Source organism: Emys orbicularis, chromosome 10 (genome assembly GCF_028017835.1).
Source record: "Emys orbicularis isolate rEmyOrb1 chromosome 10, rEmyOrb1.hap1, whole genome shotgun sequence".
Taxonomy (NCBI): domain Eukaryota; kingdom Metazoa; phylum Chordata; order Testudines; family Emydidae; genus Emys; species Emys orbicularis.
In genome coordinates, this window is record NC_088692.1 from 34,350,901 (window position 1) to 34,422,826 (window position 71,926).

At 47.6% G+C, this 71,926-nt stretch overlaps 1 protein-coding gene across 1 annotated transcript; it reads right to left on the reverse strand.

Moving 5' to 3' along the window:
- Positions 1-4,069: 4,069 nt before the first annotated feature.
- Positions 4,070-49,453, reverse strand: SLX4 (SLX4 structure-specific endonuclease subunit). Its single transcript, XM_065411980.1, has 16 exons — positions 49,372-49,453; positions 33,333-33,462; positions 32,029-32,791; positions 29,984-30,232; positions 28,019-28,196; positions 26,108-26,323; positions 24,255-24,472; positions 22,849-23,162; positions 20,964-21,186; positions 19,474-19,562; positions 15,015-15,161; positions 12,659-12,828; positions 8,178-10,687; positions 6,632-6,734; positions 5,835-6,335; positions 4,070-5,138 (listed from the first exon to the last, which is right to left on the reverse strand). Exons 3-16 carry the CDS (start codon positions 32,393-32,395, stop codon positions 4,811-4,813), a joined length of 5,613 nt encoding a protein of 1,870 aa, XP_065268052.1. The 5' UTR covers positions 32,396-32,791; positions 33,333-33,462; positions 49,372-49,453; the 3' UTR covers positions 4,070-4,810.
- Positions 49,454-71,926: the final 22,473 nt, after the last annotated feature.

The window sequence follows — 71,926 nt, forward strand, 5'->3', positions numbered from 1 at the left end:
ACCTTTTAAACTGGAGTAATAGAAATGGGATATTTAATAATGCAAAGTGCAAGGTCATGCATTTAGGGACTAACAACAAGAATTTTTGCTATAAGCTGGAGACTTATCAGTTGGCAGTGACAGAGGAGGAGAAAGAGCTGGGTGTATTGGTTGATCACAGGATGACTATGAGCCATCAATGTGATGTGGTGGTGAAAAAGGCTAATGCAGTCCTATGATACATCAGACAAGGTATTTCCAGTAGAGACAGTGAAGTGTTAGTACCATTATACAAGGCGCTAGGGAGACCTCATCTGGAGTATTGTGTGCAGTTCTGGTCTCCCATGTTTAAGAAAGATGAATTCAAACTGGAACAGGTGCAGAGAAGGGCTACTAAGATGATCTGAGGAAAGGAAAACCTATCTTATTAGAAGATACTCAAACAACTTGGCTTGTTTTGTCTAACCAATAGAAGGCTGAGGGGAGATATGATTACTCTGTATGAATACACCAGAGGGCTAAATACTAGGGAGGGAGAGGAGTTATTTAAGTTAAGCATCAACATGGACCCCAGAACAAATACATATAAACTGGCCATCAACAAGTTTAGGCTTGAAATTAGGTGAAGGTTTCTAACCATCAGAGGAGTGAAGTTTGGAGCAATGCGGACAAAAAAAAAACCCTAACTGGCTTCAAGACTGAGCTTGATAAGTTTATGGAGGGGATGGTATGACAGGACTGCCTATAATGGCATGTGGCCCATCGGCAACTGCCTGTAGCAAAAATCCCCAACGGCTGGAGATGGGACACTAGATGAGGAGGGCTCTGAGTTACTACAGATCATTCTTTCACAGGTATCTGCCTGGTGGGTCTTGCCCATATGCTCAGGGTCTAACTGATCGCCATATTAGGAATTGGGAAGGAATTTCCCCCCAATCAGATTGGCAGAGACTGTGGGTTTTTTTTTACTGCCTTCTGCAGCAGGGGTCACGGGTCATTTGCAGGTTTAAACTAGTGTAAATGGTGAATTCTCTGTAACTTGAAGTCTTTAAATTATGATTTGAGGCCTTCAGTAACTTACTGAGAGGTCAGGGGTCTATTACAGGAGTGAGTGGGTGAGATTCTATGGCCTGCAATGTCCAGGAGGTCAGACAAGATGATCACGATGGTCCCGTCTGATTTTAGTAAGAGTATCTGTGTAAGACTATGCAATTTAAAACCTACAGTGGCCCTTAAGTGACTTGCCACAAGATGTCAGAACATGATAGTATTAGAGCTGAGAGGGTCTAATATTTATTTATTTTTCTTTCTTAATCTAGAAATTAGATACAATGCGCCTGCCAGATATTTCTAAGTTATTATCTGCAAAAACACTAGAGTTTTCAGTTGCCTAAGTAGCCCCTGGAATCAGTGTTAAAGTTGTGCCCCCTCCCCATCTGAAATGGCGCCCCTGCAGGCACGGAATTTGTTGTCCCCCCCCGGCCACACGCAGCCCCATTGGCCTGACTGGAGACGCCCTCCAAAATATAGAAGTCAAACTACATCTATGGTTATTAGCTAGTGCTGAGAACTGTGGGAAGACTGCAAATACTTCACGTTCATCGTATAGTGTGCAGGTGAACATTTCTGTGCAAGCAAGTCCCTATGCACAGAGTGGGCCATGTCAAGGTGGTTTACAGAGGGAGGTTACTAGAACAGTCTTCAAAGTTGCTATACTAATGTGACTGTTTGAGGGACAATTCTTGTAGTTGTTTATTCCAGGAACATTTACAGAGACTGTTTTGCTTTACTGAGTTGTTACACTGGTCTGACACCCCCTGTCAGGACGGATGGCGGCCTAACATGCATTCACCCTTCCCCACAAATCCTATAGGAAGGGAGAGACAGGCAGGCATCAGGCAGGTGAAGCTGCCTTTCCCTTCCTGTTGGCATGGAGCTGAGCAGTTAGCAGGCATGTGGGGAAGGAGGCCCTGTGAGCCTTACATGATGAAGAAATAGAGTCTCAGCCCGTCCCAGTAGCTGACCAAAACAAAGGAAGGGTAATAAATCAGCTGATGTCAGGGCTAGGTCAATGATGTGCACATCGGAATGGCTAATTTCTAAGTCACACCGCAGCTGTATGTGTCCTCTTCACCTCCCTTCCCATCTCACACTGTGCAGGGCTTTGACAGGGTGAAGGAGGAGAGATGATACATGAGTGTGGGGAAGGAGGAGAGGTGGGGTGACTGAGGAGAAGGAAGGGCAAAGGAGATGGAGGTGTAGTAGCAGCTCCAGAGCATCAAACTGGCTGCAGCAGCCAACATGGTGCACAGCCACCGTGACTCACAGAAACGCATGGGATTCATGAGCGTCCAGCAGCTGGGCTCTCCACCTCCGGCCTCCCCTCCTCCAGTTCCACCTACACCAACCCACTCCCAGATGGGGACTCCTTCCCCAGCCCTGCCCTTGGTTCCCCGTATCACATGGATTTGCTTGCCTTCCTCAGTCCTCTCCATATAACAGAGCTAGCATTCATCAGTGGCCTAATCCATCACGGCCAGACTCCCATTTGCTGCTGCAGCAGCTCTCTCCAGCCTCCTGCTCCCCACAGTAACCTGACTCCTCCCTCTTCCTCCAACTCCTGTCAGGGTCTTTAGCCAGCATGAGAGGCACACTAGTTGCTGGGATGCCCCTGCAGCTCCAAGGCTGGGCCCAAGATTTTAAACAATAAATTGCCACTTGATGCTACCTGTTAAAGTTTACAGCTGAAGGTTCTTACAATTTTTATTGCATATAATGTACATCCAATAAAAACCACACTATACTGTATCAAAATTAAAAAAAACAGACATTCTTATGCTACAAAAATACAAACACTGGTTTTGAGGAGCTTGGCTTCTTTTTTTACAAAGTGAGGCCATCATCGATTCACAACCCCCAAGGCTGAAAAGAGTCAGCACATCTCTGAAGATTAAATAAATAGAAGTCAATTCTCTAGGATCCAAGACTTCTCTGTTGCAGACTTAGCAAAGGGCCTGGAAGCAATCCAGTTTGGAAACTAGATTATGTAGCAAGGTGTGGTTAGGTGAGGAATGAGTACGAGGCGCTGAAGGTGTCCAGTGGTCACTGCAACATAAATATGGTGTCTCGTTTTTAAAAAAAAGGGGGGGGTGGGGGCAGTGGAAACACAATTGTCCAAGCCCAGGCCACATGGCAACTTGACAGGAGTTCCAGTATCACTTGCAGTTCTCAGAAAATGGAGCTGACAGTATCTTTAACAAAGAGGTCTAGCCCTGCAGATCCCAGCATGCAATGCTCTATCTCAGTCCAAGCAGTCAAAACACACCATTGCATCTTGGGACCTGTAGCCTCTGAAGTCCTTATCACTGTATTAAATATAAGAGGCTGCAGGACTCCTGGTACCCATCACAAATCTATAGAATAAGAGTGCTTGTAGATTGTATGGAAACAGTATCTCTTCCTTGCATTCTCCACAACACAACTGTTACCAATAAGTTACCCTTTCAATACAGTAAGTAACATTCTGCACTTCAATAGCACCTTCTTCCATTCTGAGCCATTCAAAACCCTTTCCAAAGGTGGGCAGCTCTCATTCTCCTCTTTTACAGGTGAAGCTCAGAGAAATTAAGACTCAGACTTTCAAAGCAGCCATTCATTTTGGGTGTCCAACATCAAACACCTGTGGACAATTTCAGAGGTGCTCAATACCCAGTACCATCAACTGAAGTCAGTGGGCTCTGCAGGTGCTCGGTACTTGCTGAAAATCAAGCCCTAAGCGTCCACTGTTAGGCACACAACAAATGAAGCATCCAAAATTTGAGTCCACTTGCCAAAGATCACAGAGTGAGCCAGGAACAGAAGCTAGGTCTCCTGAACTACCCACTAGACAATGCTGCCACCACAGCACTCCCTGCCCCTGCATCTGTAGAGTAAAATCTCAAACTGAATAAACAGACTGTAAAACCGCTGGGGTCCCAAAGACAAACCTGAACATCTGGCTGTTCTCATGCTTTACACATCAGGGCAAAGCGAGTTGTTTCCTGCTAGTGTGGTGGGTTAGGCAGGTCTGTTTCTATTCTAGGAGAGAACAATTCAGGGGGATTTGACCTGCTTCCTTCCAAGGCACTCTTACCATTCAGGCAGGACCTTATGTTCCAACACTGATGCACTCAGTGAGGAGCTTGGAAGTAGCACCCTCTGTCAGGCACTTAGAAGAAGCTCTACCTCTAGAAGCAGCAGTTAGAAGCAAGGCTGAAATAAAACCTATTAGAAAAGAGGAAGGCAAGCGGGGAGGACAAGAGGAGAGGAAACAACTGAAAAGGAAAAGGCAGAGGAGGACAGATAAAAGAAAGTGGAATGGAAGGGGAAAAGATGACAGAAAAGGCAAAAGGAAACTGATGGCTAAAGAACTAGGAAAACAAGCAGAGGGACCATATTAGCTGTATGCTGAAGCTCCAGCAGTACTAGTAGTGGCCTTGGTGTCCTAGAGATCCAGCAGGCACTGTTTCAGCAGGGAGTGGGGTGGATGGTACTAAAAGCATGCGGGGTCTCTGCACCTCTAAAGCAGAGTGACTGGGAACAGATGCTTCTCTCACAGTTCCAAGCCATTCGAGCACATCGGGGAGCAATGTTCTAACTGACTGAAAAGTCAGCAGCATAAGCATGTGTACAGCAGATTCTACCGGGGCAGGGAGAATGTTTAGTAGCAAAACAGAGGAGCAATTCTTGAAGAAGCTCTGACACGGAACAATGGGAAGAGTTTTAGAGCCTGGAATGGGGAAGTGTCAATGCACCAAGGCAGCAGGGAAGGGAAAGGAGGCTCCAGTCAGTATCATTTGCATCCCTTTTTCTTGCCCCCACGTTGCTGCTGCTTCTCTTTCCGAGCCCCAGCCGTGGTAAAGGTGATACAGTGAGCGTCCAAAAAGTCCAGCAATTTTCCCAGTGCAATCTTAATGCCATTCTGCTTCAGCTCTGCCTGCAGCCCAGTCAGCTCAAAGGGCTGGTAAAGGAGGATCTTCCGGTGCAGGACTGGATTTGAATGGATGTAGCTTCTCACTGCCTCCAGCTTATCTGCCTCCCGGGCTGCAGCCTGAGATGCTGGGATCCCTTCGTCCTCTTCAGATGTAAGGGCACCTGTCTCAAACTCATTGGAAGAAGAACTGAAAATGAGAGAGAGGAGAGATCAATGAAATGCCCTATTACCAAGGAAATGATCATGGACCAACAGGGAACATGGTGGAGTTATTGATTAAACGCCCTTGTGTGGCCCACCCTAGTGCTATGAATTCTCTGACATTTTAGGTCTCATTAAAATAACTGTCTGACGGGACAGACAGTGTGGGCAAGCGTTCAGCGAACTTCCATTCTCAGCTCTGCCAATGCCCCTCCCACTGTATCGGCAGCATCTCCTGCTATTCCAGTCTTGGGCCCCTCATACATGTGCTGGTGCTCCTCAATCCTGACCCAGCACTGCCTGCTTCTATTCTACTCTTGGACTCCCTATGCACAGCTCTGTTATTGCACCTCCTGTGACCAGCAGAGACCCCTGCTATTCCAGTTCTGGGCCTCCATTCAGCTCTGCCAGTGCTTCTCACTCTTGACCTACAGAGCCCAGACATCCCAGGCGTGGGCCTTTACCAAGCTCAGAATACCAGATATGCCAAACTATGGTTTTGTGATCTGACAAGAGATCACTAGGAATTAGACTGAAACCCCCCGAAAAAGGATATGTGGGTGAGCCAAGCCCAGGACAAAGGGCAGGGCTTCTCTACTTTGAGGGAGAGCTGAGGTGTCTCCCCCCCTTGACCAGACCCACACCAGTAAATGAGGTTTTCCCTGCTGTTTCAGTCCCTTACCTCTGTGACCCAAAGGAGTTGTCACTTCCAGCCACTGAAGAAGCTGCAGACTCCTGAGATGCTGAGAGCACCTGTCCATCAGCACTGCCCACCAGAGAACCTTTAACTGGAGATGTAGCTGGAGACAAAGTATCTCCCTTTAGCCCTCTGGCTCCTCCTGGGTGGCCTTTAGTTTCAGCTGTTTTCTTAGTACTCAGATAGCCTGTTGTAGAGGGGCCCGCTGAGCTGTCAGCATCACCATTGCCCAGAACTGGCAGGGAAGGGACCGAAACCCCCAGCTTCTGCTTGCGCCCTACACTGGAGGCTTTGGAACTCTCTTCTCTCAGTTCAATCAAGTCTGCTTGGGGTTGGCTGGGGTACTTCACAGTGGCTTTCTGTAGGGGTGGTTGGGAGGATGAGATCTCATCCTCTGAGTCAGAGGACATGATCTGATGAGTATACTGGAATATCTCCTTCAGCTTTAACACCATCTGCCGTTTTGGGAGAGGACGTACTCCAAATCTAAAATACAAAGGTGACACTTTAGTTACGCAATATGGTAAGTTTAGGCTGATGTGGTGATGCCCCATCTTTGTGGCGTCGCAGCATGGGTGGAGGAATTGAAGGCTCCAGTCCCACATGAAGTCTGCAGTCCAGCCACCAATACTAACTGGGTCTCAAGCAACATTTACTGGAATGCCATCAAATGTTTCTCTCTTGCTGCAAAGGGGCTTCTCTGTCAAGCTACTTCCCTGCAGGTACCTGCACATTAAGAAACTGGCCTTGTTCTCCAAGGTGCTCATGGAGGCAACACTAACCTGTTCAGTTCCTTCTTCAGCTCTGGGGTCTCCATGATGGAGTAAGCTGGTACTGGTGTTATGGGAACTCTGGGGGGCTGGTTTCTCTTGTGACAGACAGGGTCTGCAGCAAAATGAAATTATTACAATGAGAATAAATATATCAAAATGGAGGGTCCTGGGACTGGCTGATGATTTCTAGTCTTTGTGAAAGATATTACAAGGACACATAATTGTAGGATCCCACAGCCCTTTACCAACTATCTCATGTTCATTTTAGACAGAGCTGTGAAAACTTTGGGTGGGGGGTTAGGTGGACTCAAGTCAGCCTTTTATTGTTTTGTTTTTACTCACTTTAACTAAGAAAACAGTTTAATTTAAAAGAAATTACAAGTTTTGGACCCAAAGTCCCTATGCTGTAAGGACAGGCACCTTTTGCCAGTTAAAAAAAGGCTGTGTTATTGAACTTTGTAAAGGGGCCACTGCTGGCATGAGCCATGTCTGTAGCACAGGAGGGTGAAATTCAGAGAAGAGGGGCTGTTGTTCCAGAGGTAAATGAATGGGTCTTAACTCTCTGGAGAGCCAAGTTAGAACATTGAGCTGGGTCTAAAGCAAAATTAGTTTGTTGGCCACTTCCTAATCCCTTACTGCGAAACTATCAACCAAAGTGGCGTAATTAATTAACACTATGAGATCTTGGATAGAAGGAGCTATATCAGTCTATAGAGATTTAAAAACTGTAATCAAATAAGCTCTCTAGCACTGCAGAGAGGTACGTGTTAGGTCAAATGTACAGATATTTAAGCTGAAGCACAGAGATATTAAGTTACTGCCCAAATCACACAGTGAGTCTGTGTCAGAGATGGGAAGAGCCCAATCTCCCACTCATATCACTAGATCATACTATTTCCCTCTTCGTAGGTCAAGATTTGAGTGTATTACGAGAGCCTCTGGGAAGGGGCCCAGAACTGGGGCTACAGGTCAGGACTGAGGGGCACTGTCTGAGCTTTAAAGGAAAGCTTGCATGACGCCCATCTGCAGCCTGCCTAGTGTTTGCCAGTGCTATAAGTCTCCCAATTTGCTTGCCACATTCATATATGTAAAAAGAAAGACAACTGCAACTGTTCTACTGGCAAAGTAGCTGGTCTGAAGGCCTCACGTGCTGTTAACAGAACGGTCACAGATAGTGTTGAATAGTAAGGATCATATTGATACCAAACCATACCCACAGCAGCCAAGCATCCAGTAGGATTTAGATTAAAAAAAACACCTGTATTATGATCTTGATATTGTTCACTGCAAAAACTTCCCTGGGGAATGGGACTCATGAAACAAACAATGTGAATGAAACACAAAAACACTGTATTCCAGTAATACTGAGTGCCAAGTGGAATCCCCTACCTAGCAACTAGGAACTGTGAAGCGGACACTACCTCTCTGGCACCTGGCCTTGAAAATCATGTCAGACCAGCAGGTGAACCACCCAAACACAACAAGGTGAACTACAGACAGAGTGACCAGTTCAAATGAAAACTGGGATGATTCTGGGATTCATACAAGTACTTACCAGGAGTCTTTAGGGGCTGGGTATTCTGGGCAGCTGCTGCAGCTGACACCCTCTGTGTGAGAGGAAGAATCTCTGGGAGTTCATCTTCATCCCAATCATCCCAGACTTTAGAGTTCCAAAAACTTAACCTATTGCTCACTGAAGAATGTGCCTCAACAGGACTCTCTTCATGACAAAACAAGGTCTTTCTATTGTCAACAGGATTTCCTCGAAGAGGAGTGCTACCTGTAATTTCCAGGGCTCTGATTGGGCTCTTCCATTGGTCGTGCTGAGAGCCACTTTTTCCGCGGATGGGACTGCTGGTATTTGCACAGTCCAACCTCGCAAGCACCCTGTTATTATCTTTGATTGGTGACAGATGTTCGACACTCCAGCAGTCGTCATCAACTGGGATTGGTGGCTCATCACCGAGCAGGAAGCTGCCACTCGAAGGGAGTGGAGCCACCTCCTTTTCCTCCTCACTGTCCTCTACCTCAACCACACTAATGTCTGTTTTATTCTCCAGAGACAGCTCACGGCATGGAAGGCCTCGTATGGGTGAAGACGGGTTTTCTGAAGACTTCTCTTTCACACGAACACAGGCAGGTGAGAGTGGAGCTGGAGAAACTCGCAGAGAATCCTTCCAAGACTGACCTAAAGGGCTGCCAGGAGAGGTTTTTTTGCTGACTGAGGAGTTCTCTGTAAGCAAATGTTTTTGTGAGGAAGTTGCAAGTAACAGATCTGAAGTTATCTCTGGAATCTTCATAGTTTCCCCAGCTTGTTTATGGTCACTAGTATTTATCAATAAAGCCGTAGTCCTGTGCTTAGACCCCTGATTCCTCAAACAGCATATACTTGTTGCCTGGGTCTGTGTTGAGCAGTTCCTGCTTCTGGTAAGAAGAGGTGTGTCTGGCACCAACCATGAGGTGTCCATGCTAGAGCTCTCCTCATGGCTCAGAATCAGTCTGCTATCAATACAAGTCCCAACCTGGTTGTTAAGAGGCATCTCTCCTGACAGCTTTACAGCATTCTCACTGTGCATCTTGTCTTGACTTCCTAGTGACACTTGAAATTGTCTCTGGTGTATTTCAATGTCAGCAACTGAAACAGGTCCAGATTTTGGTACCTCGTGCTCTTGCTGCACTTTCTTACAGTTACAATCCAATCGCCTGGAGATTTCCATTTCCCTCAGGGAAGATTCAGAATCGGATTTCTTCTTCATTTGTTCTAACTCCATTTCTTCATCAGAATCCAGCAAAAGAATAACTTCAGCCTCTTGGTTCACATGAGAAGCAGTATTCTGAGTTGTGAGGACCAATGATGAGCCAGTTGGGACGTGTTTTTGCTTTTTTAAATCAACGTGGGGAGACTTCGCTGGAGAAAGTGTGTTCTTTATGATCTTCTCAAGTCCTGAAGCATCATTCTGTTCACTGGCTTTTTGGAAGGATGCATCATCAGACTGAAAGAGTCCTTTATTTTTATTTTGCTTTGGTGCTGATATGGGAGAAATTTCTGTGGATACTCTGGAAAATGTCCTATTTGATTCTGGAGACATAGGTGATGAACCAACAGCTGGCAAAACCGGTGAGCAAGGGTTGATAAGAGGACTGCTACACAAATCACTCCTAACTGACAGAAGGTCTTTCTGTGACTGATGGTGAACAGGTGGTTTATTAACCTCAACATGTGTTTCACTGAAAATCTCTCCTGACTCTTTGTTGTCTTCATTTAGTGCAGAAGGCTCACAATGTTCCCCTTGGGTTGCGGAAAACATGGGATCATAACTTTTACTGAGGTCAGCACCATTGTGTCGACAACTAGGGAACATTTTTTCCCAGGCATCATTCTCTTCTTCATCTTGTGAAATCTGAGAGAATCTAGAAACCTTCACAACTTTGGGCATTCTCTGAGAGCCCTCTCTTTCATCAGAGGCTCTACCATGGGAAGCCGCAACATCACCGCACTCACAAGGCTTATCCTGCAAGTGCACAGGAGCGATTTGTGTAACACTCATGCTCTCACTCCTACTCATACCTGGGATTTTCTTTTCTTGCCCAGGCGATTCACAGCTGGATCTTCCCACACGAAAGTTTTCCTTCCATTCTTTAATCTTGCTGCTTGTTGAGGGAGATTCACACACCTCCACCTCTTCATCCTCAGTCTGTTGGTTCACATTTTGGGCCTCCTTTGTTTCACTGTAAGTGCAGCTGCCTGTGCCTTCTTCCACCTCTGCTTCATCTTGAACAATCTTTCGCTGAGTGGCAACAAACTCATAAATTTCCTCCAGTTCCTGCTCATCCACTTTCTCATTGTCTTCCTCTTCCTGGTCTTCAGGTTTCAGCAAAGCTACTTCTTCCTCATCTTCATCTACCCACATTGACCTCAAGAGCTCCTGGAAATTCTCAGCTCTGTTGTCACAATTTTCTTCTTCCCCCACGGAGAAAAGTTCATCTCCTGAGTCCACCACAGCATGCTCCTCCGTCTCCCCAGGGCTGTTTCCACATACAGAGATCAGTTCACTCACATCAAACCTGCAACGATACAATGGAAGGTTATTGTTTTCCCTCCACCAGTTAGCTCGGCCACCAGCATCCTCATGCCAATTTCCTTACAAGAATCACGTGCCTCATTTCCATTAGATGCATCAGCTCAAATCTAACTCTATTATTCAGAATCCCCTTTCCCAGCCAATACCCGAAAGCACTAGTCCCACTCCTTAAAGCTTATATTTTAAGGTAAAAGACTTTACATGGCTGGAATTAAAATTCCTGGCACCGCAGACAAAACTAAGAGGCAAATCACAGCCCTCCCAAAGAGCAGGATGATCATGTTTACACTTCTTCTGTTTCTGCCTCCATCATGGACTCCTTCGCTAAGAAGGCTCTCATGTCTGAGCAGCTTCTCCCTGAAATGAAGCTAGTAGGCTCAATATAGACCCTCCCAAAGCAGAGAACATTTAATGCTCTCAAGAGTCTAAATTTGCCACATTGCAAAAAGGGGCAGAAGGTCAGGTGTCAAGGACAGAGCCTCAATCAAACTGATAGGCTTAGAAAATATGCATGAAACATCCCATCGATCGGACATACAACATCCATGCAAACTCATCAGCTTTGCTGTAGCTACATTGTGACTCCAACCCACAGTCTGTTCTGTTTCCACCTAACTCTCCTGCTGCTCACTAGGCATAAGAACTAGGCCAGGGGTCGGCAGCCTTTCAGAAGTGGTGTGCCGAGTCTTCATTTATTCATTCTAATTTAAGGTTTCACGTGCCAGTAATACATTTTAATGTTTTTAGAAGGTCTCTTTCTATAAGTCTATAATATATAACTAAACTACTGTTGTATGTAAAGTAAATAAGGTTTTTAAAAAGTTTAAGAAGCTTCATTTAAAATTAAATTAAAAAGCAGAGGCCCCCGGACCGGTGGCCAGGACCCGGGCAGTGAGAGTGCCACTGAAAATCAGCTCGCGTGCCGCCTTCGGCACGCGTGCCATAGGTTGCCCACCCCTGAACTAGGGCCTGGTTTGTGAATGTGTCCTCGCAAATTAGATGCAGTTTCCTTAAAGGGACACAATCAATTTGAAATCTACTCAGTCGAAAGGCAAGTTTTACACCTTCCCCGAGTCCTTGTATCCATTTTTGTGGTTTTACAATCAGACTTTTTTCCCTGTTTTTTTAAAATCTGTTTCTGTCTCACTACTGTGAAGGAATATACAAACGTCAGGGGAAACTGACTAGTTGTTGGTACAGAGGAAGGTACTGTGAATGCACAGAAAATATAGAATACATTTTTCTTTCACCTCTTTCACTCTGGGTCATTAGGTGTTATTTGTAAAACTAACAGGTCCACATTCTCAGAGGGGGGTGATTTTTTAAGTTGACGGAATCCCTTGAATCTATCCATTTTTTAAGGACTATTCATGAAGAGCACTTAGAATCACGAAATGACAGTAAGGTTGATACCGCAAGTTAGTGTTACACACAGTATTGATCTCTCAGCAGGTCTTCTGGGGATTAACTGACTATAGTTAGTGAAGTGCTTAGAGAACCTCAGATGAAAGACATACTAATTATTATTACATCACCACCAGCAGCAACAACAGAGACCATGGAATCAAATGCTGCTGAGGACACTAGGGGCAGAATGGAATGGCTTGTTCTCCCCCAGGCTATAATGGGCCTGTGCTGACAGGTGTAACTCAGCAGATACACCCAGTGAGAAGATGAGGGGAGTGACACTTCTGTGACAATGGTCACACTGGAAACGTACACTGAGAATTAAAAAGTTTGCTGTAGCCACTCAGGCCAGGAATGAAGATGTTGGCTAGATATGTGCAGGAAAACTGCAAAACGCTGACTGCCACTGAACATCTGAACTGAAAGGACTTCACCTAAACCAATGCAGCCTGGGGGAGTCACCTCTGCAGAAACTTGGCTGTAAATTCCCAGGCTGGGACCCCAAATAAATCTCATGGTGTAAGTGACTAGACAGCAGTGTACACACCTGACAGCAAGAGCTCCCACATCAGAGAGCACCTGGGCAGGGATACTGATATCAGCTGCATAGAGGTACTGCAGAAATGCACGGGCTGCCTCGGCCGTCACTTCACTCAGCAACACTCGACGGGTCCGCAAATTCCCATCCTCTTCCACTAAGAAACCTTCACTGTGAACCTGAGAGTGAAAAGAAACAAACAGCCAAAGCAGGGTCATTTGTCAGCAAGAGAGGGGCACGGGGGGATCAGGCCCAGAATGCCCACACCAGATCAGACCTTTCATCCACTAAATCCTCATCTGGACTCTGGCAGTAGCCAGTATCCGAGGCTTCAGAGGAAAGCTAAAGAAGTCAAATATGCAGTGCTCCTTATGGGGGCGGGGGAGTGTTCCTCCTGACCCCTACAGCCATCACCTTACACCTGGAAGTATGACGTCTGATCCCTCTGTATAACTGCCACACATCAGTCATAACCTTATCCAGCCCCTTTCTAAATCCAGTACCTTCTAGAGCAGTGAACTGCACAGGCTGACTATACGCTGGGTAAAGAAAAGTTTCCTTGGATTGGTTCTAAATTTACCAATCATGGATTGCATTGAGTGGCCTTTTGCTTTCCTGTTATGGGACTGCATAGAAAGGAGGGACTGATCAGCTTTTCCCATATCCTTCGCAACCTGAATCATACCCGCTGCACCCGCATGGATTGACCCTGCTCCCCTCTCTTGCTGGCATGCTTCCACCCCTATCCACCCATAGCATCCACTGCAGTATCTGAGATTCTCTCTTATGGTACTGAATATCACCCAAAGGCTACAGCTAACACTTGGAGCTAGGGCTGTGATTCCCAGCTTGTGTAGAAATACTCACGCTAGCTTTTATTGAGCTAGCATGCTAAAATAGTAGTGTAGCTGCAGTAGCAAGGGTAGCAGTGAGTGGCAGCACGGGCTAGCTGCCCAAGTACAAACCCACCCAGACTCCACAGGCATGTACCCTTGGTTGCTAGCCGTGCTGCCGCTCACCACTGCCCATGGTACTATGGCTACACTACTATATTTAGCGTGCTAGCTCCACAATAGCTAGCATGAGTTTGCCTACGCAAGCTGGGAATCAATCCCCCAACTCCAAGTGTGGACATAGCCAAACAGAAAACACAGGCTCCCAGTTGCTTCTGATTCCTCTATTAACTTCCAGTGGCTCAAGGTCTCTGAAAATGGCAAGACCTGGCTCTAACAACACTCCCCTGGCCAACAGAGAGACTAAATGGAAAACACCACACTGCAGAAGAGGGAAAAGATCCACACAGAAGGGATTAAACATATCATGTAGGGGCCGGATCCTACAACCATTACGCATACAAGTAATTCCTATGCATGCAAGTAGTCAATGAGGACTACTCAGGTAAGAAAGGGTTGTATGGTTGGGCTATGAGTCAGTAATGCTGGGAGTGTATCTAAACCACTGTGCATGGGGCTAAGCCATCACCTCAGCCTCCTAACTCCATTTACAAAGGGGTCTCAGGGTGTACAGGTGCCTCTGAGTTAACAGCATTTAAGGAAACTCAAAATGTGTTCAGATGCTGGTGGCAGCTCTTCGTGCTACGACCAGGGTTCAGATCCTAGACTCAGGGCCCGTCACGTTGCGTTGGCGGGATACTATTGAGGAGGTACTGTGGGATGCTCGACTGCACACCCCGCTGGGAGCATGAGGAGCATTTCACTGTCCTTCATGAGAAGCTCTGTTCAGCACTGTTAGCTCAACAGCAACTGTGGGAGGAGAGGCCTTGTACAGGGAAATGATTTCTACTCTGGGGGAAGGGGTGGAGACAGACCCTCATAAAGGTCACGCATAGGCATAGCTAGACTCTCCATGGCCTAGTCCCTGGATTTCATGTGTCGCTCAAGCTCAGCTCTAGGAGAAGGGCAGGACAGATGTACCAGTCAGGACTCAGTAGCCTAGGCTTGTGTGGGGTGGGTGGCTATGGAAATCCAGAGGGCAAACATATAGTTAGATATATACCCTCCCGTATAAACTGCTGGCAGATTGCTGGACCTACCATCCCCCTTACTCCTTCAAACAACTGCCACTCACTCTCTATGACGACACCACAGGACTCTTGCTACCTGCCTGCGGGGAGGGGCAGGCGGCTGCAAATCACAGCTGGGTCAGAAGTGCCCTCTGCACCAGGCTTTAGCACCTGCTCCCGACTCTGAAGCAGAACTGCCTGTAGAGATTGGAGCCAATCTCTTCCTAGTTAGGAGGAGAGTACCGCATGGCAGCTGTGCCCAGAGACAACAGCACTGCCAGAAGGAAGAGGAAGGCAGCACAGCAAACAAATACAAAAGCAAACACATCCAGCCATACTTACGACTTCAGTCAGCTGTGGGCACCGTGCATAAAGCACAAACATATGGGCATAAAGGACTTCCCCACTGTCTACCTGGAACTGGACGTCACTTAGATGGGGGTTGTTGACCATTCCACTGAAATCGGCAGCCAGCGACCTGAGTGAGGACTAGAACAAAGAAGGAAGGAGAGAGAAAAACGCTGGTGCAGCTGTAATTCATTTCCCTGACAAAGGCAGAGGGGATAACCCAATTTGTCAATGCTGCTGTACTCTGAGCCCAGGTTTGGATGGATTTATCTTTCCCCTTTGTGATGATTCATGTCCTCGATTAAATTTCACTTCTACGCCAACAATAATGAATTTGAGAAGCAACTAGTATCAAGCTTTCCCTTTGGAGTTACTACCCTGCAGCTGGAGTCATGCTGAGCTCTGTTACCCTGCCTGTTCTGGCAGAAAGGACAGTTTTAGTGAGACTTCAGTTTTAACTGGCCTTAAACACACTGGGCCAAATTCTCTGCAGGCTAGCTGCAAACAGCTCCACTTACTCCAGCAGAGAATTTGACCCACAGGCTGACTGCAGTGTGAGTAAGCAGTCCTCACTGGGATGTACTCAGCATCTAAGCCAAACTTGGGAGGTGAGGCTGGAGCAGACTTCTGAAATTGTTCGGACTGTACTGCAGCTAGCAACACTGCAAGATTAGGAGCAAAGTCATGCCATGAGGTGCACCTATCCCCAACCAATGCAACAAGCATATCAACACAGGGCCTTCCCAAGTGACATCAGCATGCTGATCTATAGCACCTCTCTGGTTTCAATGTCTACCTGGAATTATTTTAACTGAATGCATAATAATGGGAAAGGGCACTGTAGTGGGGCGGTTCCCCCACTCCAGTGGAAAAGGGGTTAAAGTCAGCCCTGGGAGAAGGTTGTGGCTGAGAGCTACTAAGCTGGGCTGATTTGGGGAAGCGGCAGCAGCTGGTCCATGCCCCAGTCAGGCCACAGCTGGCCTGTATAAAAGGCTGTGAGCCAGAGGCCCAGCAGTCTCTCTCTCTCTCCCCAGGCTGGGAGAGAACAGGGCCTGGCTGCCTGCAGAAAGGGTACTGGAAGTGAAGCAGGGCTGGGGAAAGGCCAGAGGAGCAGGGGAGCTCCAGGCTGGCAACTCCCCGGGCTGCAGGGCCTGGTCCAAGGCCCATAGAGGTACTGGGAGGCAGGCAAAGGCAGCCGGTCTGAACCCCCTTGACTATGATGAGTGGCTTTTACACTGCAGTCTGCCCCAGGGAGCGGGGGCTAGTGATGACTGGCAGTAGCCCAGACTGAGGCAAGATGGGGATTAGAGGGTTGGGGGTTCCCCAGAGAGGGGAGACACAGAGGCAGAGTGTGGGGGTATTGCCAGGGGGCAGCACCCCCGATAAAAGGGCACCGGGGTCCGGGAGGGACACAGGTCCGGAAACAAGTGGGACACCGGCCTGCAGAGGGCGCCCAGGCTGGAAAAGAGCTAATTCCCTGAGATGACCAGCAGGAGGCGCCGCAGGTGTGAGTCCTGCACGTTTACAGGCACAAAGGAAAGTGGAAGACTCAGGGACTGCATCATGGGATACAGAGCCTTTTCTTCTCCAGTTCACTGTAGTCTGGCTCACACTGATAATAGCTGAGAGATGTCACCATCTAACTGGGCATTCCATGGCTTGTGTTCTCACTCCGTTTCCCCATGGACAGGTACACTGGGTGGAATTTTCAAAAGTGCTTAAGTGACCGTAGGCATTCGAAAAATCTTTTTGAAAATCTTACTCACTCGTCATAACCCCCCCCCCCACTATTAGCAGAAATACGGTTCCTTGCTGGCAGGCTGAAAAAGGGAGCCATGGAGACTGAACTCCCTCACATGGCTAGTGATTGTGCCCCTGGGTCAGGACTGGGGCATTCTGCTAGGGCATCATGTGAGGGAAACTTGCCCTGCCATCTCCTGTGCTGCACCTGTTCTGAGGCTAGAGAATTTCAGTACCAATTGAAACCAAACCAGTGCTTTTCACCAGCATGAAATTCAAAGGAAAAGAAAACAGCGTACGGTCCATTTCTCCTTTAGGAGCTTTGGAGCTGCCCCAGATAGTCCGATCTTTAAGAGAACTGGATCCATCTAGTCTGATATCCGGCCACCAGACACGGCCTGTTCTTTGAAGGAAAGTGAAAATCCTCATCTTGCCAGTTGTACACTGGAGGGGCTTCCCCCACCCAGCTAGGAATCAGCTTATACTTGAAGCACTGGTCACAGACCTGGTACGTTTTTAACCTTCAGTAGCTTGAGGAACTGCCCATGTTATTCCTATAGACATCTGCGCGAGATGCAGCTCCATCTGGAACAACACAGCTCTTTAATTTATTTTAGCAGGTTTCTGTATTCTGCAGCGGACTGTGGAAACCAACATTTGATTCGACACAGTACGTGCTCATGGGTGGCCGACACTACGTAGTACTGAACTATCAGTGCACATCTGAACAGTCTTCCTGGATTTGGTAGATGGGCTGGAGAAGGCTTCATGGGTCTGGGCAGAAAAGTGGAGTCATTCTCCAAGGGGAAGACAGGAAGCAAAGGCTGGAAACCAATCAGCTGTTTCTTGCTGTCTTATTCTTGGCAAGACGTTCCCTTACAATGCCATTGAACCAAACACACTGGCGCCACATTCCGGGCAGGGAGCCAAGATCGGCTTTCCTGCTGCAGCTAAAATCATGAATGAGGAAAGGAAAATGAATTCAAACTAGAAACCTTCTCCTGGCTGTACAGTAGCCTGGGCAAAGTGAGTGGCTGGGTCTCAATCCAGTTCTGAGTGGACAGCTGTTCACATCACAGAATCCACGCACTGCTCCTGGCAGCGTCAGCAGCGAGGCCAAGTTCTGCAATGTGACACAGAACTGAACTTCCCCATAAAACAGAAAAGGCTCTGGCATGAGGCACAGAGGCTGAGCAGTGTGAAGAAGCCTGTGCTCCTCTATCTTTGCTCTAGTTCCGGTCACATAGAGAACTGAATCTTTAAGGATTTTTTGATCACCCCAAAGGATCACAATCTGAGACTGGAACTTCTGCTGGAGTTTCTGTAGCGAGAACCTCAGGCTGAGAAATGGGGCTCCCATATCCCCAACAGATTACATGCCAGAGCTTACCACTGACCCCTACGAGACTGGATTCCTTTCAGAAATCTCTTAATACTATCAGTCAAAAACAACAGTCTTCATCCTCAAGGATTCAAAATATATCTGGCCTGAAAATCCACAAGGCGCCATGACATGTGCACCAGATAAATAGAGGATAACAAATTTCTGCTACATAAAGTGGATGATCTTGATAACAAAGATAAGAATTAGAAACCTCTACAAAATTATACATATACTGCAAGTGTGGGAACTGGAGTATGATTCTGCAGGGCAAGGTCCCTGTATCTGGGGTTAAATGTGATTGATGAAGTATTACAGGCTTGATGGGAAAACCTCTGGGGATGCATATCACATGGCATTGCACTGCTCACCATGTGGGAGTGCAGAATCTGTCAGGCTGCAGCTCTTAAAGGACACTTCGACCCATCCAGCTATCTTCTTTGAAATGTGTTCACCTATGGACTGAGGGTACCACGGGAAGATTTTCTTGGTGAGTAATAATAGTGCTGAGCTCTTACAAAGTGCTTCTCATCCATAGATCTCCCAGCATTCCATCTCATCTGTAAGCTTCTTATCCCAGATGGCGTGAGTTCAGTGTAAATCAGCCTGACTCTGTAGGAACCCATCTCTTTATTTTTATTTATATAACCAGGTGCTGGATAGACAGGTAAGAAGACATGGTTTCCTGCCCTGAAATGCTTAGAAACTAAGGGTAGTCTATACTACCCGCCAGATTGGCGGGCAGCGATCGATCCAGCGGGGGTCGATTTATCGCGTCTAGTCTAGACACAATAAATCGACCTCCGAGCGCTCTCCCATCGACTCCTGTACTCCACCAGGCCGAGAGGTGCAGGCAGAGTCGACGGGGGAACGTCAGCAGTCGACTCACCGCAAGTGAAGACACCGCGGTGGGTAGATCTAAGTATATTGACTTCAGCTACATTATTCACGTAGGGTTAAGTGCATTACCTCCTGTACACAAGCCACTTGTCTTTACACAAATCACCTGGATATTTGCCTAATATTCTCTTAGTTTAGATCTTTCCATTTCCCTGTAGGACAAGGTCTTTGTCACATACACAGGCCTCTTTGTGGGCATTAGTGAGACACTGGGTGTGTTGACATCAGCTGCCTTTTCTGATGATCCCTACCACAGAAGGATGGGACCTCAGGGCACCTCTTCCTTTTCTACAGATAGGTATGGAAGGTATTTTGGGTCACTTTCTAGGTATTTCGCTCTTACATGAATCAATATGCCCCCTTCAACCCCTGAGATACACAGCAGTAAAAGTACAAAAAAATAAGGAGAACTAAACAAGGCTCTGCCCTTACTGTGTGAAGGTTGCTGCTCTGGCACATCTTCACCTTGGATGGAGGGACGAAGCCACTAAGTGAAATGTCGCTGGCCACCGATTCTCCTCCTCAAGGAAGAAAATACAAAGCAAAACTCAAACACAACCTCTGTATGAGACAAGCTGCAAAGTAAACATTCCTAATGGCACCTGTGCTTTGACAGATACCCCAAACTTGTGACTCCTCCCTACTCACATGTGAACCAGTCCTGACATATCAGCCTCCCTCTCCCTTACTTAACAGTGATCCTCTGGGCTGGGCTGCTGATGTCTGAATCCCATTCAGCTGAGGGCAGCACCCTCCTACCATGGATCCTGAGTGAATCTGAGACTGGGGTTTCAAAGTGTGGTGTGCAGAACTCAATGGGGAGTGGCGGAAGAAACCTAAGTCTGGAGAAACTGGTACAATTGCATTAGCATCTATTTAGAGCCTTTCATCTCAGAGGGCTCAAACCAAAATACATATATGTATGAGAATTACTTCAATCACTAGCAAAGTGAAGTCCCCTCCAAAATGGACCATGGCTGCAGTTTAACATGCCCAGCAGCTCTACACAACAGGAAGTGAAGAATACTACACCCAACTGAAAAGGCAGAGAGATGGCACAATTTATTAACTGAGTTCTCCTTTATAAGGACACAGGAAATACATAATATACCCACTCTTGACAAGTGATCCTCAGTTTTAAAGGGCCACTGTCAACTTGAAAATCACTTCACCCTCTGAAAATCTGGCACCTGCTATTGCTCTAAGTAAATCCTTAGGGGACTATAACTGTGAGATTAGAGAGAAATAAATATTCTGTTTTCTGTTTACACAGAGTTCTTACTTTGTGCATTTGGCAACCCTTGTGTATGGTCAGCCTCTCTATTTTGCTGATGGTCAGTTGCAATTCCTGGCTCATATTCCAGCATGACATTACTATTGTGCTCTGTTTTGGGAGAAGCTTACACACATCATGGCCTTCCCTGGACTCTGGAAGAGTGTGTTACCAGTGACCACCAACAGACATGAACAGGGAGCAAGGAGGGGTGTGCACAGAAAGAAAAGGGGGAAGTGAGCAGGCCTGGGCCAGGTATTTTTAGCATTGCTCTTGGATGTGTCCAAAAGACTCTCCTGGGCATCAGCTGAAGAGCAGAAAAACGCTGAGAGTTTTTAAAGGAACTGTAAAAATAAAATTCAGGACATGCTGTTTAAAAGGGACTCCGTCCAAACCGGGATGTATGAAAAATTAGTCAGTTTAAAAAGTGTCAAGTTGACAGTCTCCCAGGCTGGCACTGCTGCAGAACAGTACCCCATACACAATGCTTGGAGCATTCATGATTCTGTGAAAAAAGTGCCACCTACTGAATCACCTTTATTTCCTGCAGCCTCTGGTCAAGCCTCTGCTATCCAAGTATTGACCAGGCCCAGTTCTGCTTAGCTGATGTGATTTGATGGGATCAGTTCATAGGGCTGCCAGAACTTACTCAGTTGCTTCACTTCACTGGTGTGGTCAACGTCAATGTTCCACTGCGTGAGAGTAAGTCCTTCCCCAGCCAGCTCCACCAGGTCCTGCAGAGTCTGAACATCCTTCTGGCTGCAAGATAGAAACTGCTGCTCTCCATCAGGGTCTGCCTGGGGATCATCAGTAGTTCTGTTTCCAAGCCCCACAGAAGCAGGATCAGGATGGTTGCTGCTGGTCTGTAACTGCTGAGATAGTTGTGGTTGGTCAGATCTCACTGATGGCAAAATGGTCCCTGACTACAGACAGACAGAAAGAATTGGTTCCTGTCTTGTGTGTTCATGCAGCTTGGGAATCACTCAGTGGTTGGACTACACTCTAGTTCACAGTTTTAAAGCCCTAGTGTGAAGGTTACATGGTCTCCAGAACAGTCCCCAGATGCCGGTGCTACCTACCGAGGCAAATCTCCTTTGCATATGGAGAGGTCTATGGAGATAAGAGAGCTCAAACCACCCTCAAAAGCAAGCTGACTGCAATGGAGAATGTGAGAAGAGGGGTTTCCCTGGGAGTGTATTTGTGTGACAGCAGCTGCCGAGCAGGGAGGATGGATGGTGGAAGTAGTCCCACTCTAACAGCTGAACATTTCATTATGGCTGGAGCTCACTGCGACAGCTATGGCTAAGGCAGCCAACGGTTCCACTCTGAAGGGTCTTTTTGCAGTTACTTAGAACTTAGAACTTTTACCTTCTGGGCTGAAATTTTCCAGGTTTGGTCTCTGCTTTAGTTTTTATGGTGTTTGGGTCTCCCCTCCCCCACACATTTCAATAAAAATGGCTCAGCCATTTCTGAGAATGAAAATTATGAGGGAAAAATACTCTCCTGCCATTATTTAAAATGTTTTGCAACCTGTTTTTGAACAGCTCTAGTGCCTCATCATTAGAAACTTGAAATCTGGCACAGAAGTAGCTCCTAGGTCAGATGCGTGCCTTTGAGTCACCAAATGAAAATCTACTGGGATTTAACCAAGTTATAAGAGTTTAAACAAGGTACTTGCACATGCACACCACATTTCTTGTTTTAAAAAAGAATGTCCAACTATTCTTCTGGTGTCCATGAATAAGGAAGGAAGCAAAGTGAAATTTTCCCTCTTGGAGGGTAAGTGTGAAAAAAGACAGAACTCTGAAGGAGTCCTATCAATGTTTAAACTGAATGAAGTGCAATGAAAGAGGTGGGAGATCTGTGAATAAAACAGTCTGTGATTGTGTAATTAAAGAGAGTGTACCATAAAGCATATGCATGAGGGAGTAGAGTTAAGGTTGCACAAGCAACCTCAGATTTGGCAAAGCCTGACGTTTGAATGCTTCACTTTGCAACCTCAATTTACTTGGACCATACTCTTTGTATGGAATACTAACAAATGTCCTCAAAACACAGGTGCAACTTAATTCCTAGCTAGTCAAGTACAGTATATGGACTAGGAAACAGATATAGAAGGTGGTGAGCATGCCAGAGCCAATCAAAGAACCAGGAACTCTCTGGGCCTCAGCAATGTAAGAGGCAAGCATACACCTAAACTGGGGTCAAAATGACTGGGTAAGATTTCCTTATTTAATTACCCTCCATTGCTGCACAGCTTCTTTTTCTGAAATGTAAAAGAAAAAGCCTCTAAACAGACCAGCAGGTGCCTTTGCCTTCAATTCGAAAACCAGATGTACACAGTCAGACCACAGGAGGGCAGTGATGGAAACCGGAAGGGTAAACACACAGTGCCAATGAGTGTGCAGACTCAGGAGGGCAGCAGGGCCGAAGAGCAAAGGAGCACACAATTGCGAGTGTGAAAGCAAGAAGGTGGCAGGGACAAACCACTGGTGAGAATAAGTAGTAGAGGAAAGAACAGAATGATTCCTCACCTGCACAGGTTTCCAAGGTAAAATAGGAGGGGTTAATCCCGCTGCATAGAAGGACTCTGGGACACAGGGTCCTGTCAAAGTACTATACTCCCACAAAATGCAACGCTGGTCTTTGGGCAAAGATAGAAGCCAGGCTGCCTTCCCAGGCTCCTCCTCCAAAACCCTGCTGGCAGGGAGCGGAGGGGTGCTAGGGAACTCCACCTCCTCTGTTAGTAGCATGGCCATCCGGCTTTGAATCCGTTTATGGGCTGTCTCTGGATCTTGAAGTAACAATGGAGGAGGCGTGCGGGGGATGTTCTTACGCCTTTTTTTCTCTATTAAAAAAAAAGTATATAATAGAACATACAGGGTGCAGGAGCACAACATGCAAGCTTCTTTGAGAGCTGAAGACAGGGTACCTGAAGTGTAGCTCACAGGCCAAACTGGACTCACAGAGCTCCACAACAACACCTGCAGCTGCCATCATTTTTAATACAGGGAAACAACCCCCTGAAACTACAGATCCCACTATGCACTGCTCCATGATGAGAGCTGTAAACGTTGAGTTTCACTTTCATCATATGCAATCTCTCTATTTTACTGAAGTTATGGGCATCTCCCAGGTTCATGGCAAGTTGCCAATGCAGCTTTTGGTTGCCTGTCCCAGCCACAGGAAAACAGCACAGCACCTTGCAGCAACTGTCACTGTCTCTTTGTGACTTCTGATGCCCAACAGTAGGTCCCCAACTCCACACAACTGCCATTCAGCAATCTCTGTGCCTTACTGGCTCACTTTTGCCACTGCAGGGCTCTTCTGCATTCCCCAATGCAGCTGTGAGCTCAGTAACTGGAGCCTTGGCAGGAGGATTCTAAGGAGAATTTGAGCACACTCCTGAAGAGTATGTTCACCCACCTTACCACAGCCAACTGGCTTTCTTTCAAAATCTTTATTGCGTGCTGCATAAGCAAGGCATGCAGCCACCACTATCCATTCTCCATCACATGTCCATCACAGCCGTTACATGGGGCACAGGTAAGGTTGGGTGAGCAGTGTGATTCAGGTTGGATAATAAGGAGTAATGCAGAGTACATGGCAGTGGAAAAATGGAGTGACCCCATAGCTGTTCATTTCTACACTGTAGAAAAAAAAAAAAAAAAAAAAAAAAAAAATCTACAATTTCAAAACTCCCAACAACAGAAAGAAAGTGTAAGACTACAAGGGGACTCCACTGACACTCACGGACGACCAGAAATCCCTTTTAACTAAGTTTTGTGTAGTAATTACATATTGCGTTAGAAACTGACAAGAAATACAGGCAGGGCTGTCATACACACACACATCACTTAGGTTTTAATCCAGGATATACTGTGTTACGTTGCTCCTAAAACACTGCCAGCCACTAACACTAAGACACTTCAATATGTACCTGCTCCAGGCTTCCACTTGATTGGTAAAGCACTCTCCAGTTTAATAGTTGTTACCGATTTTGCTTGCTCCTGCCTTATTTGCTCCAGCAGAGATCGTGACATTGCCATGGCAACCAGAAGATCCTCATCTTTGGTCTCCACCTTGGATGTCTTCCGCTTTTTCTTTGACTCCTTCTCTTTGGAGGAGCCTTTTCGCTTTGACCTACTGAGCTGATTGCTGAAATGTAAGAATGCAGCATGACACACAAGTTAACTGCAACCGGATCAGAGATGAGGAGCACGCCACCCTCCATATCAGCAGCTCTAATCACTTAGGTAGATTCCCATTTCCAGGATAAGGGGAAACCATTCACAGTAAACTACTCCTGAACAGAGGGAAGCATTTATCATTTTCATTAATTCATCAATGTCACTATCTAGGAGGTCAAGAGAAGGGCAGGGAGGACGCCACTGAAGCAAAACATAGAAGTGTGTTACACAGTACCAGAAGCTGGCTGTAAGTGCTTCATAGCTGCTTCTGGAATCTTTTGTTTGCAACTCTGCCTTTTCGGTCCCACGTCCTTTAAAACTTGGTGCCAGAGAACAGCAAAAAAACAGTCAATGTGGGGCAAAAAGCCCAAACACCAAAAATTGCTGTGCCATTTCCCACGTGGCTGGGGGGACAGGAATCAGCTCCTCCCCAACCCAATGGGACTAATGGACTTTCCACGTATTGAACTAAGTAGTCAGTCAATGTTTGCTTTACTATATAGACGAGGGGTGGGCAAACTTTTTGGCCTGAGGGCCACATCGGGATTCCGAAACTGTATGGAGGGCCGGGTAGGGAAGGCTGTGCCTCCCTAAACAGCCTTGTCCCCACCCTCTATCTGCCCCCTCCCACTTCCTGCCTCCTGACTGCCCCCATCAAAACCGCCGCCCCATCCAAACCCCCTACTCCTTGTCCCCTGACCGCCCCCTCCCGGGACCCCCCACCCCAACCGCCCTCCAGAACCCCACCTGCTCCCTGTCCCCTGACTGCCCCAACCCCTATCCACACTCCCGCCCCCTGACAGGCCCCCCGGGACTCCCACGCCTATCCAACCGCCCGCTGCTCCCTGTCCACTGACTGCCCCCCCGGGACCCTCTGCCCCTTATCCAGCCCTCCCGCTCCCCGCCCCCTTACCAAGTCATTCAGAACACCAGGACTGGCAGACGCACTGCCCGGCCGGAGCCAGCCATGCCGCCTGGCAGGAGCTCGCAGCTCCACCGCCCAGAGCGCTGGCAGCACAGCGAGCTGAGGCTGAGAGGGAGGAGGGACAGCAGGGGAGAGGCCAGGGGCTAGCCTTCCCGGCCAGGAGCTCAAGGGCCGGGTAGGATGGTCCCGCGGGCCAGATGTGGCCCGCGGGGCCGTAGTTTGCCCACCTGTGATATAGACTTGAGGCCACCAGCTCAGTTAAAAGTCCATTCCACCTAGCCCCCATTCTCAGAATAAATTTTTATACATCCGATTCTTATGTGTATTCCCTCTTCGTGTCCAGGTACAAAATGTTCCTTAGCTCCAGTCTGTCTAATAAACTCCAATGGACCATTCAGTTTAATTTTTATAATTACCTCAGCTAGTGTAAACACCTCATCCAAGTCAATGCAAGACTAATCCTTGTTTTGCCCCTCTCTGCTCAGCTATTAGCCCCGCCACCCTACTGATCATCTTGGTTGCCCTACTGTTCTCTCTCCAACTGAACTGCAGCTTTCTTCAACTAAGGTGCTGAAGCTGGCTCCTACCCGATTCCTCCTAGTTTCAGAGCCTAGACAGTGTGTGCGCTTACCCTGGCTCTAAGGATGCTACTAACATCGCTGATTTGCTCCAGCTCACCTGGGTGCTACAGGGAGCCCATCACCCAGGGCCAATGCCTGCGATTGCACTGCCTGGAGAAGCAACTGCGGAGGGACTTCCATCTTGACAGCGCAGCGTTTCAAGTGACTGGCTCGGCTTTTTGGCGTATGGAACTGCTTCCCACAGATGGGGCAATCAGGGATCTGTGGGTTGCTGGAAGAGGACACCTGTGACTTCTCCATCTCATCCAGACACCTGCGGGAAAACAGCAGGGTTTGCTCTTTAAAGTATTTTAAACTCTGCTCACACTAACACTTTTAAACTACATTAAAGAAGAACTGGAGTGATTAGCTCTAACGCCTGAAACAACCAAAGTAACATTCCCTAAAGAAGTGTGTGTTACATATATACACTGTTACCTATCAGCTCTGTGTTCTTGGGGAACCAGGGCGCAGTATCCAGCCTGTTTGACTCACGAAAGACCTTCCCCCCACGACCCTCCAGCCTCTGCTTGAACCAAAGCCAATCAGAAGAAAGCAGGAAAGCACTGCATGATGGGGAATCTCTGCTCCAGATGTTAATGAACCCACGCCTGCACACACCCAGCTCAGTAGTTATCAGACCAATTCTAGTAATAAATCCTTTATTGATATCCAAAATACTGAAGCTGCCTAATTGCATTGTGAGCTCCCTCAAAGGAACACCGCCCATAACCTGGAATAATCAGTTCCTATTGTCTAGCCTGAACAAAATAACGTTGGTGTACTCCCTTGAGCCATCAGTTTACCCACAAACAAATCTAGTGTTCTCCCTTGAACCATTGTTCTTTCCCTACAAAACTCCCTACCCACGCTCAAGTAAGTGCTCTGATGCCCAGATTCAAAATCTGCATCAGTTCCATTGGGACTTCATCTGCTCCTGATTGATCGTGCTGGGGGCTCTGCCTGTCCCCAGCACTCCGGACCCGCAGCTACCACCACCACCTGGGAACCCCGACCAGTTCAAGCTTCACGGAGTGGTGAGCTCTCTCTAGATACAGCCTTCTGACCCTGACTTGTGTGATCAGTTATAGTTTATTAAACCTGACTTTTATAATCAAATTTAAGTTAGATTTAATATTATAACTGTTTTGTTTGTTTCACTCCCCTTGTATAGTTATTACCTGGCAATAAATAACCTTCATGGTTAAGCTGGTTGCTTCTCTCCCTCTCTCTCGCCCCCCCCCCCCCCCATGGGTGTTTTTTGGCTTCCCCATTCGCTCTGCAGCAACGCTCCTCGTACCTAAGCTAAAGATTCCTGCAGCACCCAAAAATCCTGTGGGGTTTGCTCATCAAACGGATTACTACCAAAACAACTGTAACTTGAAAGTGGGGACAGGGACGTGCTGAACCTGGGACATATGAGGGTGGCAGATTGAAAGTGCTGCTCGACCCAGCCCGCTCAGGCATACTCTATTCCGGTACAGTGCCCATGGCATATGAGGGTGACAGCTTGGAGGTGCTGTTCGACCCAGCCTGCTGAGTCCATGGGCCTATGAGGGTGACAGCTTGGAAGTGCTGTAGGACGAAGACTACTTTGTGGGCTGGGACTGGCAGCACTCAAACTTGGATTGTCAAACACATGCTTTCATAGACCATCACTTACTTACTAGCCATGCTGTCTTCATTAACGCACCCCGCTGAGGCTTACACTGAAAGACGCACGCTGGGAGAGTAGCAGAAAACTCGGCCTCACCACACACTCCAGGGAGAGCCATGGGACAAAGAATTCAGTCCCTGCTGTGACTCCCCCCCCCCCCCCCCCAACAGGTTATATTTACTTACACCTTCAATGTTAAAATTACTGTGACACAGCCTCAGCGTTTATCCTTTCCTACAGTAGCTAGGCTGGCTGAGTCTTTAGTCTAGGAGGCCAGGGGAGAGAGGGCAATAATAAACACTGGCCTTTCACCTGTTAACATGCTGCTCCCGTCGTGTTGCATTCATGGCTGAGAGGTCCTTCTGACAGATCTGACAAAAAAATAAGCCTGCCTCTTCCAGACTTCCAGGTACTTCTTCTTTGAGCTCCTGCTGGAGGGCCACGGCCAGAGCAACATCTGACTCCTTCGCAGGCAGATCCGGAGTGGTCACTAGGGTGAAGGAAAGATCTTCTCAGAGATAGCGCTAAGCATTGAACCTGTTATATTCAGTTATTATTTTATTGAACTGGATACTTAAAAATAAAATGTGAACTTTCTCTAGCACCTTTCATTCTAAAGGGTCTCGAAGTGCATTGCAAACTATACACACAGCATCACTGAAATGCAGCCACTTCTGGGATGGACGGTGGCAATTAGCACACCACCATACAATACAGCAGAGAGCAGTGGTGCAAGTAGGGCGGTCCGGTCCGGTCTGCCAGTAAGATATTTATACCTGGTACACTGTATTGGAAAGGCAGAGAAGGAGCAGAAAGTGGGGCAGCTCCTCTGGTGTGGCTGTACCATCCCCACCTGTACCACCACCCTGTTCCACGCATTTTTGTCTAGCGTCTCCTGTCTGGGGTCTGTAGGAAGCCCTGTCAGAGGGCAGGGCTGGGGCGGTACCGGTACAGCCGCGCCAGAGGACCTGCTGGCGTGGGGCCCACGTTCTGCTCCTTTCGCCGTTGCAGTTCCCAGGAGAGCCCTGAACTGCAGGGCTCTCCCAGGAAGGTCAGTGGCGAAAGGAGCAGAACGTGCAGCTCCTTTGGCATGGCTGTACCGCCCCCAGCCCTTCCATGTAGCTACATGCCTGCATCTCCTGTCCGGGGTCTGTACAGCAGCCCCGCCGGAGGACAGGGCTGGGGGCGTATAGCCGCACCAGAGGAGCTGCCAGCGTGGGGCCGCCAGGGTTCCTTTTGCTGCTGCGGTTCCCAGGAGAGCCCAGTGGTTCAGGGCTCTCCTGGGAACAGTAGCAGTGAAAAGAGCAGAACCCCATGCCAGCAGATCCTCTAGCATGGCTGTACTGCCCCTAGGCTCGCCCCCCACAGCTTTGTCCTCCGGCGGGGATGCTGTACAGACCCCGGACAGGAGATGCAGGCACGTAGCTACGTGGAAGGGCTGGGGGCGGTACAGCCATGCCAGAGGAGCTACACATTCTGCTCCTTTCACCGTTGTGGTTCTGGAGAGCTCTGCAGTTCAGAAGTCTGCGGCACAGCAGGAGGAGGACAGAGCCCCACCCTCCCCTCCCCCAGGTAACACGGGATGAATCATGGGGAGGAGAGGAGAGAGGGAGAGCGCGGGGCCCTGGGCTGGGTCATGTGGAGAGGTCACATGTCCCCCTCTTTAGCTGGTGCAACGTACTGGTAAGAAATTAATTCTATTTGCACCACTGGAGGAGACGGGGAAACTTTGGCTAGGGTCACTAGTGCAAACCATGGCTCATATATAAAGGCCAAGGAGATTTTTAATGTCCACACAGAGCCAAGATGATCTTAGTTTTCAAAGATTCAGTTTATTTACAATGATACTGACCTCCTTGATAAAGTGCTTAGAGATCTACTGATGAAAGTGCTATATAAGAGTTAGCTATTATCATTATTGTTACACTGGAAGGACGAAAGAGTGAACTGACCCTGCTGGGATTTGAACCTGTGCTTCCAAGAAATCTATTTCAAACAGGATGCTTAGATCACCATCCCCTCCAGGATCTAAAAGCCTGTTACAGACATTAACTAAGCCACACAACAGCCCTGTGAGGCAGGTATTGTTAGCCTCATTTTACAGATGAGGAAAGTGAGACACACAAGAGATTAAGGGATTTATCCAAGGCCACATAATGAGCTAGCAGCAGAGCTGGGAATAAAATCCAGGAATCCTGAAGCTGACTCCCAGCCTGGCACTCTAACCACTAGACAGCACTCCTTGTATATTTAGGATAGCTTGCAAGAGACATATACCATTCTCTGGCTGGTTCTTCTCCTGGATCACATCAGGGATGTTTCCATCTGTTACTGTCTCTAGCAAGCTGCTGCCCCGGGTATGTTTCAGCTGTTTTGGTTCCACTCTCTTAAACTGCTGCATCCTCTCCAGCACCAGCTCTGCTACCCGCAGCCTGGTTCCTGAGATATGGAGCGTCTTCTCAGGGGATGAGGTGGAGGTTGCTGGTTCTGCAGCAGCAGCAAAGGATGATCTGCGCTTGTCACTGCCTGGTGGGGAAAAAAGCACAGTCCTAGTAACTGTCCCATCTGGGGCTTTGCAAATCTGCATTAAACACCCAGCTAACAGTCAAGATGAGAGGGTTTCAGAGAAGCCTCCTCCTACAGCAGCCTGAGCCATTCTTGATTTTGGAGTATGCTGATTCTGAGTGGACTGGATGCACAATTTGCTTAGCTAGTGAGTTTCACCCCGTAATAATAATCATACCTAGCTCTTCTACAGCACTTATCAGTAGATCTCAAAGTGCTTTACAAAGGAAGTCAGTGTCATCAACCTCATTTTACAGATGGGGAAACTGAGGCACAGAGCCTGACAATCTGGCCCCAGGTCATACAGCAGGTCAGTTACAGAGCCGGGAATAGGACCCAGACAGTGATGAGCTGCCAAAATATTAACAACCGGTTCCCTCCTCCTGACCCCACGAGGGGGTCGTGCCCCCCCCCCGGACTCCTGCCCCATCCAACCCCCCATGTTTCTTGACAGCTCCCCCCCCCCGGGACCCCTGCCCCATCCACCCCCCTTCTCTCTGTCCCCTGACTGCCCCAGGAACCCCTGCCCCTGACTGCCCCCCACCGCCCAACCCCTGCTCCTTCCCGACTGCCCCCCGGGACCCTTGCCCCCATTCAATCCCCGTTCCCTGCCCTCTGACCACCCCGACCCTAATCCACCCCCCCCAACTCCCCTGCCCTCTATCCAACACCCCCTCCCTGCTCCCTGACCGCGCTGCCTGGAGATGGAAGCTGGGCCAGGGCCGCTGGGGCGCTGGCCTGCTCGGCCGGGGCGCAACTGGAGCGACTCGGCCAGAGCCGCTGGAGTCGGGGTGTTCAGCCGGAGCCGGGGGCCGGGCCAGAGCCGCTGGAGTCGGGGTGTTTGGCCGGGGCCGGGCCAGGGCCAGAGCCGGGGGCCAGGACTGGGCACCGGGCCGGAGCCGCGCCGCCCGGAGTCGGGGGCTGGACCGGAGCCACGCCGCCTGGCCGGAGTCGGGGCTGGGGCCGGGCGGCCGGAGCCGAGCTGGGCGGCGCCTGGAGCCCTCCTCGCGCCCCTGCCCCCGCTCACCTGCGGGAAGCCGCTGCTTCCTTCTCAGCCCTCCCAGGCTTCCCGTGCGAACAGCTGATTCGCGGGAAGCCGGGGAGGGGGAGGAGAAGCCGGGGGGAGCGTTCAGGGGAGGAGGCGGAGGCGGAGCGAGGTGAGCTGGGGCTGGGGGAAGGGCAGGGAGCTGCTGGAGCTTCCCGCGAACCAGTGGGAACCAGCTCCAGCTCACCTCTGGACCCAGATCTCCTGAATTCCAGTCCATGCGCTATCCATTGGGCCACATCAACTCCCAACCAGCGCTTTAGGATCTGACTTCCAACCTCTACCAATGATGGGGCCTGAGAGATGCTGAGCAGTAGGAGTGAAAGGTATCTGGAGAGGAGAAATAGGGAGGAGCAGGCAGAAGGAGTTGCCAGGGCAATACCTCACTGCAGCCTTGGCTGCTTTGGGGAACCCTCCCTTCTCTGTGCTTCACCTGACCAAGGGAGACCTCTCCTATCTGACAACACTGTTGAAGAACAGTTACTAGGGACAGTCAAAGGTATCAGTCTAATGAGTTGAATACTGTCTAATGAACTGTCTAATGGTATGGGTGAGCAAAATGTACCCCCTGTGCAATCCTAACTGCCTGGTACCCCTCTCTGGGTGGAGTTTAGAAAAGTTCATCTGAACGTGAGAGTCCTTCTAGCACCAGGCTATTTTCCATTAGAAATATTTCAGAGTGAGGGAAGGAGACAGAGGTTGGAGATATTACCTGCCAGGGTGTTCTGGCTACAGTTTGGTACCATAGCATCCAACTGAATGGCAGGAGGGTCTCCATTTTCATCTCCCAGTGGAGGCCCATCATTTCCACAGGCTGCAGCTTCACCTTCTGGTTCATGCCCCAATGCCTGCTCATTGGGGTCCGTGCACCCTGGCCAGCCCATTCTCTTTCCCACAGAGGAGTCATGCTGGCTTTTGCTCTTAGCAGTTGACTTGCTCTTTTTTAATTTGCTTTTTGTTGCAGTGCTCCTTGTCCTGCTCTGAACCTTCCTCCCTCCCTCGGCATCTCCAGCCTTTTTCTTGACCCTGCTCAATAGGTTAGCACAGAGTTCTTTAAAATCATTGTCCAGCTCATCCATCAGCCACCAGCCTCAAGACACTCAGCTTGGCTTCAGTGTGATGGAGCATGTGGGAGTATTGGACTGGGACAGCAGGGTCAGGGCAGGTCTGCCTCCTTTGATGACCTAGTCCTCATTGTACCTTCCACCATCCCAGAGATCTGCACACTCTGGATTGCAACAAGATCAACAGTGGGCACGTTTCTGGCTGGTACAATATTTCACCCTCTATATTTACAGCTTAGCCATTAAGTCTAGTACAATCTTCAAGGAGTCCATTTGATATCATTCATATTTAGGAGACTTCCTTGCTCTTTGACGGGTTTGACAGCAGATGGACAATGCACTCTGTTTAGAGGATGCCCCAGGATCTTCATGGTGTGCTAGAAGGCTTTCCGAGGAGCTTTATCATAGCATCTAAACAAAAGAGATAAACAAGAGTGTAAATGAAGAATGGTCTGTATAGGCATATTCTGGAATAGGGTGGAGCTTTGAAGATCAGTGCAGGAAAATCCTGAATAGATAAGGCACATAACTGACACAAAGTATTATCAATCACTGAACTACCAACAGACACAGGGTGTGTTAGGAGGTGAGACACAAGCATTTCAAAGTAGGTTCCTGACATTAGGCACAACTATCACATACACAGAAGCATGTTTCCTACTTTATGAATGGGCTGGAGCTCAGGACTTAAGAGTGACTTTTTTTTTTTTTAAATAATAGGTTCTGGAAGTGAATGTCACGGAGTGGAACTAAAACCACACACACACTTCAGATTGAACACCTATGCAATCATAGTGTGAAATTCAGTTTTTTGTCAGACCACCTTTTAATAGGATGGCCTGACACTTATAAGGCTTTTTCTGCTCCTGGTCTGTGTCTGGGAGCAACTCAACTATACATAGTCAAGCCCACATCCCTTCCCTTCCCACTCTCTCTATACACAGATACTTACTGCTGCCTGATCACTTTCAATGTTTGCTGCTGTCATTGCTGGTAAACACTGCCTTGCAGGACCTGAGGAAGGGCACTCAGCAAACCAGGACACTGGCCACTCTACACAAAGTTCCATCAAAGTACAGAGACTAAACAATCAGAGAACAAAAATATCAACAAATATCATTGTTTTTGTGGATACAGACTAACATGGCTATCCCTCTGATACTTACAAAATATCTTTAATCTCTCTGAGTTATAGTAAACATAACACACTACTCAGGGGTTACCTGGATAGACATGTCCAGATGGAAATTGATCAAACACTAAGTGATATTACAACTAGATCTCTATTCTTAGAGTGCTTTCTTCCTAGTTCTAGAATTTGGTATGGTCATGACTCATTTACAAGAGGTCATATATTGCTCCCAATTCCTATAGCTTTCAGTCCTGAAACTGAGCGTTTCACTTGGAATGGCAGCAGTCGCTGTTCAGTTTCTCCAACAAAACTCTAGGCACCAAAAGAGTCAAAATGCAGGAAAAACACAAGATGGGTTGTTTTTTCAAATGGCTTGGCTTCAGTCACACAAGGCGAAGGAATACTGGTTACACACTTTATGGGTTAGCCTCTTCTATAAGCAATGACAGATGTTAATGGATATTTTTCTTTCAGCATAGTCTCCCAAACCTGTAGAGACTTTGCTGTGAATCCAGGAGTAATTTCTTATTAGAGAGAAACAGATTTTTTTTTGTAGCTAGTTCATACATTTATTTTCCTGGACAGAGTCTTGAGACAATTATCCCTACAAACTGACCACGTTCTTCTAAGTAGAAGACAGCATAGAGAGAGAAACTGAATCTTCAGCCTCTGAGTTTCTACACAGTCCTCACACAGACAAACTAGTGCTGTCACATTACTTAATGGTGACCTCCAAATACTGTACTTTGAAACAAATCCAGCACTTCTTTGATTACTTTATGTGCTCAATGCCTCAAGTAGGGTAGGTGAGATGGGCAAAGCACAAAACTGACATAGAACTTCCTTCTTTTTCAGGTCTCAAAGACTGGATTTGCAGGCTCTTGGTCATGCACTGTGCTGATGGTATCACATAAAACTTGGGGCTTGTCTTCACAAGAACACACAAGAAAATTAATCCAAATTAAACTAAAGGTGTGAATTTAAAGCGGATTAATTAAACCACATTAAATCCCTGCGTGTTTTTTGATTCACTTCCAAAGTGAATTAAGATAAATCAAATTAATGCTGCTTTAAATCTGAATAAGAGTGTCCACATAGGGGTCCAATGCAGTTTAACTAATCCACTTTAAAAAAATCATTCAGATTAACTTTCCCGAGTATTCCCATGTAGACAAGCCCTTAGAAATCCTTGGACATTGGCTTAAAAGGGAAGGGAAGTATTGCTTCTTCACAACACTTCATGGGTTTGCAAAGTGCTCCTTTTAAATATCATATGCTCTTCCCCTATGGGATCAAAAAATGAGCAAAATAAAATAAAAACAACAGCACTTAGACCACCTAAATGCCAACTCTATGATCCAGGTGGGTCCTGTGACTGATCTCCCATCACTAGGGTAGTACATGCTGGGATGTCACAAAATGGGACCAATAAAAATGGATGTTGGGACCTGGAAAAATGCAGGGGGGGGGGAGTAAGAGTTAATTATATTCTGAGTGCCCCTCTTGCCTAGGCTATTTGACAGACAGGGAAAGAACTCTAAATCATAGAATGTCAGGGTTGGAAGGGACCTCAGGAGATCATCTAGTCCAACCCCCTGCTCAAAGCAGGACCAATCCCCAGACAGATTTTTGTCCCCTCAAGGATTGAACTCACAACCCTGGGTTTAGCAGGCCAATGCTCAAACCACTGAGCTATCCCTCCCCCAAGGTGCTAGACTGTCCAAAGAATTTGCCATCTCCTTTAAATGGTGTAAATTATTTAAAATTGGCTGTAAAATCAACTATAAGGGTCTCAGGGATTACAAGGTTCAGCTGCCTTGGGCTTTTTTTTCTCCAAGTAGTGAAGTACTCTATGGAAATGACTACAAAAATAAAGTGAACCATGAGCCCTTCTCAAGAGGGAAAGCATGAAAAAGTGAGTGAGCAAATCTACTGGAAGAGAAAGAAAACTAAACACTACAAAAATAATAATTATTATTAATAAAAACACTTTATTTCTCTAGTTACTCCTGAAATAGATGACTTCTTGTCTCATTGGAACATTGCAATTGTGACATTGGATCTAGTCCAGTATTCTGTCTCCAACAGTGGGCCAGGAGCTTCAAAGGATGGTACACGAAACCATGCAGTAGGCAGATGTGGAATAATCTGCACCCCACATTAAGATAATCATTAGGCATTAGGATGAGATTTAAACCCAGAACCATGAAATTTAATATCCCTTCCAAAATGTGTTAGCAGTAATAACAACAACTCTGGATATTCTTGTTATCTATAGAATATCCAATCCCTCTTTGAATCTTGCTAAATTTTTGGACTCACTGACATCCTGTGGCAATGAGTTCCCCGGTTTAATTAGCTGCTGTGTGAAAAAGTATTTCTTTTTATCAGTTCTGACTTCACCAGGTTTTAATTTAAAACCCTGTAAGGTGTTCAGTTAGAGTGGTCACCAACAGTGTTCCCTCTAATTTTTTCCACACATGTGCAGAATGAAGTTTGTTATGTGCACCAATATGGAGGTGATGTGTGGTGGGGGTGGGGCTGAGGGGCTCGGAGTGTGGGAGGGGGCTCAGGGCTGGGGCAGAGGGTAGGGGTGCAGGGGTGTGAGGCCTCCGGCTGGGGGTGTGGGCTCTGGGGTGAGGCCAGGGATGAGGGGCTCAGGCTGGGGCAGAGGGTTGGGGTGCGGGCTCTGGGATGGGGTTGGGGATGAGGGGTTCAGGGCTGGGGCAGAGGGTTGGGGTGAGGGGGATGAGGGCTCTGGCTGGGAGTGCGGGCTCTGGGGTGGGGCTGGGGATGAGGGGCTTGGGGTACAGGCTGTCCCAGGGCCACAGTGGGGAGAGAGGACTCCCCCCAGGTCTCTCTCCCCGCAGCAGCACCTGGGCGGGGCGGGGTGGTGGAAGGCGCATCCCCCCTGGCCCTGGTAGGTCCGGGGCTGAGTTGGGGCCAGGGAAAGGGCGCCCTGCCCCCAGCAGGTTCAGGCTGCGGCTGGGTTCAGGCCGAGGGAGGGGCGCTCCTACCCCGGCCGTTCCGGGCAGGGGCTGGGTTCGGGCCGGGGGAGGGGCGCCCCTCCCCTGGCAGGTCCCGGCCAGGCGGGTTCCCTGAGCGCCTGCGCAGCGCTTAATATGCTGCTGCATGGCTGCGCGGCTTACAGGGAACTTAGGTCACCAACACATCCAGAGAATACCTGGTATTCTGGTACTGGTGCGTGAGATCACGTCGGTGGGGGCTGAACGGCACTCTCTTCAAAACTGCTTATTCCACGTGTGATACTGGACAACGGTTTTATATTAGTACCAGACAGGGAACAAACCACACAAAAACATAAAACCAGAAGCTTAAAAATTAGACAAATGGCCTGTCTATGTCCAAATAGTTTACATTTCCCCCTCCTATGTGCATTCTTTTACATTTATCATCCCTTAACTTCACGTGCCATTGTGTTGCCCATTAACCCAGTTAGATTAGGTCTTTCTGAATTTCCTCACAGGCCTGTCTAGTCCTGACTAACCTAAATAACGTTGTGTCATCTGGAAAATCTTATTACCTCACTACTCACTTCTCTGTCTGGATCATTAATATACATACACCGGACCTAGTACTGAACCCTGAGTCCCACTGTTAACTTTTTGCCATGATGAAAATTGACCATTTATTTCTACTCTTTGTATCCTGGCTCCTAGTCAGTTTCTGAGCTATGACAATACTTTGCTTCTCACCCCATAACTATTTAACTTCAGAGTGGATTGATTTAAATCAAAGTGATCTGAATCACCAATTTTAATCAGTATTTAAATCAGCAATCAGGAAACCTTGATTTAACTCATTGATTTTTAATCGTGTTTTGCTTTTGTACTTTTTAGTTATTTTCCTAAAGAAAGGTTGATTCTCACTGGTTGGTAACCATTATCACATGTTGATTTGCAACTAAATATAGCCTCTACACTAAATTTGGTCCTTCTTTTTGATAACCAGGAGGATACACTATATCTATACACATTTATTTAAATTATACAGCTCAACTCACATTTATTCAGACTCTTAGCTTTTATATTTTCTATTATGTTAGAAAATGGTGAATGATGGATTTCTTATTTACTAGATGATTAGTGTTTTATTTGTGTCAAGTTCTATTTAGATGGAAATTGAAATTCAATTAAAAATGCACCAAAACAGCATTTAAAAAAATAATAAATAAAATTATTTTAAATGTGCTGGACACAGAAGGAAACAAAATTATCAGAACATATTTTGCATTTAAAATTCACTGATTTACTAAGCAAAACAAGTATTATCTGTAGTTAGTGAACTGAACTGATTGTTTCTAGTCACCCTATCCATTAAGATTTTAGAACTAGTAGAGCTGGTCCTCTCCCACTTAGTTTTTTCTCATAGGTTGGAAGAGGAAAACAAGCTTTCCTGCTTTTTCAACTCCCATTCAGTTTCTCAACTTTGAATGAATTAGTCATTGACCTAAACTAACTGAATATACTGATATGAAGAAAATATTCTCACTGCACCTGCAGAAGAGGAGGCTACTGCTGTCAAAGATTGGTATAGCACTTCAACAAACTATGGTCCCAGATGCTCAACCAGTGAGTACCACCAATTCAGGGGTCTGACTTTCTTTAAAACTTAGCAGCAAACATGTACTGCTTACCATTATTTTTTTATTTTAATTTGATTTTAATAGTTTATAAGTTTAGGCCTTAATATGTTATCAATTTCAAATTTAAATATGTTTATTTAAAAAATAAATAAACCTGTATTTAACTTAAATGTTAAAATTCCAATTTAAATACAAAAAATATTTTTATCCACCCTGCTTAGCTTCTTTAGCAGCTTCCTGTGAGAGACCTTGTCAAAAGCCCTTTGAAAGTCTAAATAAACTATGTTGACTGGTTTTCCTTTATCCACTACTTTCCTGACATGTTCAAAGTATTCAATAGGTTAGTGAGACATGATTTTCCTGTGCAGAAACCATGCTGATTTGACCCTCTCACATTATGATTTTCCAAATGTTTTATCATTATATTTTAAATATCATTTCAATCAATTTACCAGGTACAAATGCAAGGCTTACTGGTCTGTAACTCCCCAGTTCACCCCTATAATCTTTTTTTAAATAATGTAAAACATTTCCTACCCTCTAATCTTCTGGTGCAGTAGCTGTTTTTAATGAGACTGCACATTTTTTGCTAGCAGCTCGGCTCCTTCAGGACTCTTTGATGCACCATCTGGGCCTGATGACTTATTGTTTTTAAATCATCAATTTGTTCCAGGATCTCTTCTTCTGTCACCTCAATCTCAGAGAGTATCTCATCTTTATCACCAGAAAAGTGCAGGTCTGGGGTAGATATTGTCCTGAAATCTCCTCTGTATTCTGTAGACACCTATTTTCTACCTTGCTGCTAAATACACTTCCATGTCCATTATTTGTGAAGGCCTCATTCTCAAAGTTCCTGATTCTGCCACCCTTACTGATAAATAATATCTTACTCTGTGATTATTCCCTTAATTTGAACAGGATTACCTGATGTGACAGACCCAGACCAGTGGGGTACAGGAGTCTGGTACAGGGCAAATATACTGGTCACTGGATAAGTAGTTTTCTGTTCCCTGAGTGACCAGAGAAGGGGCTGCACTAGAGTAATCAGGAACCTGCTAGAACCAGTTAAGGCAGGCAGGCTAATTAGGACACCTGGAGCCAATTAAGAAGAAGCTGCTAGAATCAATTAAGGCAGGCTAATCAAGGCACCTGGGTTTTAAAAGGAGCTCATTTCAGTTTGTGGTGCGAATGTGAGCAAAAGACGCAAGGAGCTGAGAGTGAGTGAGTGCTGCTGGAGGACTGAAGAGCACAAGCGTTATCAGACACCAGGAGGAAGGTCCTGTGGTGAGAATAAGGAAGGTGTTTGGAGGAGGCCATGGGGAAGTAGCCGTCATGCAGCTGTTACAGGAGGCACTATAGACAGCTGCAGTCCACAGGGCCCTGGGCTGGAACCTGGAGTAGAGGGCGGGCCCGGGTTCCCCCCAAACCTCCCAATTGACCTGGACTGTGGGTTCTTCCAGAGGGGAAGGTCTCTGGGCTGTTCCCCAGCCCACATGGTGAATCTCTGAGGCAAGAAAATCCGCCAATAAGCGCAGGACCCACCAAGGTAGAGGAGGAACTTTGTCACACTGGTGTCAGGAGTGGGATCTTGGGGTGCACAGCGCGGCGGAAGAAGGAGGGTGATTTAAAAAAAAAAGGGGAGAGGGTTTATTTTTTTTCACCACAATGGATGACGTAGTGCGGGCACTGATACAAGCTACGGCGGCCCAGCAGGAGGCTACCGCCCAACAGGAGGCAGTGCGGCTGCAGCAAGAGACTAATCGCCTGCTGATGGACCAGGCTGCTCAAGACCGAGCTATGTTGCAGGAACTAGTAAACCAGGTAAAGTCCCTTACAGAGCTGAATCGCGGCCATGATGGGATGCGGCTCATACGGGCCAGCCATTGGCTGCAGAAAATGACACGGGAGGATGATGTAGAGACATACCTTCTGGCCTTTGAGAGGACAGCCCTACGGGAGGCCTGGCCTCGAGATCAGTGGTCTGGCATCCTTGCCCCATTCCTGTGTGGGGAGGCCCAGAAGGCCTACCATGATCTGCCTGAAGAGGCTGCGGCAGACTACCCCCAGCTGAAAGCAGAGATCCTGGCCAGATCTGGGGTAACGACAGCAGTGCGGGCCCAGCAGTATCATGGTTGGAGGTACCAGGAAGACAAAACCCCGCGGTCCCAATTATATGACCTCATCCATCTCGTACGAAAGTGGTTGCAAATAGAGTCCCGGAGTCCGGAAGAGATACTACCGGTTCTGGTCATCGACCGATACATGAGGGGACTACCACCAGACCTTCGTGCCTGGGTAAGCCAGAACGAACCCTCCACCTATGACGAGGTTGTCGCCCTGGTAGAGAGGCGAAGGACAGCGAGGGAGCTGACCCGACCAGTTAAGGAAGAGGCACCCCGGGTTAAACTAGCAGCACCAAGCCCTAAAGATTGGGTGACTGGGCCACCAGGAGGGCCCAGGTGGAAAAAGAGAGAGGCTGAAGGCCCATCAGAGGCCACAAAGAGTCGGAGCACTGAGGGAGAAGAGGATCGTGATGTTAGACTGCCCAAACCAAGAGACCGGGGAACGCCTAGGGCTCCATACAGATGTTATGCCTGTGGGGACACATAGCTGCACAGTGTCCCAATGCTGAGGAGCCTATGCAGTGTAACCTGGGGAACTGGGCAGATCCATGCTCCCTAATCCACCTTGTGGGGGTCTCACTAACCCCACATATGTATACCAGACCAGTGAAACTAAATGGGGTAGGGACCACGGCACTGGTTGATTCGGGGAGTGCTATCATGCTTATCTCAGGGAAGCTTGTGAAGCGTAGTCAGCTGCTGCAGGCTAAACGTACGGGGATAACATGTGTCCATGGGACAGTTAGTTACTACCCCACCATCCCAGTAAAAATCGAGATTCAAGGGAACACTCCTGAGGTAGCAGCAGGTGTAGTCCCTAAACTCCCATACCCGGTGCTCATAGGGAGGGACTTCCCAGGGTTTGGAAACTTACTCCCAGTAGGGGGATTGGAGAAAGATGGGGACCCTAAAATTGATGAGGCATCCACAGCAGACTGTCAACCCCCAATCTTCTCTGAAATATCCCCAGATTTGTTCTCCACTCCCAGACAGGGTAGAAAGACAAAAAGGGAAAGAAGGGCAGCTAAGGCCTTGGGAACCCAAATACTGACCCAAAGCCAGAGGGTCGCTCTTGTAGGAAGGAGGCCACGCAGGAGGGAGAAGCACCTGAGTCTGACCCCCACCCTAATGCTTCTGAACCAGTAGAGGCAACAGAGACTGGGCCCCTAGATCTTGGGCAGATTAGCCCCGGGAGAGGAAATTTTGGACGGGACCAGGCAGAAGACCCTGGCACGAGTCCTACGACGGTTCTTCTGGCCCAGAGTACATGAAGAAGTGCGGAGGTACTGTGCCTCCTGCCCGGAGTGTCAGCTGCACAGTCCCCGTCCCCACTTGAGGGCACTTTTAGTACCCCTTCCCATCATAGAGGTCCCCTTCGAGCGAATAGCCATGGACCTAGTGGGACCCCTGGAGAAGACGGCTCGGGGCCACCAATATATACTTGTTGTTTTGGACTATGCTACTCGCTACCCAGAAGCCGTCCCCCTGCGGAACACGGCCTCTAAAACTATAGCCAAAGAGCTGGTGGGGATCTTTGCCCGAATGGGGCTACCGAAGGAGATATTAACCAAGGAACCCCATTTATGTCGAAGCTAATGAAGGACCTCTGTACGTTGCTCCATATACATACCCTGAGAACTTCGGTCTACCATCCGCAGACTGATGGGTTGGTAGAAAGGTTTAACCGAACCCTCAAGGCTATGATAAGGAAGGTGGTAAGTCGGGACGGGAAGGATTGGGACACCCTACTACCCTACCTTATGTTCGCTATCCGGGAGGTACCTCAGGCCTCAACTGGGTTTTCCCCCTTCGAGTTATTATACGGGCGTCACCCCCGTGGCATACTAGATATCGCCAAAGAGATCTGGGAAGAGGAACCCAATGAGGGGAGAAATATAATAGAACATGTAATGCAGATGCGACACCGGATAACCCGGGTTACCCCTATTGTACGGGAACATTTGGAGAAGGCACAGGAGGGCCCAGCGAACCCATTACAATCTCCAGGCAAAAGTGCGACAGTTCCAACCAGGGGATCGGGTTATGGTGTTGGTACCCACGGCAGAAAGCAAGCTTCTGGCCCAATGGCAGGGGCCCTATGAGGTGGTTGAATCTGTGGGGGAAGTAACCTACAAGGTGCGGCAGTCAGGACGCAGAAAACAAGAACAGATTTATCACGTTAACCTTCTGAAACCCTGGCATGCACAAGAGGCATGCACAACGGTCCAAAAAGACCTAACCCAGGAAAACAAGCCTTCCAAACAGGTGAGAGTGTCTCCCGATTTAACACGTGACCAGAAGAATGAGATGTCTGAGATGATCTTCCAGAACCAAGATGTGTTCTCGACAAAACCGGTTCGAACAACCGAGACCTATCACCACATCGTCACGAACCCTGGAGCCAGAGTAACAATGAGGCCCTATCGGGTGCCAGCGGCAAAAAGGGAGGAAATAAAAGCAGAAGTAAAAAAAATGCTGGAGTTGGGGATCATCGAAGAATCCCACAGTCAGTGGTCCAGCCCAATCGTGCTGGTGCCCAAACCTGATGGCACCACAAGATTTTGCAACGACTTCCGGCGACTAAACGAAGTATCCCAGTTCGACGCATAACCCATACCTCGCATAGATGAGCTAGTGGACCGTCTGGGTAATGCCCGGTACTTGACTACCCTAGACTTGACAAAGGGGTACTGGCAGATTCCCCTTGCAGAAGACACAAAGGAAAAGACTGCATTCTCTACACCAGAGGGTCTTTTTCAATATACTGTCCTCCCTTTTGGACTACATGGGGCCCCAGCTACCTTCCAGCGCCTCATGGACAAGCTATTACGCCCGCATAACAGTTATGCTGCTGCCTACTTGGACGATGTGGTCATTCATACCCCAGACTGGGAAACCCACCTGGAGAAGGTGGAGGCAATCCTCGATACCTTCAGGCGAGCTGGCCTTACAGCAAACCCTGCCAAGTGCGCTGTAGGGTCTACAGAGGCCAAATATCTTGGCTACATTTTGGGAAAAGGTTTGGTAAAACCCCAAGTGAACAAGTTAGAGGCCATCCAAAATTGGCCCCGACCAAGTCGCAAGAAACAAGTCCGGGCGTTCCTAGGTGTGGTGGGGTATTACCGACGATTTATCCCCCACTTTGCCACAAGGGCAAGCCCCCTGACAGACCTAGTGAAAGCCCGTGGACCTGATCTGGTGAAATGGTCTGACGCAGCAGAGGAAGCATTCACAGACCTACGGACTGCCCTCTGCAGTACCCCGTACTGATAGCCCCTGATTTCACCAAGGAGTTTATCCTGCAGACGGATGCATCGGAAGTAGGGTTGGGGGCCGTTCTATCACAGATGGTCGGGGAGGAGGAGGAACACCCAATTCTATACCTCAGTCGGAAACTCCTTCCAAGGGAACAAAAATATGCAGTGGTGGAGAGAGAATGCCTCGCTGTAAAATGGGCCATGGAAACATTGTGCTACTACCTGCTCGGGCGCAGATTTGTCCTCGTGACCGACCATGCCCCTCTTCAATGGATGCAGCGGAACAAGGAGAAGAACACAAGGGTGACCAGATGGTTCTTATCCCTCCAACCTTTCCAGTTCCGTGTGCAACACAGAGCAGGGAGACGTCATGGCAACGCCGATGGCTTGTCACGTGTGCACTGTCTGGCGTCCCAAGCTGCCCAACCCCTTGGTGTTGAGCAGGGGGGAGGGATATGTGACAGACCCAGACCAGTGGGGTACAGGAGTCTGGTACAGGGCAAATATACTGGTCACTGGATGAGTAGTTTTCTGTTCCCTGAGTGACCAGAGAAGGGGCTGCACTAGAGTAATCAGGAACCTGCTAGAACCAGTTAAGGCAGGCAGGCTAATTAGGACACCTGGAGCCAATTAAGAAGCTGCTAGAATCAATTAAGGCAGGCTAATCAAGGCACCTGGGTTTTAAAAGGAGCTCACTTCAGTTTGTGGTGTGAGTGTGAGGAGCTGGGAGCAAGAGGCGCAAGGAGCTGAGAGTGAGAGGGTGTGCTGCTGGAGGACTGAGGAGCACAAGCGTTATCAGACACCAGGAGGAAGGTCCTGTGGTGAGAATAAGGAAGGTGTTTGGAGGAGGCCATGGGGAAGTAGCCCAGGGAGTTGTAGCTGTCATGCAGCTGTTACAGGAGGCACTATAGACAGCTGCAGTCCACAGGGCCCTGGGCTGGAACCCGGAGTAGAGGGCGGGCCCGGGTTCCCCCCAAACCTCCCAATTGACCTGGACTGTGGGTTCTTCCAGAGGGGAAGGTCTCTGGGCTGTTCCCCAACCCACATGGTGAATCTCTGAGGCAAGAAAATCCGCCAATAAGCGCAGGACCCACCAAGATAGAGGAGGAACTTTGTCACACTGGGGAATAAGGCACTAAACATCAGTAAGGGTGGCAAAATTAGACCCTTTAAAAAGTAAGGGTCTGATTCTGACACCATTATTTGTTGTTCCCTTGAGGAAACAGTGCAGATTATACCATCCTATAGAGCAGTGTTTTTCAACCACTGTTCCGCGGCACACTAGTGTGCCGCGAGATGTTGCCTGGTGTGCCGTGGGAAAAAAATATTAAACCATGCTTGAATGTCGGAACTGGTTACTAAAATTTTTGAATCCCACCACTGATGTTAAGGACTATAAATAGCTCAGAATATCAGCTTTGTGTTCAGCCAAACAGGCCCAGGTTGCGCACTGAATAAAGTATTTTATAATTTTTCATATTTCTGTTTACTTACTATTTCATAATAAAGTAATTATAAAATACTTTCTTTGTGTTTATTTGATTCCTATTCAAGAGAATTACTTTATATATAGTCAATATAGGCACAGAGTTAAATTTTTTAACATTTTCTAATGGTGGTGTGCCTCGTGATTTTTTTCATGAAACAAGTGTGCCTTTGCCCAAAAAAAGGTTGAAAAACACTGCTATAGAGAGCCCTGCTGGTTCCATATGCCCACAGCTCCATCAGCGGCACAGCCTTGACGGAGAGTGCGTATTCTGATGTGGGATGCAGGGAACTGGGAGGAACTGATACATTTGCACTGCCTGACACTGAAGAGCAGGAGACCTGGACTCAAATCACAGTCTGCATGCCAGCCATAGCTTGGACTGCTAAAAAAGCAGCACACCCATGTCTGGCGGAGTACATCACCTCACTCAACAGCAGATCAATAAAGTATTGGCACTGATAGTTCCTCCAGGATGGCCATAACTTAAGGAGGTCCCAAGGGATAGGGTCAAAGTAGCGGGAAGGTTGGAGGCGCCTCATTCTTAAAAAAATAAATTAAATGTTTCTTTTTCCATATGCACCTAGGTTTCTAATTATAGAAAGTTCCCAATGGAGAGTAGCTCCATGCTGCTGTGCAGGCACCATAAATATTACTTCTCCTCCCCTGAAGGCTAGTTACAAAAGATCTGGAAGATTGGTAGCAGAGTCTTCAATCAAGCCAGTCAAAACACAGCATGGGGAAAGAATTGGTGTTTGTGCTGGAAACCACATCAGAAAGAGACCCCCTGGAATATTTCCAACCCGAGTATTGCAACTACAAACTTTCCTACAGTTCTCAGTACTTCCCATTGCTGCTGGAGAGAAATCCAGAGATACAAAACAGACCTTCCTGAGGAGCAGAGACCTCTATGCCTCTCACAGACCTTCCCTCATGCAGTTTCTCTCTATTCAGTTCTACATAGGTTCTTATACCATGCTCATCACAGTAGTATCTCCAGCACATTCACTTATCTGTAAACACAGTATGGCAGACTCACTATATTGCTGGACTGTCCACAAGGTATGGCTTCTCTATGGCCCTGGGTGTGCAGAAAACATATCAATGTGCAATGGCAATCAAAAAAGCTAAAAGAATGTTAGGAACCATTAGAAAAGGGATAGATAAGAAAATATCATAATGCCACTACAGAAATCCATAATATGCCCACACCTTGGATACAGTATGCAGATTTGGTCATCCCATCCCAAAAAGATATATTAGAATTGGAAAAGGTACAGAGAAGATCAACAAAAATTAGGACTATTCATCTTAGAAAAGAGATGACTAAGACTGGATATGATAACGGTCTACAAAATAATTAATGGTGTGGAGAAAGTGAATAGGAAAGTGTTATTTACCCCTTCTCATAACACAAGAACCAGGGGTCCCTTAATTTCACTAAGTACTTCTTAACACAATGCACAGTTAACCTGTGGAACTCGTTGTCAGAGGATGTTGTGAAGGCCAAAACTATAACTGGCTTCAAAAAAGATCATGGAGGATAGATCCATCAAAAGCTATTAGCTCAGATGGTCAGAGGCGTCACTAAACCTCTGACTGCTAGAAGCTGGGACTGAATGACAGGAAATGAATCACTTGATAATTGCCCTGTTCTGTTCATTCCCTCTGAAGCATCTGGCCACTGTTGGAAGACAGGATACGGGGATAGATGGACCATTCATTGGTCTGACCCAGCCATTCTTATGTTCTTATGAATCCATGTACAAGTGCAACCACAAAATACCATCAGTACCACATTCTAGGCAAATAGCTTTAAGAAGTCTCCCTAATAACCCCACCTGCTCATCAAGCTGACCAAGTCTATTGAAAATAAACTTTCTGGTTTGGTTCATTGTTCCCAAAATGTATTTTTACATTTCTCTCCAGTAAACTACTTTTTCTCTTACTAACTTAAGTTCCAGACCACTCAGTATCCCATTGCAATGTTACTTACCATTGTTACACACCCCATCTGAGTGCTATTGTTGAGCTCTGATATCATTACAAACAATTTCAGTTTAGAACAGGAATTCCCACTTATTTCCATTCTGCAGATTACTGCATAAGAACAAGAGACTATATCACAGACCCGCATTTGAAATCCTCTGATGCCTGCTTCTCAAAAAGATTAATTCAACAAACCATAAACAAGGGCTTTGCACACTCTGAAACATACCGGTAATTTGAGATTGACTGGTCTAGAACAAAGTATTTAATCATAGCACCCTGTTTATGTTGCTGTACCGTATCACTAGACACTTCCACTGGATATCCCTATGATCTTATACAGATAGGGCGGGCGGGGGGAGAGAAATCATACATAAAAGGACCTGTGGTCTATTTTTCTTGGACTCTAAAGCTGATATTTAAAAAGTTTCTAGCTGTTTCAATAACAAAGATACATTGTTGATGCACTGTTTCCTAATAATCAGCATGCAAAAAACTACCTCCAGCCAAATAGCAGCAGGCAGCAAAGGTGGAAACTCACCTATCCCCATCCCATGGATCTCAATGAGATGTGAACTTCAATCCCTCTTGGGACGTTTTCAGTGCTAAAGCAATGACTTCACCCATCTGGAGACATGACATTTTCTAACATCTGTACAATGTCCAGCACAATGGGGCCCCAATTAGGTCTGGGGCCTTTGAGTATTACCATACTATATGTATTTACTGATGATGATGATGATGATGATAATAAAGGCTCTAATCATGCAAACACTTACACTTGTGCTTAACTTTACTACCATGAGTAGCCCACTGAAGTCAATTCAACTACTCATGATATTAATAAGTAATACATCATAAAAAGACCTAGCTTTTATATAGCGCTTTGCATCAATAGATCTTGAAGCACTTTGCAAAAGATGTCAGTATCATTAACCCCATTTTACAGATGGGGAAACTGAGGCATAAAGGGGGGAAGGTGACTTGCCCAAGGTCACGCACCAGGCCAGTGGCAGAGCTGGGAATAAAGCTAAGCATGTGAATGTTTGCAGGCTCAGGGCCAACATTTTGTCTTAAACCACCACACACCCTGCTTTTCCACCCAGGATGAGCTCTTTCTGTACCCAATCCCTTCTGACCTTGAAAGTGAAAGGTAGATTCCCACTTTGCTGCCTTGAAGAAGCTGCAGAGAGAGTCCTCAACTGCTGAATCCCCAGGTAACGTGGCCTGAGTGAACATGCATTAGCTATTTTTAAGCAACAGCACAAGTGAGTGAAGCAGCTAACCATGAATTCGATTACTATAAATATCTGTAACCATAAAACAGTGCTGCAATAGCCTAAGGGGAAAATCCATGCAATTTTTAAACAATATCCCACATTTTAATTTTTACTGCAAATTCCTAATGGCATTTATTATTTCATCTCTGCACCGCTTGGTTATGTGTAGAATCTGCATGAAGTGCCTGATTCACCTCTCTTGCCTGTTTAATTCTACTGAAGTCAACAGAGTTATTTCTGATATACATTGATATGAGAGGAGAAGCAGGCCCTAGATATGACAATTGTTTTGGCTTTACTTTACTAATACAAATTTAACTTTTAGTAAATTTAATCCTAGGGATAGATGCCACACTGAATACTGAAATCTTCAATCCACAGAACAATTACTATAGAATATAGAAATTGCCACCTAGATTGGACCTGAGATCCATCTAGTCTGATATGCTGTCTCTAACAATGGCTAGTACCAGATGCTTCAGAGGAAGATGCATGAAACCCCTCAGTATGAAGATATGGGATTATCTGCCCCCATGAAGACCTCACCATAATCCCTAATACACCTCTACCCCGATATAATGCGACCCAATATAACATGAATTTGGATATAACGCGGTAAAGCAGTGCTCCGGGGGGGGCGGGGCTGCACACTCCGGAGGATCAAAGCAAGTTCAATATAATGCGGTTTTACCTATAACGCGGTAAGATTTTTTAGCTCCCAAGGACAGCGTTATATTGGGGTAGAGGTGTTGTTAGGGTGGGTTTGAGCACTGAAGCATGAGGTTTTAATCTCTCTTTCAAAATATGTTACCATTATCTATTGTAACTATGAATGTTCTTGTTATCCACATAAATGCTCAATCTCTCTTTGAATTTTGCTAATGTTATGGCCTCAAAGACATCCTGTGGCAATGAGTTCCACAGTATAATTACACTTGTGAATTTTTTTAAAATTTGCCATAATTTAATTCCATTGATATCCCCTTGTTCCTGTGTTGTATGGCTCCATGGGGACAAGCAGTGGTATCAGGGCAACAGGGAAGCAACCCTCCCAAGCTGCAGACAGGACCCCCCTCCCGCTACACCTGCTCTCCCCGGCCTCCCCCGGCCCCTCTGACCTCTGCTAGGAGGGGCGGGCTCCATCCGCTCCGCACTCCTGGACACTAACAGTCAGGCGGCAGCCAATTCCGTTCGAGGCGCATGCGCGCATAATCTGGCGCGCATGCGTAGAACAAGCGGCGGCCGTTACCCGTGAACACTAGAGCGCTTTCCGTCACCTTGTCCCTTCACGCATGCGTAAAGCATACCGTCACTGCACAAGGCCCACTTCCCAAACGTGTTTCTCTACGCATGCGCACCGCCACCCCTGTGTGCCCGCTGGGCATGCAGGGGCGCGCGTGTGGGGTGGATGAGCATCTGCTAAGTGGGAGGGCGCGGGGGGACAAGGGGCAACCAGGCCGGGGGATGGGCACCCGCTGGGGGAAGGGGGCTTTGTAAGATGAGGGCGCTGCCCTTGAAGCCTGTCTCGAAAGCAGCCAGCGGACACCCCGCCCGCAGCTCTGGGCCGCCTCTCTGCGCCTTCCCGGGGAGGGGGGCGGTTCCTGTCACGCGCTCCTGGGTCGCCCAGGCAACGTGACATCATCAGTTTGCGCCGTGTCAGAAGGCGAGAGTCCCCCGGCGGTCGCCGGTCCCTCCCCTCACACTCGCCGCGTGCGTGTTGCGTGTGCCCAGCAGAGCGAGCGGCCCGGCATGGCCCGGGAGATGCTGTTGCGCGGAAGCCGCCTGGGGGCCCTGCTGCGGGCGGGGAGCCCCGCGCGGCTGCGGGCACCGGCGGCAGGTGAGGGCGGGGCCTGGCGGGGCTGTCCCGGCGTCGCGCGGCTCGGGGGCTGGTTGGTGGGGGAGCCGGGAGGATCGAGGCCTGGCGGGCCGGGCTCGGACCTTACGAGGGGCCGCTGCTGCCTTTGCCTGGCGCCCAGGGCTAGCGCGCGCGGGCTACGGATGTAGGGCCGCAGCTCGAGTCCGAGGGTCGCGCCGGGCTAGCAGAGGAGCTGGGCGTCCCCTGCCGGGAGCACGTGGGAGCTGGACCTGTAGTCTGCAGCCGGCACCGCGAATCGCCATTAACTGCGTTAACCCCCTGCCTGCTGCTGGGACAATCGTGTGGCTCTCTTGCCGTGTCTGGCTGCGGTAAAGACATCCGCGTTTCTAGGTGCAGCCTGTCAGCCAGGGTAGCGATTGGAACAGCCAAAAGCAGAGGGGCAAACCAGAATGAACTCAGTGATACAAGCAGGGGGAAAACTCTTCGTCTGTTTTTTATGAGTTCTAAAGTGTAGCTTGACCTAAACCTGGTTTATATTCTGGTATAAATCATTGCAGTAGAAATAGGAGAACAGAGTCCAAACTGATCTTCAGACTTTTCTATTTGAAAATTGTTATACTGGAACGTCCCTAGGTCACATCTACCTGGAGACCCATCACAAATTCCTCCCATGTACTGTATAAATGAGTAAGAAAGTGAACAAACACAATTGAAAATAAAGTTGTGTTATGGAGTGTACTCGAGTTCATTTATTTTGAGAAGGGTAACTTAGGGTACCATGAAGTATTTTACATAATTTAAACTAATAAATATCCTGTGGTATGTTTTCTGAAGTTAATTATGTCTTGGTGATTTATAAGATTTCATTATAGCACTTGGCTATTTAATCTTTGCTGGGATGTGGAGAAAATAGCTGAAATTCTTGTGAGGATGTATGTATCTGGTGAAGTGAGATGGTCCCTACATGTAGAAGGTAGTTTAACACTTAATTCTAAAGAACAGGAGACATGAAAAGGGAGCTAGGGGAGTGACCAATCTTCTTGTTAAAATAATAAATAAAAATGAACCTTGCTTGGACAAATGACCTTTAGAGACCTTCCTTCACACCAGTTTGACTCCTTTTTAAAAAATGCCTTTCAGGAAACCAACAACTTAGATACAGTCTGCTTAGCTGAGTAGGATTCAGTCTTTTTACTGGCAAGGTTCCAGCATTTAAACAGTCCTAAACACAGGCTGAACAATCAGGTGTGTTAGAAAAAATGTCTTTATGATTTCACTTGAGGTCACTGTTGGGAACTGCATTGGATGAAATTTGCAGTACAGCTACCTGACCAGTGGCTCCATCACTGTATGCCAGTCCCTTAATCTTCAGAAGCACAAATATTCTTATTAAACTGAAAGGAACAAACTCTGAGCCAATCAACACACAGTGTCTGTTGAGTGGCAGGGTATTGTGGGACCTGCCCACTATGATGCACAAAGCACTGGGTGATTATCAGAGCTTAATTTGTAGTCTAAAAAATTGCCTCTTGCCAACCCTGTAGAATGAAAGACTATAAGAGGGTTCAAAAAGAGCTAGATAAGTTCATGGAGGATAGGTCCATCAATGACTATTAGCCAGGATGGACAGGGATGGTGTCCCTAGCCTCTGTTTGTTAGAAGCTGGGAATGGGTGACAGGGGATGGATCACTGGGTGATTACCTGTTCTGTTCATTTCCTCTGGGGCACATGGCATTGGCCACTGTCGGAAGACAGGATACTGGGCTAGATGGATCTTGGTCTGACCTAGTATGACCATAGGAAATCGACCTCTTGGTGTGAAGGCCTTTCTTTCCTTCAACTCTGAGTACTGAACTCACCAGCATGGGGAATTTTAAACTTTCTTTAGAGAAATGATTTTTAAAAGTTTTCATACAGGCATGTTCTCTTTCACTGCACAGCTCTGAACTCTGCCTTTTCTGCTGTCCCTGCTGGACTGCTTACTGCACACACAAAAAAGGTGTCTCGGGACTTTAATCCTGTCACTCAGGGATCATGTATTCATGAGTATTTGTACTGTGCCTAGTACAATCATAGAAATGTAGGGCTGGAAGGGACCTCAGGAGGACATCTAGTCCAGCCCCCTGTGCCGAGGGAGGACCAATACCTAGACCATCCCTGCCAGGTATTTGTCTACTTGTTTTTAAATACCTCCAATGACTCCACAACCTCCCTACATAACCTAGTGCTTATCGATCCTTATCGTTAGAAAGTTTTTCCTAATATCCAACCTAAACCTCCCTTGCTGTAAACTAAGCTGAGTACTTCTTGTCCTAGGCTACTTCTTATCCTACCCTTGGTGGACATGGACAGTAATTGATCACTATCCTCTTCATAACAATCTTTTTGTTACTATTGTGCCCCCTCAGCCTTCATGTCCAATTCTTTCAACATTTCCTTTAAACCTCTTCGTTTTTGTTGCTGTCCTCTGGACTCCAGTTGGTCCACAACTTTCTTGGAATGTTCTGTCCAAAATTGGACACAGTGCTCCAGCTGATGCCTCACCAGTGTCAAGTAGAGTGGAACAATTACTTCCCATATCTTATGTATGACACTCCCGTTAATACACCCCAGAATTACATTTGCCTTATTCTCAACAGCATCACATTGTTGACTCATTCAGCGGGGCCCCGATTCTGAGTGAGAGCTTTGGGTGGCCCTTGCAATACAAATAAAGTTTGTGTGATCTAATTTAAATTAGACCGGTGTAGAGATTTTGAAGTAGCTTTTTGTATCCCACCTCCATAACCACTCCTTTTTATATATTAAGAGTAAGTGATTTCTCTTCTGTGAAGATTTATTCCCCCTTGGGAGGTGTGAGTCCTGGATGACTCTGGGCTGGTTTGGTGCTCTGAAGACAGTGACTCAGCTGGCCCAGTGCTCTGACAGCAGTGCCTCACCCTGGCATCTCTCAGTCCCTGGTTTTACAAAGTTTGAGCACTGCAGGGGAAGTGTGCTTAGTCCATGCAGGAGAAGGAATGGCATTCATTGGCTCCAGAGGCATCTATGTCTCTCCTCTGTCTGGAGGGCAGTTGCGATGGCGTAGGGCATGGGAGGGCAAACTTCGGCCCATGGGCCAGATCCGGCCCATCAGGGCTTTCAATCAATTGTTACAATATACATGTTGCTATGTGTTTACATTAGATAAGGCAACGCTAAAGAAATGCATGTTGCACTTGGAGCAACAAGTGTGTGTGTGGGGGGGGTGGGGGTTTGTGGTGGTCCTTAATTCTTGGTAGAGTTCATTCCGTATTTCTGGACCGTCTCCCCATAGAAAGTTCTGTCTCCAGCACAGACAAGCTTTACTCTTATTGTAGAAAGTTTGATTGTGCCAGAGCAGTGTAGGTGACAACAACGGTCTTCGTCCCAGGCTTTAGACAATCTTTTAGATACGTTGGGTCCGGGCCATGGAACGTTTTGAAGATAAGGGCTGAGACCTTGACTTGATTTGAAATTCTATGGGAAGCCAGTGTAGACAGTGGTGGACAGGTGTGCTGTGCTCGTGTTAGTTTGTGTTGCTGAGGAGATGTGATTAGCTTTTTATTATTTTAGCTTTAAAGCCATATGTATGAGGTGTTGGGATATTTTAATTTGCTGGCATGCACTGCTCTGGAATAGGAGAGAGATCCTGGTTCTGGTCAGCCGAGGGCCTTTATTTGGCAGCTGTCCCTATACAGCAAAGCACTTGAACACATTTTTAACGTTGGGCAAGTGTTGTAGCCTAAAGGATTAACCTGCTTGCTTGCATATATAGATCTTTTCTTATAGTTTAAGTATTTGGTTTATTGTAATAGGTTTATATAGATTGATATTAAAGTAAGTTTGCCTGTAATGCAAGGAACCTACAGATCATATCCTGTATGTTAAGCTAAGGCAAAGTTAGTATATCTATATCTGGGACCTTTCACCCAGATAGCAAAGTTGGCCTATATTGAGACCTTTTACCTAGATAAGCACCCACGCATATTTCTAAGACCTTTTACCTAGACAGATAGATAATGGAAGAATGGTAGGGGGGTTTTCAAGTTTGTACCCACAGACTTAACAGGTACACCACAAGGAAAGAACTGAAATGACTAAAAAGAACAAAAATAACATATGTGCGTAGGTACATGTCATCAATACACACATACATACTAGCCTATGAAGTAAGGGTACCCTAACATTTTTGTGGGTGTGGAATGAAATTTGGGCATGGGAGGAAGGATTTCTGGCACTTGTACCCTATAAAAGAGGTGACCCACCTGGCTAGACTATCTATCCCTCTCTAGCCACGACACTACTAACTATTAGTAGGCTGTACTCGTTCTTTTCAAACTTTAAGTTCCAAGGGGACTAGGCTAAGCTTGGTTTTCCTGAAGCTTTTGTTCTTAATTTTGTTTATTAGGTTTTAAGTTTGTTAGTTAAGTAAACTCTAAGTTAGCTTTGATAGCTCTTAGCATTAACTTCTTTTAAGCTCTGCATCTCTCACTCAAGAATTGAGAAACCTGAACCGCCCGAGGGTCCTGTGTCTCTTACCACCAGGTTATCAAGAAAGGGTGTGAGTATTTTAACCAAAGCTTTGTAGCATATAATACCATATGTATCTTTTGAATAGCAGTAATGCAATTGTAACTTTGTAACTCTGATTATTTTACCATTTACTTACTATTTCATTGATTTTAATAAAAAGTCTTTATGGCTATATCTGTCTCAGTGTGAGCTTCCTGTCATACCCCCGAGGGTCCTTTGTAAATTCTGTGGAGCCTGATTCAGGACAAGAACTTTTATCTTCTGATCAAACAGACTGGCAAACCTAAAACCCATACTATCCAAATTAATAATATTAACACCCTAAATCAGGCAACAGTGTTAAGTCACATTAACTTCAATAGACTTGAAGCACATGCTTAATCTTAAGAAAGTGCATAGGTGTTTTGCTGAACTGGGGCTTGTTAGAGCAGGCCGGGGCTGTGAAAGTTTACCTCTGCTAATGCACCCCATCGCTGATCTGCAGCATCCCCTGGGATGTGAATTTGTGTCTTCTAGAGTCATGACAAAGTCCTTGTAAGCTCTTTTGTTTCTCTCAAGGGCTGCTGTTTGTGTTAGTCTCTCTTAACATCTGGTGACAATTACTAGGTTCTATACTTATACCAACAAATTTATTTCACTTTTAACTTGACTCTAGTATACTCAGTTCTCCAGTTAAAAGGCTGTAGTAATACATTCTTTCCAGTCAGAAGAACTGGACTCCAAGTTGCTTTACAGTCTGTAGGTATTACCCATTGGTCAGTTACCAGAAACTACACAACCCTAGCTGACTAGATTACTCTTTGGGAGTGAGGCTGTGTTGTAGTTTTTACAGGTTTGAGCACATTGTCAATGATTAACAAATAGTAATACATAACGATCTGGGAAAGGAAATAGAGCAGGGAGGTCATAGTCCCTCCATATGTCCATGATACCATTGCACCTAGGCCATTGCACTCTCTGTCTGGGCACTTCGGTTCCAGATAGATTATAGATTATGGCAGACTGTAGAGCGTTCGGAGAAGAGCAACATAAATGTTCAGGGCCTGAGGGAGCTGACTGAGACATTTAGCTCTTACTGGATATCGCTTGACTAAGCAGCAAATATGTGAAGAATGTAAATGCCAAGGAGGAAAAGGATTTATTTAGGGTGGTACACAAGAGTAACTGAGGCACACAGTTTAGGAATACAGTATACTCCCTTATATCCAAAACCCTATTATTTAAACCTCCGCATTATCCAAATCCCTTCCTTGCCTCCCAGCAGGAATCTCATGATGGGGGACAAGGAAGAGAATCGGATAATGTTGAGGTTCACATAACGGAGCAGAGACACCCCCCACCCCGGCCCAAACTGTGAGGAGGAGGAGCCGCTGGCTATGCGGGAGATCACCCTGCTACTGAATGGCTCCTGTGGCAGCATAGGGAGCCCTCTGCAGCCCTCCTGTCACAGGAGTGAACGAGTGGGACTATGACAGCAGAGGGCTCCCTGTGCTGCCGCTGGGCTGATGACATCTGATCCCTGCCGGCACTGGGTGGGGGAGAGGCTGTGGTTCTGGTGGGGCAGAGCAGGGACCCCTGGCCAGGAGTGTGAGGATGACGAGCACTTGGCCATGGGTAAGGCCACCCCGTTGCTGAATAGCTCCTGCCTCCTGCCCTCTTCATTATTCAAACTCCCAATTATCCAAATAAAATCTGTGTCCCTCTTGCTATTCTGATAATCGGGACTATACTGTAATGGGATAGCCAGAATTGAGATACTGGAGAAGTAGACAACCCACCTGAAAATTTGTAGTAGGAAATGGGATTGGGGGCAGGGTGATAGCATGGATTACCAAATGGTTTTTTCCATCTATAATTCCAGTCAGTTTGTGGAAGAATAAACTATGCCATTGAAACTTCAGGGGGATCTTATTTAGGTTAGAAAATAACTATTCCAGTTTATCTTGATCAGGAAGTTGGAGTTAGCACTCCTGCACTTGCAAAAGTGCCACAGGATTTTTTTAAATGACTAGAGATGGTCAGGATTTGAGTTTCACATCTCATCCAAAATCTAGCACTGCCTGCAAGCACCATGCTGTGGCAGTGACCACTATGAGGGGAACTTCCAAGGAACTGGCTTTGGTTCTAAAGGCCTTGGAAATGTCCTAGGCAAATACTGACCATGCTTAAGAGATCTGACAAAATGACAGGCTAAGGGAATCTGAAAGCTCATATACTGTGATACCAGTTGCTACTTCCCTTGCTTTCTTACAGCTGCATTGTCAAGCCTGCGAATGGTATCAGAGTTAATGAGAATGTGCTGGTGAGTTTCAAGTGCAGTAAAATGCAAGAAGTAGTGGGTTTTGGCAGCTTCCTCCCTGAATCTCCCTGTATGCTGGGCTCTTAGCAGCCTCTGCTCAGCATGGTTTCCTTGGAGTTTGTGTGGCTCCTAATCACCAAATGGCTTGATGCTGCTGCTTTGTAGGCTGTCACTGTGGTCTGTGGATTCCCTTTGTGGTATGAGGAAGAGATGCGACAGGAAACCCTAGTACAGATAAGGCCAATATCAGACTAAAGTCATTAGATTTATTGCACTGCTGAGTGGCTTCAACATTTCTGGGCAGTTCATCTCATCTATAGAGGGAATACTCCTTGGCTTGTTAGCAATCATATCTGAGGAGGAAGCTGTGTGTCTGGGATTGGGTAGTTTGGTCTGCATCCCACTCAAGCACTGCCTGAATGTCGTCTTTTAAAAATGTCCTTGAGGCCTGCTGGAAAGAGCCGGGGTGTGCCCTGCTCTGTGGGGTGGGAAATGAGGACAGTGACATAGGCCTCATCTACACTAGAAAATTAGGGCGGCATAACTACGTTGCTCAGGCAAGTGAAAAATCCACACCCTGAGCAGCATAGTTAAGCTGACCTAAGTCCTCATGTAGACAGTGCTCTTCCATTGACCTAGCTACCGCCTCTCAAGGATGTGGATTATCTATGCTGACAGGAGAACCCCTCCAGTCAGTGTGGGTAGTGTCCACACTGAAGTGCTGCAGTGGTACCGCTGTGCCGCTGCAGTGTTTTAAGTATACACAAGCTTATAGGCTGAATTAAAGTGATGCAAGAGAGATGACTGCCCCTGCTTAGAAAGGCTGTCACCTCTTCTCTTCATCCATACCAGGCTCGGCTACAATCTTGTCAGATCTCGTCAGTTAAGCAGGTTGAGGCCTGCGCAGTACTTGAATGGGAGACTTCTCAGGAATACTTTAGAGCAGTGGTTTTCAGACTGGGGTATGCGTCCCCTAAGAGTATGTGAGCTCTCGTCAGGGGGTATGCAAGAAAAATCCTGTAATGGGGGACAATACACTTTATTTAGTAAGACTTGGCAATCTAATCATAGGTATATTATGATCCTATCTCAGCAGGGGATACATAGTAGACTACATTATATGGAAAGGGGTACACAGCCTAAAAAGTTTGAAAACCACTGCTTTAGGGCTTGTCTACACTTCAAATGCTACAGCGGCACAGCTGCAGAGCTGTAGTACTTCAGTGTAGACAGTTCCTATGCTGACTGGAAGGGTTCTTCTGTTAGCCTAGATAATCCACCTCCTTGAGAGGCAGTAGCTAAATTGACAGAAGAATTCTTCCATTGACCTAGTGCTGTCTACGTGGGACTTTAGTCAGCTTAACAGCATTGCTTGGGGGGTGGATTTTCCCCCAAGTAATTAAACCAACCTAATTTTCGAATGTAGACCAGGCCTTAATGTTGGCAATTATGTAGGTGGCACTTTTCTCTCTGGGTCCGTACTGAACTATGTCCCAGCATGGCGGGAGACCCTGTCCTATTGGAGACCTCTTTCTTCAGATGGGATGCAAACTGATTTCTTGAGTACTCATCAGGAAAGATCCCATGGAACTTTAAAAAAAATAAATAAAAGAGTCTCAGGGTGGTAGCCTGGCCATATTGCAGTAGGGTCATTGTGGCAAATTGTGCTGACTTCAACTCTCCCTTCATTTTCAGTTGTACGCTGTATCACTCTTTATTTCCTGTTCTGACCTTCTGGATAGTGGTGCTGTGCACTGCTAAACAGCTGCCATGTTTTACTTCCATGGAGGCTGCGCTTCAGAAGTGGGGGAAGTGATCGTTTTGAGTTTGTAACTTGCTGTGGGCTCCTGCACAGTTTGGAATGAAAGATGTTGTGTGAGAGATTTTGTTTGTTTCTCTGTTTTGGGTTTATGAGCCCAGATATTCCCTTTGGTGTATTCCCCATCTGAGTGGAGAGCCTATGCACCTGGGATCGTAGGGGAAGGTGACTTGGAAGTCACTGAAAAATATCAGTTTGAAAGTGATGTATCTGTTTCCCCTTCAAATGTAGTACAAACAGGGTAGTGGTGTCACCCCTTGGAGGCTTCCTGACCACCCAAAAGCCCCATCCCTAATACATCATGATCTAACATGGCACAGCTTGGGGCTGATCTCCAAAGCTAGACAAGGCATGTGAGTTAATTCCACTTTGTCTCTGGGTGTCAGGAGCTTTGCTTCCCAAGCTGTTTCTGTGTGTGTGGCTTTTCCTTGCTAGTTCAGAGAGCGCTTTCTCTCTCACTCTGCATATATAAATGGCCATGGTTCTGTGTCTTGAAATTGCCAGGAGTCCCTCCTCTGCTGGCCAAGTAGGGGTTTCACAGGAGGCAAATAATCTGAAAAAGCTGCAGCTTGAATTTAACAATTTTTGTCTTTGGCTGACACAATGCTAGCTATTAATTAATGCTATTAAGACAAAATGTTATACAGATCCAAACATAATCTTGGAATTGATTGATGATTTATTCATTGTGCTTTGGAGAGACAGACGCAGAAGATGTGACTAGGCCAAGAATTATAAATATTGGGGGTTTCCAGAGAGATCCAGCACGTGTGTGTGGGGGCAGCATTCTGTTTGTGTATGTTGGGTGAATAGACTCTCAGGAGTTTGTAAACCTGATGACAGAAGTTGACTTGAAAATGGGAGGAAAATGCCAATGGGTTGTTTTTCCTTTTGGGTCACTGGAGGCAGTGACTGGGCAAAGCTCCTTTCATATCCCTTGATTCCTGAGTGTAGGTGTATTTGCAGATTTTTCTTTTTGTTCTGCACCACAGGGTTAAAATGTCAGATTGTAAAGCCCAGGCTGGCTCAGGCATTGCCTGTGTCTCTTTCTGAATTGACCCTTCTCTTAGTGTGATGGACTGGTTCACTCTCTGGTTCTTAAATCCTCATTCATGTGGGCTTTTTCTTCATTTTCTTGGATCAGTCCAACAAATGCATTGGAATGAAGGCTACAGACCTTTGCTTGAACAGTGAGGCAGAACTGTGTGTGATACAGCAAAACAGTTACAGGTGTAGGAGGCATTCAAGTGCATAAGAGCTATTCACAGGCTCTTTAAGGACAGAACTATTGAGAAATAATTGGGGGTTCTGGCTGGAAAAGTGCATCATGACTTGGAACTGTTTTTGAATGGGAGACATGGTAAGGGACTATTTGGGGTTGATAACCGACTCAGCCTAGGGTCTGAAGGATAAAGGGTGGTAACTTGTATCAGGTACTATGATGAGGTAAAAGCAACAGCCTGGAAAGGGTTAAGAGATCTCTGCCTATCACATGGCTGGAAGAGGAAGCTGAATCCAAAGGGGTACTAGGGGAGGGGGGTGTGGTGGCCCGGGCACTGGCTGATAGAGGCAGCAAGGTTCTTGGGATTCTAATCAGCATTTTTGGTTGGATAGTTTTATTTTGTTGTAAACAGTAAATAGTGAATGGGGCCCAAAGGTAAAGGCCTTTATAACAGACTTGGGCCTGGAGTTCACTTCCCTTCCTCGGCTGACGAAACAGCCTACGGGGCAAAAAAGATTTTTTGTAAAAGCCCAGTATTGCCTGCTGCTGCCTGCTCCTGGCTTTTGTGGCTTGACCAGGTTCTCTTCCTCTCCCCACCTGGCCCCAAGCAGGCTCTGCCACTTGCAATGTGGGGCAAGCTGCAGCTTAATGCTGGGCTAGAGTGGCGAAGGGTGGAAAACCACTCATCCACTTGCCAGAGCATTCCTATTCCGTTTTGTATCCATTGTCATGGAGGAGATGAGTTAATACACCCTCCTCTGCCTGATGATTTCCCCTCAGCCCCAGGCTCAGGACCACTCAATCCTGGCAAATGGAATGCAGCAGAGTTTGCTGCTCATTAGGTGTAAAATACACAGTGGAAACCTGGAGGAAGTAAAGTCTGGGAATCGCTTCTGTGTGTTACAGGGCCTGTTGGATCTCAAGGTCTCTGAAAAGGGCCTTTTGAGGTTCTTATACACCATCATTTCCCTGTAGAACTGGCATAACCCAGTCCATCTGAAACCAGCTTGAATATGTGGTTATGTGGCTGCATCCACGTTCACCCACCTCTGAATATATTTGCCTTGCCTTCTAGATTGGAACATCATTCTAGCACCATTTCCTTTTGTCTTCACAACATAGACAATCACACTGAGCACTAATATAAGACAGTGCTTTGTATCTGCCAAGTGCTGCAAATGTTGGTTAGTAGCCAGTGTTTGTCTTCGTTTCATTGTCAGCCAAACAGAAGAGGGTCTTCTATGATCCACTTAGCTAAGTCAGATGGTGCAAGAATATGACAATGCTGGCAATTCCTATGTTCCTAGTGGAGGTAGTGGAATTAGCTGTCATTAGCCGGGTTGTGACTCTTGCTTCTGATAAGACCCCGAGAGGCAGCATGTACTGTTTACTCCTAAAACTGGCTCTGCCTGGGGGCGTGATTCTGGCATTCTGACCAGTAGCTACACTCTGCCAAAGGAGGCATCTTTGAGAGCTAAGGGTTGAAAGTTTACTGCCAGTATCATAAACTACCAGGTATAAGGGCCAAATTGGAGTAGAATTCTATAGGGGGGTGGTCAAAAGGCATGTAACCAGGAGTAATGAAATGTAACCGAGCAAAGGAAAACAGGTTTGGTAGTAGAAAAACTTTCTGTCAGTAAAATATATGGGTATCTTTACACTGCAGAAAAAAGACCCCCAGCAGCAAGTCTCAGAGCCTGGGTCAGTTTACTTGGGCTCGCGCTATGGGGCTAAAAATAGCAATGCGACATTTGGACTCAGCTCTGAGACCTCCCCCCCTTGCTGGGTCTCAGAGCCCAGGCTCCGACCGGAGCCCAATCACGTGGGGATTGAAAACTCAACTGGACAATGCATAGGACAGTGTACCTTAGGGAGCAATCCTGCATTAGCCCTCGGGAAAGGGAATTGTGACCTTGATAGAGCTTTCCTATCTCTAATATGTGTGATTTAGACTAAAACCGCTTGAATTGCATCTTCTAGGAAGAGGAACCGCATGTCTTCAGAGAGCAGCCCTCCATTTCCCAGTCCCACGGCACAACTTAGCTGCCTTCAGCATTCTCGCTGGGCAGAAGTACAGTACCCAGGCAGCTGAGAACAAGGAAGAGGAGCCCCTGCACACCATCATCAGCAATACAGAGAATGTAAAAGGTGAGCAGAGGCCAGGGATATCACTGGAAGGAAGTCTTTTGGGGTGCGTTGAAAACCCAACCTTGGCAAAACAGTGCCTAATTGGGAGGGCAGGAGCTTGGGCCTATCTCCCAAGGTACCTTCCCCACCTCTGGAGGGGAAGAGGTGCAGGTGTTTGTCATCCCATCAGTTAGAATGGCTTTGGGGATGGACTTTCGGGACTTGTGGAAGGAAGTTGTCATTGATGCTTCAATAAGAGTAAATTCTTGGAGTCTCATGGTCAAGGACTTCCAGGTATCCTAGCAAAAATAAAATCACCAGAATGAACACAACAAGGCAAACATCCCTCTAGCAAAGTAGTAAATACAGAGTGAAGAATAAAACAGGAGGAACAGGTTCACCCCTGTACCCTCTCAATATCTCTCAGGAAGCATGAACCTGTTGAGAAATAAAATTATTTAAGAGTGAGAGAGTCACACCTTTCCAGTTGCAGCCTGGCAGAAGCCTGCACTGTGCTCTGGTGGATGTAACTTTTGAGTGTGTAGGTAGGGGGTTCCAAAGGACCTGCCTCTTGCCTGCGATTACATTTATTGTTACATAAATGAACTGTGTCTGCCCAGCTCATTACTTTTGATGATGAAGATCTCTGATTAAAATCATGCTGTCATCCCTTTAGTTAGAACTAATTGCTTTGCCTACCTCCAAGCAGAGCTGCTCTAAAAACAAACTCATGTGAGTTATCTGAACACAGAAATAGCATCTTAAACTCAATATTCCAAGGCCTTTTCCATACACCTTGTATTTTTGAAGATCCAGGGCTATGAAGCCCTTAAATGAACTTGGTCCCTCTGCACCCATTGAGTGTCTACTTCCCCCTGCACCCATCATCTTGCCCTCTGGGGTCAGAGAATCTGGGGTTTTGTCCGCAAGCAGCTGCAGACATGTGACATGTGACAGGTCACAGGTAACTTTGACTGTGCTCCGTAGGGTCTTAAGTGTGTCTAGCATAGGAAATGACAAAGATCGGGGCTTTAAAAAGAGCCTGAAAGAGAGCCTCTTGAGAGAAGCATTTTGTAAAGTGTTATTCTCTTTGAGATGCTGTTGTCATTCAGTAGGATTAAGCATATTAATTAGCGGGGTGTGTGCAGTGTCGAGGGTGCTTCAGCAGAGAGGTGCCAGATTAACACAATGGCTTCTTCTGTTTTACTCAGAGTATGTTTTTTATGTTGGGCACTTGTTGAAGCTCCATGAGTGCAGTGTTTGCAGATAGCTCCTTTACACGGAGCTCCCTTTCCCCACCAGCCTCTTTTGGAACAACAGTGAGGGCGCACATCTGGCAGCGCGTGGTGCTCTAACAGTGAGATGGTGGAAGATTGGCTATGAAACAGGGGAGGGCATTTTTAGAGATGAAGATTTGGGGATTGGATGGCTCCATGGATCGGGAATGGAGTGTAATTTTTCACCTCTGGTCACTGGTTCAGCTTCAGCCCAGACATGTAGTGACCTAAACTCACATAATATATCGTCTAATGGCTGTTCTGCAGTCTGTGTGTTGTCTCAGCTGACAGGGTGCCCACATGGCAAAAACCATTCTCACATTTGGAAATAAATAGCGCCTTTGTTGGCAGTCTCTGTGGAGGCCATAGATGCCCATATCCCCTGCCACGCCTAGCCAGGGCCCTGAGCGGCTGAGGCACATTGGTGAGGCTGTGTGTGCTTTTCCTGTATGAGAGAACTGTGTGAAATGCCCTTGGGTATGCGTGTGTGTGATTAATTCTAGGAGAAGCCTCCAAACATGAGTTCCAGGCAGAGACGAAGAAGCTGTTGGACATTGTTGCACGTTCCTTGTACTCAGAGAAGGAGGTAGGTCACCTACTAATCATACCGATGCTGGTGAAGTTTCTGTTGGCAAAGCCATGTATATATAAGTCTGCGTCAGAGCCAGACACTGCCCTTGCAGTGGGAATGCCTGCTTGACTTCCCAATAGACCCCGGGCTGGTCACGCTCCAAGCTTCCATTGAAACCTTTAGAGTATGTTTTTAATTTCATGTGTAAATACATCCAGATGACTCAGTGGGCCTGTTCTGGCTCTGGCAATTGGCTGTGTTTTAGCACCAAGTTTAAACAAACCAGCCCCCACACCACTAAATGGAGAAATACAGTCGGCTCTGTGCTGCATTGCATGTAGAGTTCCAGCCCGATGGAGCTAACGGAGTCAAGACAGTGCTGTGCTAGCATGCTGCCTCGCTGGAACTATCCCCTTCCTTTTACTGGCCATTTCCCCCCTTAGCTCTTTAGTGTAGCATTTTAAATGCAGGGATCGATGGAAGGCTGCCCTGTCCTTGCTGGCAGATGTGGCGAGAATGGGGTGTGCTCCAGATTTTTGACTAAGGCCTTGCCTGTACACACAATCCAGCCATGTTTGGGAAAGGAAGCTTCACTCTGAGACTTCTGGCTCCATTGGAAAGGATGCACTCTGGGGTTCTGGCATCAGTATCACTCAGAAGACTGAAGTGCCAAAACCCACATGTTCTTTCCATAGGAGCCAACAGTGCCAGCATAAAGAATGCTGTCCTCAAACCCCTCCTCTTCTAGTACCCCGTTTAGGGGCTGTGACATGGCCACACCTAGAGTGTTGCAGTCTGTATGTCTGTCCCTCCTGACAAGTTCCTCTGTTGGGATAAAAACCTGCGTACAAGCCAGCAGCGTGCCCTGACCACTGTGGGGGTGCCATGCAGCTGGCTGGGAGCAGTGCTGGCTAGACAGAGGCTGCAGTACATAACAACGTTCCTTCCCCAGGTGTTTATCCGGGAGCTGATCTCCAATGGCAGCGATGCGCTGGAAAAGCTGCGTCATAAGCTGATGTCTGAAGGGAAGGTCTTACCAGAGATGGAGATTCACCTGCAGACAGACAGCGAGAAGGGAACCATAACCATCCAGGTATCTCCCTTTGCTGGCACGAGGAACAGGAAGTCACTTTTCTGCACGGCTTGTCCTAGCTGAAATCCAGTAGAAGCTGAGCTGGAGTGTAGCCCCCATCAGTCTCCACAGCTTCCCTGTGCCCCTGGCCCTTCACAGCTGGGTGTCTGCAAGGCTGTTCAATGCTCGACAATGATGCTAGATTGTGTCTGTAACCCCAAGCTTTGATAAAAGGCCAGCAAGTTTGTGCCCCCCCTACCCATACCATGCTGCTGTGAGGAAGTTCCCTGCTCCAGCCCTTTCCTGGAAACAACCTGTGGCTTCTCCCATAGTGCCTGTTACCGTGTTGGGACTAAAGCACTTTCCACGTTCTGCAAGTGTATCCCCACTAAAAGGCAGCCGCCCATGTGGGAGGAGGGCAGCCAGGTGCACAGCATGCTGCCATACAGTATGTGCATGCTGGGGTTTTCTTCACCGAGACCCTGCCCTTCTCTAGGTCTGAGACCTCATGTGCTGACAGCAGGCAGAGCTCCCCTCCTAACTAGCTCTGCAGGAGGTGCTGGTGCGGTGAGGGCAACCCTCCCCTGGTTTGTTGTGCCCCTCTCCCAGTCACACCTGCTCTGTCAGGATGAGAGAGTCCCCTAACTCTGGTCCCCGGTATTGAGCTATAAAATATTTCACCATAAAACTGCACTTCAGGGATGACTAAAACTCTCTGGCAGGCAGATCTCTGGTGCCTTGTCTTTCAAATGCTCTTGCTTCCTGATACCTGAGTCGAGGTTGGAGTTTGAGGGGTTCCTACTGCTGGCAGAGTGTCATGGAATTTACTCAGTATCCGAATTTATGTGACATTTCTTTCTTATGCAGCATGCTCCAGAGGAAAGAGGGTGCATCTCTGGCCTCGTCTCTCTTGTGGCAGGGGGCAAACGCACTGTTCCTCCCGCAGAGGCAGAGAAAGGAGGACAGAGATGCTTTCACTTTTCCTAGGAGCAAAAGAAAGGCAGTTTTTAAGGTAGGGCGAACACTCCCAGATTGTGGCCTGCAGAGCACTAACTGGTCACGTGGAGCCGGCTCTTCTCCCTGTTTCTAGTTGCTTCTATTGTTGGCTGGCCTCTTCCTTATAAAAAACCAACAATTTGGAATGAGCTTAGGTGCCTACACTGAAGTCACTGCTATATAAGCGGAGGTGGAGAGGAAGCAGGAGCTTTCCTCATGGGCCAGAGTGACCAGTGAGACTAGAGCTTTGAGCCACCAGCAGGCCCTAGAGGAGTGCCAAGGGGACCAGGGAATGGGGTAGCTGGGAAGCACGTTGAGGGGAGAAGGGGGACAAGGGACGGGAATGTCTAGGGAGAGGGGAGCAGAATGGAGGGGACAGGGAGATGAGATGAAGTCCAAAGGACACAGCATAAGTAATCTTTGTCACAAAGGACAAAGCACTTATGTCTTCAGAGACTGTTAAAATATGCTAGATACTTTCACTTTTCCACGTAAGGGCCTGCTGCAGTTGCCATAGTGATAAGTGATGATGAGTGGGGAGACAGGGGCTGGGCAATACAGTGTGTGTTGTGTTCCACAGTAGGGAGTGTTTCAAAATCCTTGGGTTAGTGAATTGTATTTGTTATTTTCTGAGTTTCACAGTGCTGTTATAGTTCCTTGGCCATTGTCTAAGCAAGTGATTTCTCCATTAGAGACCTAGACACAGCTGTAATCCCAGCACTGGGATGCAGTTCCTGTCTAGCCCATATCTGCTCTTCCTGGGATTTGCAGGGCATGCCCTGGGTTCCCCACCCCAGAGCCCGCACCCCCAGCCAGAGCCCTCACCCCCTCCCGCACCCCAACCCCAAATTTCATGAGCATTCATGGCCCGTCATACAATTTCCATACCCAGATGTCGCCCTTGGGCCAAAAAGTTTGTCCACCCCTGAGTTAGACCCTGAGCATGTGGGAAAGACATACCAGGCAGATACCTGGGAAAGAATTATCTGTAGTAACTCAGAGCCCTCCCCATCTAGTGTCCCGTCTCTGCAGTTTCATATTTGAGTTCCTTCAGAACTCTTGGGTGATACCATCTGGTCCTGATGACTTATTACTGTTTAATTTATCAGTTTGTTCCAAAACCTCCTCTAATGACACCTCAATCTGAGACAGTACCTCAGATTTGTCACCTAAAAAAAATGACTTAGGTGTGGGAATTTCCTCACATCCTCTGCAGTGAAGACCAATGCAGAGAATTCATTTATCTTCTCTGTAACAGCCTTTTCTTCTTTGAGTGCTCCTTTAGCACCTTGGTTGTCCAGTGGCCCCACTGATTGTTTAGCAGGCTTTCTGCTTCTGATGTACTTAAAAAAAAAAAAAAAATTGCTGTTCATTTTTGTGTCTTTTGGTATTGCTCTTCAAAGTCTTTTTAGGCCTGCCTGATTATACTTTTACACTTGCCAGAGATTATGCTCCTTTCTGTTTTCCTCAGTAGGATTTGACCTCCACTTTTTAGAAAATGTCTTTTTGTCTCTAACTGCCTCTTCTACTCTGTTGTTTAGCCATGGTGGCATTTGTTTGACCCTCTTACTACTTTTGTTTATGTGAGGTATACATATAATTTGAGACTCTATTATGGTGTTTTTATAAAGTTTCCATGAAGCTTACAGGCATTTCACTCTTGTGACTGTTCCTTTTGATTTCTGTTTAACTAGCCTCCTCATTTTTGTTTAGTTCCCCTTTTTGAAGTTAAATGCTACTGTGGTGGGTTTCTTTGGTATTTTCCCTCCTGCAAGGATGTTAAATTTAATTACATTATTGTTGCTGTTACTGAGCGGTTCAGTTATATTCGTCTCTTAGACCAGACCCTGTGCTCCACTTAGGACTAAATCCAGAATTCCTCCAAGAAGCAGTCATTAATGGTGTCTTGAAATTTTATCTCTGCATCACACCTTGAGGGAACATGTTCCCTGTCAATATGAGGATAGTTGAAATCCCCCGTTATTATTAGGTTCTTCTTCGAGTGCTTGCCTATATCAATTCCAGTTAGGTGTGTGCGCCCGCTGCGTGCACGGATGTCGGAAACGTTTCCCTAGCAGCTACCCGTCGGGCCGGCTGTGGAGCCCCCTGGAGTGGCACCGATATGGTGCTCTATATATGACCCTGCTGGCCTGACCCCCCTTCAGTTCCTTCTTACCGCCAGTGACGGTTGTTGGAACAGTGATCTCTTGTTCTCAAGTGCTCCACTACTCCCTACCTATTCTACTTATCTTTGTATATCGTTACCCGTTGTTAGTTAATTGTTATCTTTAGTTGTAAAATATAGTCTTTAGCAGTTGGGGTTTTTTCCCCCTTCAACGAGTGCCTTGCGGGGGCTCTGGGGCATGCCGTCCCAGGGCTTCAAACCTTGTAGCTGCTGCGGCAAGCTTATGCCCACGGGCGACCCCCACGACTCCTGTCTTCAGTGTCTGGGTGAGACCCATCAGGCGGATAAGTGCAAAATTTGCAAGGCGTTCAAACCTCGCACTAGAAAGGAGAGGGACATTAGACTAAAACAACTCATGAAGTCTGCTCTCTGTCCGCCACAAGACTTGGCCCTGAGCGCCTTGGTGCGAAGTGCTCCTCCAGCGGTGCCGTCTACAGCACCGAAAAAGGACTCGGCACACCCTCCTAGGGGCCGGCAGTCCCCCGGGATCCCAAAGCGCTCTCTCCGGCACTGCTCCCACTCCCTGGCCACCTGTAAAAAGCAGGCCATGGAAAAGCCTCCACAAAGGCTTGAGGCGGACACCTCAACCCCAGCAGGGCACGGTGCGGACCAGGGACATAAGGCCGACAGACCCTCCAGTAGGCCTCAACCCGCACAGGCCCCCGCCTCCCCGGGAAGCCCCGCACCACGGGAAGCCCCGCCAGACTCCCTGCAACTGCAGGTGGAGGAGGTCACGCTACCCTCTACGCCAGATACTTTTGAGGCCGCTAGAGGGCTCATTGTAATGACGGTGCCTAAGGCCCCATCTCGAGCCCCGGTACCATCAAGAGGCAAACCGCCCCAGACCAGCATCACTACGCCACTCTGAGTCCCAGCACTGCACATATGCTCCGTGCCAGTCTGACTCGCAGTACTGGTCCGACTTGCGGCACTGGTCTTGCAGCCCTGATCCTCGGAGCCGCTCCCACTTGAGGTAGTCATCGACTGATAGGTCGTGGTCCTGCTCGAGATCTAGGTCACAATGTGAGACCTCACGGCACCGCTCGGATCAACACCATTCTGTGCAGCGGCACCGCACCTCTCCGTGACACCGATCGCGGCACCGCTCCCTATCGCGGCACTGCTCTCCGGCATGGCACCGATCACGGTCGCACTCCCGTTGCCGCTCCCCACTGTGGCGAAGCCCAACTTCTCGGCGCTGGTTGATCTCCTGGTACCGTTCTCCACAATGGCACTGCCGTTCACCGTCCGGATCTCGCCATTCCTCGTGGTACCCATTCCGCCCTTAGGTCGGGTAGGGCATTGGGAGCATCAGAGGTACCCCGATCAGGCCTGGGCAATCTCGGACAGGACACTTCAGTGCCCCACTGGCAGCCCCAGTGGTAGTTTTGGACCCCCTGGGTGAACCACCAGGCCCAGGGTGCCCCTCCCGGCGTCCCTCCGCCATCACGTTCGGGGTCCCGTATCCCCGAGGCAACCCTCAGTCCTCCTCTGGACCCCACACAAACTCTGGACCCAGCCCCACCCTTGGTGGAGGCTACACCCAGTGCTCAGGAGGAACCGGACCTAGTAGACCAAGGGGCTGTCTCGGACCCGGTCCTGCCCATCGCGTCCTCCTCGTCTTCTCCTGATGACGCAGTGGCGGGTATGTCCACATCCGGCCCACCACCCATGGACTACAGGGCTCTGCAGGAACTCATACGGCGGGTGGCCCTAAACATGAACCTCCAGGTGGAGGAGGTGGTAGAAGAAGAAGACCCCATGGTGGACATTTCTGACACCAGAAGGGCCCTCTAGGGTGGACTTGCCCATTATAAAGACCATCCAGTCGAATGCCAAGACAATCTGGCAAACTCTGGCCTCCGTTTCCCCCACGGCCAAAGGGGCAGAAAGAAAGTACAGTGGAGTCGCATCATAGGCGCATTTAACTTACGTGATTTTAACTATATGCGCTCGGCAAAAGAGAAAAATAACAATTTAAATACTGTACCTGTAGTGCAGGCGATTCCGCCCTCCATTCCACTCAATGAGCGTTTGACTATACGCGCTTTTTGCCTTGCGCACTGACTTCAGAACCTAATCCCCCCGTAAGATGCGACTCCCCTGTACTTTGTCCCTACTAAGGGGTACGGATATCTCTTTACCCATCCCCCCCATGCTCTCTGGTGGTGGAGGCAGTAAATGAAAAAGAAAGACAGGGTCAGCAAGGGCCTACCCCTAAATCAAGAGATGCGAAACGCCTGGATCTCTTTGGGAAAAAGGTTTATTATACGGGTGGCCTTTCCCTCCGGATCGCTAATCAGCTCACAATCCTTAGAGATTCAGCTATAATTCATGGTCTGCTATTTAGAAGTTCAAGGAGCTCCTCCCATCTGATTCTCGGCAGGAGCTGGGAGCCATTGCTGAGGAGGGCAGACTAGTGGCCCGGACTTCTCTTCAAAGTTCCCTGGATGCCATGGACGCAGCAGCGCGTACACTGGCATCTGCCATCGCCATGCGGCGTAACGCCTGGCTTCAGTCCTTGGGTCTCCCACCGGAAGTTCAGCAAACGATCCAGGACCTCCCATTCGATGGTCAGGGCCTCTTTGCTGAACAAACCAACTCTAGGTTGCGTAACCTGAAAGAGTCACGAAACAACCATTAAGTCTCTCGGCATGCATACCCCGGCAACTCAAAGAAAGCCGTTTAAGCCCCAGCCCACCCAGCAGCCGTCTTTCCCCGCTAGACCCAGGCAGGACTTCTCCCGCAGGAGGAGCAGATACATTAGGCGTATGCCATCGCGTCCTCCTCCTGGGCAGGGTCAGGGACAGTCCAAGCTCCCTCTGGGCCCTAAGCGCCCATTTTGAAGATGCGCACAAGGACGGATTACCAGTCCACATCCCGGCCAGCTATCCTCCCTTTCTGAATCGTCTATCCCTCTTCTTCCGTGCATGGTCCCTTATTACATCAGACCGGTGGGTCCGCCGCACGGTAGAGGCGGGCTAGTCTATCCACTTCTGCTTCCTTCCTTCTACTCACGCTACTTCCTCGTCCCCAAGGCGAAAGGGGGCCTACGGCCCATTCTGGACCTCAGAGAACTCAACAAGTACATCGTCAACTCGAAGTTCCGCATGGTCTCCTTGAGCACAATCATCCCCTCCCTGGATCTGGGAGACTGGTACACTGCCCTCAATATGAAGGATGCTTATTTTCACGTTTCAATCACCGCATCTCACAGATGTTTTCACCGTTTCATGGTGAACAAGACACACTATCAGTTCACGTCTCTCCCGTTCGGCCTGTGCACGGTTCCCCGTGTCTTCACCAAATGCATGGCAGTTGTGGCAGCTTTTCTTCGTCGCCATCATGTGCATGTCTACCTGTACCTAGACGACTGACTCATATGAGGCCGGTCTCGCCAGCAGCTAGAATCACAGGTACGAATGGTCAGAGACACGTTCGACCAGTTGGGCATTCTTCTGAATGTCAACAAGTCTGTCCTCACCCTAACCCAAACAATAGAGGTTATTGGGGTGGTTCTGGATGCAAACCAAGCGAGAGCGTTCCTCCCAGAGGCCTGACGTTTAGCCCTCGCACACATAATCACCGGCCTTTGCAGCTTTCCCACCACCACGGTGAGGCACTGCCTCAAGCTGCTGGGCCAAATGGCGTCCTGCACTTACGTGGTGCAGCATGCCAGGTTACGGCTCAGGCCCCTGCAGGCGTGGCTTGCATCAGTGTACCGTCCGGGCCGCGAC

Coding starts and splice junctions, on each gene's coding strand:
- SLX4 (XM_065411980.1), bottom strand. CDS start 32,395: ATGGATGAGCTGGACAATGATTTTAAAGAACTCTGTGCTAACCTATTG. Junction 19,563..20,963: donor CAGTGAAGTGAAGCAACTGA/GTAAGTTCTGGC, acceptor TTCTTCCTTGAG/GAGGAGAATCGGTGGCCAGC. Junction 12,829..15,014: donor GCCCACAGCTGACTGAAGTC/GTAAGTATGGCT, acceptor TTTCACTCTCAG/GTTCACAGTGAAGGTTTCTT.